The 72,089-nt window shown below is 38.8% G+C and overlaps 1 long non-coding RNA gene across 1 annotated transcript; it reads left to right on the top strand.

Annotated features, from left to right (window-relative positions):
* The first annotated feature begins 22,854 nt into the window (after positions 1 to 22,854).
* Positions 22,855 to 55,867, top strand: LOC147829068 (uncharacterized). Its single transcript, XR_015449626.1, has 4 exons — positions 22,855 to 23,069; positions 51,456 to 51,591; positions 52,606 to 52,687; positions 53,462 to 55,867. It is a non-coding gene; the product is annotated as an uncharacterized LOC147829068 (long non-coding RNA).
* Positions 55,868 to 72,089: the final 16,222 nt, after the last annotated feature.

The following is a 72,089-nucleotide window of genomic DNA, read 5'->3' as shown; positions in this document are numbered from 1 at the left end:
TTCTAGATGGAAAAACACCAATTCCAGCCTTCCACCTGCTTTTCTGCACAGTTGATTTTAGGTTGTTTGCAGCCTCCAAATGGACTTTGGCGAAGAGGAATCGTCCATACTGGAGGAGCCGGTGCAAGGAAGGTGAGGAAAGACCGAAGTAGACTCAGGCAGAACAGCAGCAGCTGCCCCCGTGTCTGCAGGGTTCAGGCCTCGTGTAGGACACCTGGGAGAAGACAGTAGTTTGGGCTCCAGTTGGTTGGGCTCCATTAGTCTGCAATTCCAATGGATTGACATTAAGTCGAAACGACCCCTAGTACTGGATTTTTGTGCTCACGTTATTTTTTTCTGTGTTTCACAGCAGATCTTAAGGGAAGTTTGGAAAGCTATATTTGAAGTTGCTAGGCAAACATCATTTTTAAAGCAGTGGCAAAATTTCTTGCTTTCTGATTTCTTGAAAGAAATTCTACGTGGTTGATTCTGTGTAACTGTATCATCAATGTCTTATTTAGGGCATTTCCCTTTCAATTGAATCTGAAATGTTATTGAATATTTTATATTTTATATTGTATATTGTATATTTTAAACAATTTATACAATTTTTTTTTAACATTGACAAACACTGGAGTTGAGTTTAATAATGCACTATTTTGCATAATTCTTTTACATGGTTGTATTTTTTTTTTGCTTTTTTTTTCCCCATTAAGTTTATTGGTACATTTTAGGTATAAAATACAGTTACATTCATTATTGGGATCTTGTACCATTACATGAGTATCTTGGTTCTTATTTTTTCCCCTTCCCCTGCCCTCCCTTCACCCCCTCCACCCCTCCCTATTTGCAAAGACTTTGTTTCCATTTCTTTCCTTTTCTCATATTTTTTCTTTTCCCTTTTTTCCTTTCTCCTACCCCTCCCATTTCCCCTGCTCCTTTAGACCTTTACTTCCTGTTACACAATATGAATTATACATTTTTTAAATTACAATATCAAGATCTAGGAGACATTACCACAGATTTTACAGAATTTAAAAGGATATACAAAGCATATTACAAAAATCTTTTTGAAATAAATTTGACAACTTCTAAGAAGTAACTTCAAAGACAAATTAATGAAACTAACTCTGGAGGAAATATAAAATTTGAATAGCACCTATTAAAGAAAGTATATTCCTAGCTTGAAAACCTACCTATATGACAACAGCAGGCTCATATACATTTTAACTGATAAATTATATCAAACAATTAAAGCAGAAAAAAGAAGGAACACTTCTCCCCTCATTTTAGGAACTCAACATTGTGCTAATCCTAAAACTGGATAAAGATACTAGAAGAAAAAAGTATGAACATAGATAGAAATTTGTTTAGCAGAACAAACTATTAGAAGTCGGATATGGCAGGATGTAGAAAGTGGTTTTGTTATAGGGATGGCAGTGTTGGTTCAGCATTGGAAGATCCACCCCCAAAAGTCATCATTTTAACAGAGGAAAGGAAAAAGCGATATGATCCTATCACTAGTTGGAGAAAAAGTATTGGACTACATTCTACAGCTGTTCATGGTAAAAGCTATAGGAGACCAGAAGTAGAACAGAACCTTCTCAACAGATTAAAAAGACATGTACTCCATACTTCCAGTGAGAATGCCTTATATGAATGGAGAAGATACAATGCTTTCTCCTTAAGGTGGAGAACAAGGGCAGATTTGCTTACTCTTCATCTGTCCATTAAACTTTGAAACCTAGGCCCAACCAAAATAGTCTGGCAATAAAATGACACAATTAGGATAGGATTGGCAAGGTAGAAGCAAAATCTTTATATGTAGATGAAATGATCATCTACAAAGAAAATACTAAGAAGTCTTTAGGAACCCCTAGAACTTGTATTTGAATTTAGCAGGATTAGAAAACACAAGGTATATATAAAAATTCAGGTCTGTGTATACTTGCTATAAATGAAGAATTGGATATTGAAATTTAAAAGTTATGTAGGAGTACAAAGGACCTAGAAAAGTTAAAAAAACAAAAACAGTGTTGGACGACGTTTAGTACCTAATTTTAAGACTTCTTCTAAAGCTACAGTAATTAAGGCAGTGTTGGTGTAAGGAAAGACATATAGATCATTGGAATAAAACAGAGAATCTAGAAATAGAACCATACATATATGGTCCACTGAGTTTTGAAAGATTATTTAACATTAGCATTTTATAGAATATAAACTCAATTCAAGAGCCGAGGAAGAGATAGTGTTTTCAGCAAATGGCACTAGAACACCTGGTATCCTTATATAAAAAATTAACCTCAACCCTTTTTTTCCATACATGAAAATAACTTGAAGGGATCTATGAACTTAAATATGAAAGCCTAAAAGTATAAAACTTTAAGAAGAAATTATAAGAAAAAAATGTTTAGGAATTCAGGGTAGGCAAGAACTACCTAGGATACAAAAACCATGATGTATAAAAGAAAAAAAATTGATAAATGAGATTCCAACAAAATTTAGAACTTTAAATGACATCATTAAAATGAAAAGTAGTCCTTAAACAGACCATATTTACAATGCATATAACCTATGAGCAGAATATATAAAGAATTCTTAGAGCTCATTAATAGACAACCCAATTAAAATGTAGACATAAGAAGATGATAAATAGCCAGTATAGCACAAGGAATGGTGTGCAATTCTAGAATCAGAAAAATACTAATCAGTACAATAATAAGATTGAATTATACACTCATTAGGGAGATGAAGTCAAAAGTTTTAAAAGTCTTGTCATGACTTTTTGTTTTTGTTGGATTCCCCCCCCTTTGCGTTTAATTTGTCACCCCCAATGGATTCATTCTGCTGGGTTTCCTGGGGTTGTGATCCTCATTGTCTTTTCCTAGGGTATTGACTAAAATTTTTTGGAGTGCCGGTTAGATATTCATGAAGTTCCTGAGGTGCTCTTTATCATGAAAGTATCTTATTTCTCCATCAATTTTGAAAGATAGTTTTGCAGGGTACATCAATCTGGGTTGGAGGCTGTTTTCCTTTAGGGCTTGAAATACATCAGTCCAAGCTCTTCTTGCCTTGAGGGTTTGCATTGAGAAGTCTGCTGTGATTCTGATGGGCTTTCCTTTGTATGTGATTTGTTTCTTTTCTCTCACTGCTTGTAGAATTTTGTTCTTCTGTTGGATTTCTGGAATCCTAACTATTATATGCCTATGTGTAGATTTTTTTTGATCAAGGCTCTTTGGAGTCCTATATGCCTCACTTATGTGTATGTCAAGTTCTTTTCCCCTCCTTGGGAAGTTTTCTGCCATCATGTTTGTGAACAGTTTTTTTTTTTATGTCATCTGCACTCTCTCCTCTTTCTTCATTGACTTCAATCAGTCTTATATTATTCTTCTTTGCATCGTCTAGCAGCTGGTGGATTGATTTCTTCTGTTCCCTTACAATTTTAAAGCAATTGTTCTTCTCCTGGTCACTAATTGCAATCTTTTCTTCTATATCTGAAATTCTATCCTCACATTGGTTCATTCTGCTGTGCAGACTTTTGCTGGAGTTTTTAATCTCCTGGAAATCTGTTTGTATCTGTTTTATGGATTCCATTTGTTTCCTATGTTGGGATTCTATCATGTTCCTCAAATCCTCTATTTTTTTATCTGTGTCCTCTCTAGATTTATTAATCATGTCTTGCACCATGAGCACAATCTTTGCTGTTATCTGAGTAATTATTTCTGATTTCATTTTTCCCAGATCCTCTTTTGTTGCTAGTTCAGAGAGTCCAGGTGGTTGAGTATCAGATTGTTCCATCTCATTTCCCTTTGGGGTTGCTGAAGGTGATCCAGAAGTCTGTTTTTGAGACTTATTTACGTGTCTTCTCATTTCCACGGTGGTGGTGGGGTGCTTCTGGCGCCTGCGCAGCTCACCTTCTCTGCCCTAGGAGCTTGGAATGGCAGCAGGAGAGCTTCCTTCTGGGTGCTGGGACCGGCTCAGCCTCTCCGCTCTAGGAGCTTGGGATGGCAGCGGGGGAGCTTCCTTCCGGGTGCTGGGACCAGCTCACCTTCTCTGCCCCTTTTGTTTGCTAAAGTCACCTGCTTAGGACTGGTAGAGCAGATGGTAGAAACCAGCCAGTGTGACTGTACTCGCACGCGTAGCACCTTTCTGTTTTGGAGCTGTTCTTGAGGAAATTCTCTGGCTGCTTGATAGGACGTCAAAGATTTGTCATTCCCAAGGAGCCCTCTTCCCTACCCTGGAGGAAATGAGTGGCTAACTGCAGATGGATGAGGAAGAGTGCAGAGCGTCCGTCTGCACACTGGAGACTGCCCATGCAAGTTCCTATCAGGAGATGGAAGTATCTGCACCAGAAGCTGCAGTCTTAGACAAGAGAGGGAGCACGGGATTAAGATGGCTGCCAGCATGTGCACGCGCCACACCAATTTCTACAATTTTTGAAGGCAAATAATTGGAAATGACAAGAACTCAAGTCTTCTGGTTTTTTTTAAAAAAAATTGTATTTTAATGGCTCACTATTCGGCATAAATGGATAATTTGTTTTACTCCACTGAATAATTAGTATTCAATTAAAACAAATAAAGTAACATAATGGACTACTGTGTTTTCTTCAAACCAGGGAATTTGGTATTATATTTTTTTAAATGGAGGTTTTGGTATGTACACAGAAGCAACATAACTATATCCTTATCTCAGAATTTAAAAATTATTTAGACACTTGTTTATTGATGCATATCAACAGTAGTCAACATAGTTTCCAGTCTGATTCGTAATTAGTCACAGTTCAGTATGTTGGGAGACTGCAAAAGATAATGTAAGGCGGAATTAAATTGAAGCAGGGTTTCTCTAATGAAAACACAGTAGACCTTTAGACTTTGCTCACTTCCCTGTTTTATGGAATCGTCGCCTGATGAACACTTGAAAACATATATTTGTATTACAGTATGCAACATAAGCATTATTTTGACCAAATGTCAAGTTAGGCTTTTTAGTATAAATAGAAGGCCATCTTTTAGTTTTTAATTGTGCTGTTAAAATCTTTCTGTTTATTTTCCTTTCTCCCCTTTCTCTTTCTCTTCCTCCTTCCCTCTCCTTTGCTCATTCCCTTTGTCCCTTCCTTTGATTTAACAAAGCACTAGGCACAAAATATTTTGCCAAAACTATATTGTCTTAATCCATTCACACTGCTATACTAAAATAACATATATTCAGTAATTTATAAATAGCAGAAATTTACTTTTCCTGGTTCTAGAGGACAGGAAGCCCAATTTCAAGGTGCCAGCAGATTTATTGACTGCGGAGGACACCAGATAGTACATTGTCATTGCATCTTCTAGAGGGGACAAATGTTGTGTCCTCAGGTGGTGGAATGGATACTAGTTCAAAAGGGAGGAAGTGTGTGTTCTCACGTGGCAGAGGAGATGGAAGGGCCGGCATCTCTCTGAAGCCTCCTCAACAAGGGCATTAATCCCATCTACCAGGGCAGAATTAATCACTTCCCAAGAGGAAGTGACCTCATCCTCTCCACAGGCCGCAGCTCTTGATGCACCACGTTGAGGCTCAATTTCCAACACTGAAATTTACTGGGTGGGTGGATGGAAGCATATTCATTCAAGCCGTAACACATGGGAAGTACAGGCATGTCTATAGTGTGACATTCACCCTTTAAAGACCTCCATCTAGTGGGAGAGGAACAGATATGCATACACATAATTTGGAGGGGGAACCAAGAGATTGTATGATCTGCATGTGCGCTAAATATGGAAGCAGCTGACTCCCACATCCTGAATTGAAAAACTCAGTTTATGGTGTGGTCTTGGCAGGGCCAGAGCGGGAAAACTGGCCAGATGGATGAGACTCTTTGAAATCACCTTAGTGACTGTGATCAAGTGATTTGCTGACAAAATTCCCAATTAGGTGCTAAAAATGAGGATTTTTGTTTTTTATGATTGAAAAATTTTGTGAGTAAAATTAGAAGCCATTAAAAGCAGCATTTAGATCCAAATGACTTGCTTAACCAAAGGCCAAGATGGCTTTGTGGATCACAGTTACTAATGTGAATTGCACTCAGAGGTGAACCAGGAGCCAGAACAACCCAGGGCTCAGTTGTTTGCTGTACTAAGCCAGTGCCTCTCAGTGCCCGAGCTGCCATACACCGAACCTCTTGACACTGGAGCTGTTTGGAAGGGTCGCTGCCAGTAGGGAGAATTCGATCTTGGCAGTGATCTACTCAATAGTATTATGGTTTCAAAGTGAAAAATGTTTCATAGCCAAATAAAACACTGAGTACTGATGAAGTTAACATGGACTTTCTCCTGCAAGACCTTGCTGAGATTTTAACACACTCATGTGAATTGTGACTTCAAGAGAGTATTAGCTCATGTTTATTCATCCAGTGGGCCATTTTTCCTAGAGCGTCCTCTAAGAGTTGTGTTTCACAAAATATAATCTAGGGAACATTTTGTGAGTATTAGATGAATTATTGATTATCAGTCAGAACAGGGGTAACCATAGAATTTATGTACAGTTATAGGACATGAGTGTCTTCAAAAGTGAGCTGGACGCTTTCCACAATTATGCTTGACAACAAATATAAACTAGAAATGTCTTGGCCAAACCAAGATGTATGATACGTCTCATAACAGTGAATGTGGGATATTTCCAATGCAATCATTCTTCTTTGAACATCGGTCTGAAAGGAACAGGACACAAATATGTTGGGTCAGTCCAGGCCTCTGAAAAGAAAGTCCCAGGATGAGCTTATATATGCAAAAGATTTATAGGTTTAAATTTCTGTGAAGAATGAGAAGGGAGGGTTGCAAGGGGCAGTTGGTTTGATACCTGTAAAAAGAAAGAAGAAAGGAGGAGAGAGGAAAGAAGGAAGAGACAGAAGAAGATGGAAGGAAGGCAGGCACCTTGCATCTGGCCTGTTTAGTTTCTCCTGTCCTCTCATACAGAAAAATATTTTGGCTTGATTTCTAAAGCTAGATTCTGGAACTTTCAGGGGGAAAACTTCATATTTTTTCTGCTCTTTCTGGGCCCTCTTGAGAAGGTCTAGAGTTAACCTTAAAGATGGAAGATAGGAACTGCTGTGCTAAATAGGCAAGAACAATACTCAAGGAGTGCCTGAGATTGAGGAGAAGAGAAATATGTCTACTAAAAATAGGGATCTGAATCTTTCTGTGCCTATAAATCTCTTTTCAGAATAATGTTTTAAAATGCATTAAAGGGCACGGAATTACAAAAGACACCAAAATATTGAAATTTGACTAAGAGCTATTTAAAAATGTTTCTGACTTAGCAATGTAGATGTTTCTTTATTGACATCTTCATATAACAAGATTTAGCAGGAAGTCTGGTAAGTAATGGAATTTCAAAGTAGCACATAGTGTAAGGGATCTTGAGAGGTCTGCAAACTGTTGTGAGATGAAAATAGATGTGATTTCAATTGGTTATAAAGTCACAGGTATTAATGCCATTGCAGTTTGTCACCAACATTCATGACTAAAGAAAATACTAGATTCCAGTGAGACAGTAAAGATGATGATGCCATTTCTTTCTCCAGAACATTTTTTGAATGCCATGTGAAGAAACATTGCTGTCAAAGTTTTCAGACACTTCCCACTGTGCTGGAGACTGGCAACCACCTTTGAAGGTGACTAGTATTCTTTTCTTTTTTTTATTACTTAAATTCTTTTATTGGTACATTTTAGGTATACAACACATTTACATTTCTCATTGGGAACTTGTACCTTTACATAATGCATCTTGGTTCTTATTTTTTCCCCATTCCTAGCCCTCCCTTCACCCCCTCCACCCTTCCCTATTTACAAAGACTTTATTTCCATTTTTTCCATTTCTCACCATTTTTCCTTTCCCTTCTTTCCTTTCCCCTGCCCCTCCCCTTCCCCTACCCCTTTGGACCTTTTCTTCCTATTTTGCATTATCAATTATTCATTCTAATCATTGGTACATTTTAGGTATACAACATAATGACATTCATCATTGGAAATTTGCACCTTTACATGGTCTCTCTTGGTTCTTATTTTTCACCCTTGCCCAGCCCTCCCTTCAACCCCTCCATTCCTCCCTATTTACAAAGATTTTGTTTCCATTTTTCCATTTTCTCATATTAATTCCATACCTTTCTTTCCTTTCCTCTACCTCTCCCACTTCCCCTTCCCCCCTTTTCTTCCTATTTCACATTATCTATTATACCTTTTAGTCCTTATTTACACTTTTAGTTTCTCACACCAGAGAAACTATTCGATATTTATACATGTGTGTCCTATGTATTTCACTTAAGAGTATCGCCTCAATGTGCATCCAATTAGCTATAAATGTCTCTAATTTCTCACTTTTTATGGTTGAGTAGTACTCCATTTTATAAAAAAAAAAACACTACATTTTCTTTATCCAGTCTCCAGTTAATGGCATTTGGGCTGTTTCCAAGTTTTAGTTATCACAAATTGTGCTGCTATGAACATGGGTGCACATATATCACTGTGGTATGATTCTTTTAATTCTTTGGGGAAGATCCCCAGCAGGGGAATAGTGGGTCAAATGGGACTTCCAGTCCTAGTTCTTTGAGGTATCTCCATACTGATATTCCACAGTGCTTCCACCAGTCTACACTCCCACCAGCAATGGAGCAGGGTTCCTCTTTCCCCACAGCCCTGACAGCATTTGTTATTGGTTGATTTCATGGTAGCAGCCATTCTTTCTGGAATGAGGTGGAATCTCAGTGTTGTTTTCATTTGCATCTCTCGAATGACCAGTGATGTTGAACATTTTTTCATGTATTTATTTGCTGCTTTTACTTCTTTGTCTGAGAAATGTCTGTTCATTTCAGATGCCCATTTTCAGATTGGGTCTTTAAATTTGGGAAGTCTGATCTTTTAAGTTCTTTATAGATTCGAGATAGTAGACCTTTGTCTGAGGAAAAGCAGGTGAAGCTTTTTTCCCACATTGTGGGTTGTCTCTTCACACTGTTGGTGGTTTCTCTTGCTGTGCAGAAGCCTTTTAATAAGAAGAGATCCCACTTGTTGATTGTTTGTGCTAGTTCACGGGCAACTGAGGTTTTGTTCATAAAATATTTTCCTACACCAATGTCTTCAAGGGTTCTACCTAACCTCTGTTCCAACTGGTTCAGAGTTTCTATTTTAATATTTAGATCTTTAATCCATTTTGATTTTAGTTTAGTGCATGGCAAGAGATATAGGTCTAGTTTTAATCTTTGGCAAGTTGAAACCCGCTTTTTCCCAGCACCATTTATTAAAGAGACTATCTTTCCTCCACTGAGGGCGTTTTGGCTCCTTCATCGAAGATAAGATGGCTGAGTGTGTCTGGTGTTGTTTCTGCATCTTCTAATCTGTTCCACTGGTCCTCAAGTCTGTTTCTTTGCCAGTACCATGCTGTTTTTATCACAGTAGCTTTGTAGTAGAGTTGCAGTTTGGGGATTGTGATACCCCCTGCCATGTCTCTGTTACCTAGAATTGCTTTTGCTATTCTGGGTCTCTTCTTGTTCCAAATGAATTTTTGGATTGTTTTCTCAAGGTCTGTGAAGTATGCTCCTGGGATGTCAATTGGAATTGCATTGAATCTATATAGCAGTTTTGGAAGTATGGCCATTTTCACTATATTAATCCTTCTGACCCAGGAGCAGGGGATGTCTGTCCATTTTCTGATATCATCTTCAATCTCTCTTTTCAGAGTGCTGTAGTTTTCAGAGAAGAGGTCTTTGATTTCTTTCATTAGGTTGATTCCTAGGTATTTCAGTTTTTTGGATGCTATTGTGAAAGGAATTGTTTGCCCTATTTCTCTCTCAGCGAGTCCCTTGTTTATGTAGAGGAAAGCTATTGATTTTTGTGTGTTGACCTTGTGACCAGCTGCTTGACTGAATTTGGTTATGAAGTCTAGAAGACTTTTGGTGGAGTTCTCGGGGTCTTCTATATAGAGTATCCTGTCATCTGCAAATAATGACAATTTGACTTCTTCATTTCCTATCTTTATTCCTTTTCTTTCTTTCTCTTGTCTCATTGCTGTGACTAATGTTTCCAAAACTATATTGAACAAGAGTGGTGATAGTGGACATCCTTGTCTTGTTCCTGATTTTCGTGTGAAGGATTTCAGTTTTTGACCATTTGATATGATATTGGCTGTTGGTTTTTCTTAGATGGCTTTTATCAGGTTGAGGTAGAGACCATCTATTCCAATTTTTTGTAGGGTTTTTATCATAAGTGCATGTTGGATTTTGTCAAATGTTTTTTTCTGCATGGTGACTATTATTCTTTATCCTTGGAAGGGTCACTTGGGTGAGCTGTCTACTTGGACATGTAGGTGCCTAATCCTGTGTGCAATGGATAATTCAGTGCCTCTTGTTATTGACAAAGTCCCTACTCTATAATGTTGTAGGTGTTGAGCTGGAGGTGGTAGAGAGGCACAGTTTTACACAAGATTCCAGGAACTTGCAGGCAGCAGAGAATCCAGTCTTCCCTTTGAGTCCAAGGGAGCAGTGGTGAAGAATCCAAGCTCTGGAGCCAGCCTTCTTAGGTTCAGATCCCCCACCTGTCACTATCTGTGCTACCTTACCCCTCTGTGTCACTGTTTCTTCATCACAAAAACATGACACAAATTAAGATTTACTGCATAGGGTTCCTATAGGATTAAATAAGCAAAATATTTAGGACAGATTCTGAAGTATCAGCTATTATTGTTTCTATTATAAAAAGTCAGCACGTTACAGGCCTTTTGAGGACTGAGGTGGGGCTGACCGATGTCTTGCTGATTTACAAGGACACCAAGGATGTCCTAGGTGGAACTCCCTTTAGGAAGGGCATGTTTGACTCATAGCTTTGGACCAGCAGAGGACCTGGCTTGTTGGTCCAGGGCAACCTTTGAATGAGGCTGGAAATCACGTATCCCCTGCTAGCCTGAGTGTGCTTAGGGCTGAAAGACTGAGCAGATAATTGCAAATCGAAGAACCAGAGTCCTGACAACCTGACCAGAAGTGCCAGCAAGAGAGACCTTTAAGAAACTTTATGGCCTGAGAAGTGGGATATCTCTAACAGTAGACCACAGCACATGACCTCCAAAAGCTCTGGAAGCAACACAAACAATGGCAATGAAAGTGGAGACTTACCAGGTGCATTGTTTTTTTCCCCTCTGACCATTATTTGGAAGCCAGATTGACCACTTTAGATTGAATGAATTCCCAGAATTCTTAGACTATTCTGAGCAAATAGATTTTTAAGTAATTAAATTGAAAATTAAAGAGTTATAATTGCATTTGTGTGCAAAAGTGGCAAGATAGTCATGCTAGTAAAAAATTCTTTAGTGAATATTGTAATTATTTTAATGCTATGAGTATATGGAGTCTTGGAAGAGGTTCTGGGGTTAGGAAATACAGGAGGAAGCCAATCTAGGATTTAAAATATACTTAAAATTGTTTTACAAGTAGTTTTATATGAGCTTTTGATTGAAAATACCGCAAACCATTTTCTGGTTCCTTGCATTGGTATTGATAATCCAAAATTCAAAATCTTCCCTACAACTTCCAAAAATAGATACCTAAATTCAAGCCATAGTACATACTTTGGGAAGTGGTAGTGAATCGTATCAGAGGTGTGGTACTTGGGAAGGTCAGCTGCGATCACTAATAGTCTCGCATCTGATGGACCGACCGTTCGATCAAGTTGCAGCGTGTCCTCCAAAGGAGTATTCTTGATTTTCAAATTTATCTCCATGCACATGATACTCTGGGCACTTTTGGGTAGTCTGTGTGTTGCAAACATTCTTTATGGGGCTTCTCTGTCTACTTTGGTTAACTGGTAAGAGCAGTGGCTTTTCATGGGGATTTGCTCCTCTTGCTATAGCAAAAGTAGGAGGATGGCATCAGCAGAGGCCACCAGCAGGAGATTTAGGCTCTCATTGTCCCTCCACTATTTAGTAGCTGTGTAAAGTCTCTTACCCTTACTGGGTAAACAATGTCTTAGCTATTCAAGGTAGAACTGGACTGAATGATCTCCTGTACACCTTCCAGAGGGGTGTTTCTCTATACAGCTGTTAAAATTTTGTACCATGTCTCTGGGCACAAGGATTATTGCCTCTTAAATGTATCTTCTGTTTTGTTGCATGCTACATAATGAGCATTTATTCCTGATTAAAATTATTCAATAAAGAATTTGCACTGTTTGTGCTTTTGTTTCCCCAGTGAGTTAAGAATTGCTGAAATGTTAGCGTTACAAATTCAAGAACTGTTTGGTAACATAACTCAGACTTTCAATATTTTTCTGTGCTAGGGATTGAACTCAGTGCCTCCCACATGCTAGGCAAGAGCTCTACAACTGAGTTATACTCTCATCCCTTTTCGTATTTTATTTTGAGACAGGGTCTCACTAAGTTGCTAAGTTTCCCAGATGACTAAACTTGCGATCCTGCTTCCTTAGTCACCCAAGTAGCTGGGAAACTGTAATATAAGAATGATCTTAATCCTAAATCCTTAGTAGCACCAGTAATCTAATACTCTAAAGTAGAACAGAGGAAATCTCTGTTCTTACAAGGGCCACCAAAATTATTGTTTTTAGTTAGCACTGTAAAGATAACCTTTTAGTTTTTGTTTTGCTTTGTTTTTCCTATCACACTTTAACTAGATTGCCAAACATAAGCCATTATTTTATCTGTAATAATTTTTGAGTTATCAAACTTAAATCCCATTATTACAATGTGATGTTTACCATGTTTTGATTCTCTAAAATAGGATGCTTTTGTTAGACGTTACACCCAGAAAGAATGAAAAACTGAAAGAATCAATAACAAGGAGTTGTTCCTTTCTTTCTATTTATCCCATTATAAGTTGTACTTGAATCAGAACTCAAGTAGCATTTGTACCTCGTAAATTAATTACTAGTGCAAAAAAATATAGGGAAAAGTAAAATTATGGAAACCTTTATAGAATCATTAGAAGTTAAGCTTGTGCTTTTGACAATGTAACAGTGAAATATCTAAAAGCTGTGAACAATTTAATAGGGTTATTTAAAAATTCTTTCCTTCTGTGAATATCAAGTACACAAGCTGATTAATCAGGAAGCTGATCTAATATAAACATTAGGAGGTGCAAATGCCAATCTAAATTTTTTATGCAGAAGGTCTTCTTAAAGTTGCTTACTGTCCAATTTCTCTAGTGTCATCTTGAAGTTCTCTCTCATGAAAACAATAATTCATATCAGACGTTTTGGCTTTCTCAGTTATTATATTTTATCTCACTCCAAAATAAAATTTATGTCCTGCTGAAACACAGTTTTTATTGTTCTAGTGGTTTCTGGGCAACTCTGATGTGTTAATTAGTATGTCACTTGCCTGCCTATGGAGTGTTGTGACATGCAGCAGTAAGATGTGACTTTCTCAATGCAAACCCTCGGAAACATTAGATGTGTATTTATCTCTCCTGTTGGAGAATTATCTTTGGTGTTGAGATAAAGCTGTAGCTTGTTTTGCTGTGCACTTGGCAAAGACCACAGCTTCTGAGTCTATCTTACCAATAATGTCTGTGGATTTCATGCGTAAGGCTCAATCAGTGCACACGTTACTTTGGCTTTCTCGAGAAATTACTTTCCTGAACTATATCAACAAGTATATTTCCTTCTTTCCCAGCACTGCAGGAAAATATTAGTGTCTAGGTGTATGTACATATCTTAGTGTCTGAGCATATCTCTCCATTCTAGTTGTCTCATGGCTTAGATTGTATCATTCTGAGGTATATTTTCAGAAATTTCTCAATCACCAGCTCTGATAACTTGTTTAGTAATGGTGGCTACCTTCACTTCTCTGTATCACCTCCCACCTCCTGGCTTATCACTTCCAATGAGCTTCCATTTTATTCTTTTATACCCCTAAGGCTGACACGAGGGCCTTAGGAAGCAAATATTTGTGTTGTATCATTCACCTTTCTGTGACTCCACCACATGGCCTGAGTTTAGAAATGTCAAGGAAACCGGTCAATTCAAAGCCCCTTTGACTGCCCTTTTTCATCTTAGACCCAGAAGAGCCTTCTGGTTGCCTGACTTGTTACCTCTTTCCTGCTTCTTCCTTGCCTATCTCCTGTCACTGTCTTTCTCATTTGTCCACCCATAAGGTCTGCTCACCACTCACACCACATGGGAAGCACATTCAAGGCACCTTGTGGGTTATCACACTACCTCTGCCTTTCACTGGGGGCAGAGAATGTATTTCTGTGACCTATTGTAAAAAAACCATTGTAAACAGCAATCACCTAGTATTTTAAAAGATTCTCTTGGTTCTCTGAACTGAGTGGAGATGTAGTTCCATTCTACTTTGTGTTGGCTGATGTCACTGAAGTAACTGTGTCCTGCTGGAACTAAAACATTCAAGATGGCTTCTTTCATCCATCCAGCACTTCAGCTGGTGATGAACCTGGCTGGAGACTGGCTGTGCCTCTCTTTTTTCTTGTAGTGTCTCATCATGTTATAATTAAGCCCAGCTTCTTTTACATGGCTGGCTTTCAAGAAAGTAAAAAAGTAAGCTACAAGGCATTTTCAGGTGGTAGACCAGAAGTCCCAGTGATGCCCCATAATTCCCTTTGCTTGGTCAGAGCAAGATCTTAGCCAGCCCAGATTCAAGGGGGAAGAAGATAGTTTCCACCTCTTCTTCTCTTATTAAGAAATGCATTTATTAGCATTCTTCAGTAATACAGAATGGTTGGGTTTGCTTTGGGTAATTAGTACATAAATTTAACATATCTTGATCATTTTCAATCTTATTACCCATTCACCCTCATTCCCCTCCCCTCCACTCATCCTCTTTCCCATGTCCAAAATTCTACCTCCTACTTTCCTGTCATCTCTCATTTATTTATTTGGTTTCTCATATAAGAGAAAATGTGTGATGTTCAACTTTATGAGTCTAGCTTTTTTTTTTTTTTTTTGCTTAACATTATGGTCTCCTGTTCCATTCATTTTCCTAAAAATGACATGATCTCATGCTTCTTTATGGCTGAATAATATTTCACTGTGTATATGTGTCACATTTTCTTTTTCCATTCATTTGTTCCTGGGTGTCTAGGCTGTTTGGACAGCTTAGCTATTGTGAATTGTGTTGCTATAAATATGGGCATGCATGTATTGCTATAGTATGCTGTCTAATTCTTTTAGGAAGATATCCAGGAGTTGTATGGCTGGATTGAATGGTATTTCTATATTTAGGGTTTTTTTGAGGGACCTTCATACCAATTTCCATAATGGCTGTACTAGTTTACATTCCCACCATCAGTACAGAAGGTTTCCTTTTCCACTACATCCTTACCAACATTCACTGTGTTGTGTTTTGTATTTTTGAGGATTGCCTTTCCACCTAGGGTCAGATGGATTCTCAGAGTAGTTTTGATTTGCATTTCTCTAATGACTAAAGATGTTGAAAATTTTTAATATACTTATCAGCCCTTTGTACTCTTCTTTTGAGAAATGGCCACTTTTTGTTTGGGTAATTTGGCTTTTGTGTGTTTAAATTTTTTGAGTACTTTATATATTCTAGATCTTAGCCCTCCATCAGTTTTCATGCAGTTTCCCCAGCACCGTTTGCTAAAGAGCCTATCTTTTTTTTCAAGCATGGGTTTTTGACCCTTTTGTCAAAAAACCAGATGGCTGTAGGTTCATGGGTTTGCTCTGTGTTTTCTGCTCTATTCCATTGGTCTGTGTGTCTGCTTTTGTGCTAGTACCTTATTGTTTTTGTTACTATGGCCTTGTAGTACATCTTGAAATACAATATTTTGATGTTTTCAGTATTGCTCTTTTTGTTGAGGATTGCTTTGGCTATTCTGGGTCTTTTCTGATTCCATATGAAGCATAAAATTGTATTTTCTAGTTATGTGAAGAAGGATGATATTGGAATTACATTTAATCTGTAGATCATTTCTGGTAATTTTCATAACATTAGTTCTTCTGACCCATGAAGAAAAGAAGTCTATTTTCTTTTTCTTCTTTTTTTTCTTTTTGTACCAGAGATGGAACTTGGGACCTTGTGCTTTCGAGGCAGGCAGTGGCACCACTGAGCTATATCCCCAGCTCTCTATTTTCTAATGTCTTCTTCAATTTCTTTCTTCAATGTTCTATATTCTACTTCTTGAAGGAAGGAGTGGTATGCATATACAATGGAAGGGTCATTCTTGATGGCCACATTTGAAATTGTCTGCCATAGCACTTACTCACTTTCACTGATGAGCAACATCTTATTTATCCTCCCACTTAATTATCCAGCCTGCCATGGCCAGAGATTTTTCTTCCCTATTTCAATCCTATCTGTGTAATATGCCTCTCTCCTCTTATTTCACCAGGCATAGAAGGACCACTGGGTACAACAGCAAGCTATTCCACTGATAACTACATTGGTACTGCCCTTGATAGGTATTTCAGTAGTACCTTTTTCACTTAAAAGTCTAATTAATTATTGAAAACCAAAACCTTGATGGTATGTTGAGTAAGTCTTTATGTGTACCTGTAAATACTATTTTAACTATCCCACCATTCTTGTCATGTAATCTCTTTTCATGCCATTATATTTGAGGCACTTTAACAAGAAGTTAGAGTTGGCTACTTGCAAAATTAACATCCTTTTCCTAGAATTTTAATACGTAAGAAATGTAGTAAATTTGCAATTGTCCTTCTGCGGCTGCCACTGAAATGTCCTGTTGGGCTTGTCCTGGGGGAGACCTGTCAGGCATTTCTGTCTCATTATCTCCTGAAGTTTCTTCTGATGGAAAAGGTCTGTGGACTTTAACATTTACCCTCCTTTCCCTGACCCTCTCCTCAAGAGTTCTTGAATTAAAAACAAGTATAGACTCAGTCTTTGGATAAAAGTGTTCCTTCTTTTTTATGACCCTCACTTCTTATTATTTTTTGGTTCTATTAAAAGATTTTCCCCTAAAGCCAAGAGAATTTTTGGGCAGTGTTTTAGAGACCAATTTAAGAGTCCCAATGTCTGTGCTTTAGTATTAAATAAAATGAACTTATTTGGTGTTTGCCCTTTTCTCAGCAGGGAAATCATTATTCAGATGACTGAAAGCTACCTCCTCTCACCTCAATTTACAGATATTTTGGAAGCTCTTTCTGCATCTCTACAGGAGCAATTAAAGGAGTAAAGGACTTTGCATATTTAATTTGTCATAAATATGAAGTAGAACCGTCTAAGGAACTGAGAAGTTTCTTATCATTCTATTACTATCACTTCATTCCACATGAATCACTTAAGCAGAACAAAACTAGTCTCATCCCCCGGATTAAAATTTTGAATAGCAGGATCAAGGTGCCCCTTGGTTCAAGAAGAATTGAGATTCTAGGCAGAGTTTCCAAATGGAAAATGAAGTAAAGACCATTATCTGACGTGGAGCCCTGGCATCAGACTGCATGGGTGTTGAGCTCAGGCTCTTTACATGCCATCTGAACAAATTCAGAAATCTTGCTTCTGAGTTGCAGTGAAAACTGGGACAGATGTGGACCACTGAAATACTTGTACCCCACAGGGGCTAGCCACAATCCCTCATTTCCAATTAGTTATCATTCACTGATCATTCACAATAGCATTTGCAATTGTGTTACTCTAGACTTAGCAGAGAAAGCAAGAATTAAGTAAATTGTGCAATCTGATTTCTCCCCAAGATAAATTTTGGAATTCAATAGACTGTACTAGGAAGAATCCTGTATTTTCTAGTAGCATTAAAAAGCAATTCCTTTCACATCAGAAAAAAATGGTGCTGTGATTTTTCTGGAAACTCACCTTTTCTGTCCTTATATCTATAATCACTTCAAGTCAACAAGTACTGTATGTTAAGAATCTCCTGTATACCCCAGTGCTATAGTAAATATTTTGAGCAAAGCCAAATAAGTAGAATATCTAGCTCTTGATATTTCCTGCTCATTGAGCATTTATTTTGCCAAACATAGGCTCTTTGCTTAATGTATAAATGTTATTTAATTCTCATAACAATCATTTGAGGTGTTGATCCAGTTACTGTTGCTGTACAACATATAACCCCAAATCTGAGTAGCTTAAACTGACCATTTCATCACGCTTAAAGCTTCTGTGTGTCAAGCATTCCGGCAGAACACAAAGGAAATTGTCTGTGTATGATCCAGGGACAAAGGTCTCAGCTGTGACAACTTGAGAGCTGGAGGGCTAGAGTCACCTGGAGGTGGCCTTACATATCCGGCAGGTGACACGAGCTGCAGGTGAGGGCTGATACTAGAACAGCAACACTTGGCTTCTCCATGTGAGCTGAGCATCCTCATAGCATGGTGGCCTTGGGATCCCCAAAATCCAGTGTTCCAACTTATAAAGAAGAAGCTGCACTGACTTTTTTGAATAGCCTTGCATGTCTTACAGCATTATTTGTAATGTGTTTTATTTGCTGCAAGTGAATAGCAAATCCAACCTAACCTCGTAGAGAGGGTACATAGACCCATGGCTTCAAAAGAGTGTGTCATAATTTACAGATATGGTTTACAACAGCCATAGTCTATCCCCATGCAAAACACACTTGCCTCCTCCTAGGGTCTCCTAATAGTGATGTCTATAAAGCCAGTAGGCTGAGACCTGGGGTCTTGTATATCATCATCAAAATCAAATCTGTGCATGGTGATGGCTCCTCAGGTATAATTTCTCAGGTGAGGCTATTCAAGTGTAGTTTTTATTAATCTGAAGACCTATGAGCTAAAGAAACAAGTTATCTATTCCACATACACTTACAACGCCCCCAAAGGTGAAATACACACAGGTTAACTCCAATGCATACTCTGGTCCAGAAACATAACACTAGATTATAGCATTTCTGAAATCCAGCAAATGCGTGTTGCCAGATTCTTGACCAGAGCACAGTTCTAATGTTTAGCAGTTTGCCTCTGTTGTTCCCAGCTCAGTTCTCTAAGCTCTGCTCTGTCTTTTCAGGGAGACTTCCTTTTTCATAAGAATTGGTCCATGTTTACAAATAAAAAATTTCTCATCCATTTCTGCCCATGGTAGTTAGTGGTCCAACCCAAACACCTCCCTTCACTTTTTACTATTTCTATTCCTCTTAGTAAAATCTGACATGTTTCTGTCAATACAATTCTCTTAAAACTTTGTGGATTTTTCTGAATCTTCCTTGGGTTCATACCACTAGATTGAAACCATAACTGTTGAGTCTGGTGGTGTGGTCCCAGCTATTTGGAAAGTGGAGACAGGAGGATTGGAAGTCTGAGTGCAGCCCGTGTGACTTAGATCTTATCTTGAAGCAAAATAGAAAGTGCTGGGGAGGTAGCTCAGTGGTAGGTGCCTGCCTAGCATGTGTGAGGCCTTGAGTTCCATTTCTAGTACCACAAAAACAGACAAAACAAAGCAAAAAACAGAAAATCAAAACTGTAGTTCTCTTTAAGACAAGCTCTGCTTTATCTTGGAGTTCCAGATTACTGGAAGCTCTTTAAGAGGAAGAATCTGTGAGATGCCTGTAAGATTCTCAGAAATTCTTTTGCATATCTGAAAGGTTCTATGAGGTACCACCTTAGATCTTGCTGAGGTCTTAACAATCTTTTTTAAAATCCTTTTTTTCAGTTATTCTATTAATACAGTACATGTTTGAATCACATAATGATTACATTCCTTGTGGGGCGTTGGTACCTATATAACACGTACCTTAGCTCTTCTTTAATCCCTTTCCCTCCTCTTCCTTCATCTTTTAATTCCTTTCCCATTTGAACAAAATATGTTTTCCTACTTCTTATTATCTAGGTTTACTTGCTTTTTTTTATACTTTATACTTATACTTTTATACTCATCTAAGAGAAACCATGTGGTATTGAAGCTTGTGTGTCTCATTTATTTCACTTACCATTATGGTCTCAAGCTGCATCCATTTTCCTACAGATGACTTGAATTTACCCTTCTTTATGGCAGAGTAGTACTCAATTGTGTGGAAATAGTACATTTTCTTTATCCATTCATTTGTTTATGGACATATAGGCTGCTTCCAAGATTCAGCTATCGTGAATTATGGTGCTATAAACATGGATGTGCATGGATCACTGTAAAATGATGTCTTTAGCTCTTTGGGGAAGATACCTAGAAGAGGAATAGCTGGGGTCAAATGGAATTTCTAGTTTTAGGTTTTTCAGGAATCTCCACAGTGCTTTATAAAGTGGTTGTACTAGTTTATATTCCCATCATCAATGTAGTCATTTCCTTTGCTCCCCACAGCCTTGCCAGCATTTGTTATTTGATTTCTTGATGATGGCCATTCTTTCTGGAGTAAAATGAAGTCTCAGAGTTTTAATTTGCATCTCTCTAATGGCCAGTGATGTTGAACATTTTTTTCATATATTTATTGGCCATTCTTAACAAATGATCTTACAGCCCCCCCTTTAGATTTTATCTCTGCTGTAGAACCACTTGTTAGTTTGAAATTTCTTCGCCATTTGGAGATGCCAGATATCTAAAAAGTTTTACTTTTGAACCTGGCAACTTCTGGCTCCTTGTATTTTCTCAAAATTTTGCTTATGAACTAAACAGTTTGTATTTTAGCTCAGCTCTCTTCCCTTACAATTTATAATAGGCAACAAGAAGCCAGATGTCTCTTTTAATATTTCACAGGAAAATCTGCTTAACTAGGTCACCAAATTCTTTAGGTATATTTCTTATTTTTTTATATTCCCACATGGGACAGTATGGCCAGAATCTCCACCAATAGCTTATAAAACTTTGATTTCCTGTAGCTTTGTAGGGTGTTTCCTTTGCTTTTCTTTAAGTCCCCACCAACAATTTCCACTATTGTAAGGCTTTCACTAATAGTCTCTTTAAGTCCTATTTAGCTACTGCTAGACAGGTCTCAATGCCAATACCCCATGCTTTAGATTTTCATTGTAGTACCACTCCACTTCTAGGCAATAATTTTCTGTTCTATTTATTATTTCTACATAGAAGATTACTACCTAAATTAGTGATTAGCTTAAACCAACCATTTATTATGCTCTTATTCTTGGGCTCAGGAATTTGGACAGAGAAGAGTAGATATAGTTAATGTGCTCAACTGAGAAGGCTTAATAAGCAGATGAGACCTTCAAGTTGAGGGCTAGAATCATCTGCAGGTGTCTTTGATACACATGTCTAGCAATTGATGGTGCCTATTGGCTGGGACCTCAGCTGAGGCTCTCTATTGGAGCACCTAACATATGGTCTCTTTATGTGATCTGTCTTCTTAAATGATCACTGAAAGCTCAAACGGTGACTAATTCAGTGAACAAGCCAGAGGTTGCATTACTTTTATAACCTAGTCTCGGGAGTTACAAAGTATCATCTCTTTTCCATTCTATTGGTTACAAATAAGTCACAAATACACCTAGTTTCAAGAGGAAGATGGATAGACTCTGCCTATTCATGGGAGGATTGTCAAAGAATTTGTGCACATATTTTAAAGCCTTGAGTATTGTCTTATTTTGAAGATGAGTTTAAACAAGTAGGATGCCTCCAAACCTCTCAATCATGAATGTACATTGCTTCCAAATAGGCTAGAAAGTAAAGATTAATTACAGAAAGGAGGCCATTTTGTATTAAAAGGTAAAATCCTTAAACTGAAATAAATCATGAAATAAGAAGTTTTGATGTTGGGCTGGGGATTTAGCTCAGTGGTTCCACTGCCTGCCTCGCAAGCACAAGGTCCCAAGTTCGATGCCCAGTACCAAAAAAAAAAAGAATTTTTGATGTTAATAAAAATCTTAGATCAGTTTGTTATAAAATAAAATGTTCATAATCACTGATGACTTAGCTTTCTTAAACCCAGATTGGGAAACATGTTAGGTCCGAAGGAAAGGCAGCAAGAGTTATTTTCTGTATCCTTTGGCATGAGTGGAGAGAGAAAGTCTTGCTGTGGGGAGAAAAGGCCAGGCGTGTCTGGAATTACAAAGGACAGTTTGCTTAAGGAGAGGATGCCTTGGAGGTAGGCAGGGGGTAAAGACCTGATTGGCAAGATGTGGGCAACATGTTGTGAAGACTGTGCACTGTACCTAGAAACTTGGACTTCATTCTGCAATAGAGCCGTCTAAGGTTGCTGAGCAAAAAAGTCAAATGATTTCATCTTTGTTTAAGACATAATTACATAAGTAATATGATTATGTAAATTGCATAGTAATGTGAACTAATCTGTATTTAAGACAGACGATTAATTAATTTCAAGATGCTAGATGGATCGGAATGTGGTAAGATTGCAGGCAAATAACTAGAGGATAATCATTAGGCATGATGTTATTTTATTTCAGATACATTTTTCTAAAGAAGCATTAATCTTTTTCCTTAGCTTTCCTCTCCTTTAAAAAAGCTCTGACTCTGAATTGCATTCTACAACTTCTCAAATTATTTCTATGGTTATACTTTTATTCATTCTATAAAGATTTGTATATGGCTTAAAAGCAATATATAATGTGACAGTAATTTTTCAAAAGGTCAAGACCAGTGAAAGCATAAGTTTGTTAGTAAAAGAAGACAGTTAAAAACTATTATGGAGCACTATGAGGCAGAAGACTCTCTGAGTTTCTTTAATTAGGCTACAAGTTTGATGCTGAGTATCCTGGAAACCAAAGCAAAAAGGAAAACAAATTGCTACAAGCTCATATCATCCAAAAGACAAAAGCTATGGGAAACCAGATGGGAAGAATGAGGTCTAATTGGCCTCCTTGATGAGCGCTGAGAAGAAAGAGGGCGTGCAAGTGAGCTAACACGCCCCAGGGAGAAGTAAAAACACCTGAGGGTAGGTTATTTACTATGAGAAGTACCATGGAGGGTGGGAGACAGATGGATTCTGTGGAACCCTAATTGTTCGTGCCTCTGTTGAGTGAATAAAGCCAAGGGACGCCAGTCATTTGGGGCTCTTTGTCTGAGGGAGACAGGGGCCCTTTGACCCCCAGATTTTAACCTGTTTCTGTGTCTCTTCATTTTTCATCCGTATCACCCCTTGGTCAGGTTGGAGCTCAGCTCGTATGCTGGTTCCTACAAAAAGACGTGTAATTTCCCATGGAGAAACGGAGTGATAGCAGGCATGACTTTGAAGCTGGTCATCAAATGTAAGTCCAATATAATTAGTCATTTGATTCTGATTTAATAATAGAAGTGGCAAATTTGATAAACTGAGAAAAGCAGAGACAGTACTTTGCCTTCAAGCGCATGAAAATGATCAAAGGAGGCACCAAAGCAGGAAGGGGAGCGAGAGAGAGAAAGACAGTAAATCTGTCACAGCAGGTCCCCGTCAGGGCACAGTGAGAAGGCCAGATAAACAACAATGGGCTCTCATTTCACTCTGTCTCTCCCAGAAGACCATCTAAAAATACATGTACCATCGGTTTTTAAACATTTTATTTTTAAATTATTAGTACATGTTTGCAGAACATAACGATTACATTTATCACGGGGAATTGGCACGTGGGCATAATACATCTTAATTCTTTTTTCGTCCTGTTTTTAAACAATTTAAGAGATACGTCATGGGAGTTTATAGGGCTTTTATTACATGCACATTTTTTATAAGCACATAATGAAAGCCTAAATACTGAAGGTCCCGCTGCTTTAATTTATTGACTTATAGCAAAGAACCCTATTGATGATGATATCCTAGCTGCAAAATGGCTTTAGAATAGAAATCATTCCAAGGTCCTTGAAAAGTCAGAAAACCTGAAAATCAAGTGTGCTACTGTGTCTAGTCTATGAATCTTTGCCAGTATGATGTCTCACATCAATGTTCATTTCCTCTCATTTTGGCCTTTTTCTTTTCTCTAAAGATTCTATTTTTGAAATAGAAGTATTTCATGCAAATGGCCAGGCATCATTTTCAGGGAAACATACTTACAGCAAGACCTCTGACAGTCCTGTGCTGGGTGGTAATGACTGCAGCATGCAGCAGTCTAAGTCTCGATACAGACGTTTCTCCCATCATAAAAACACCTAAAGCATCAGCACATAAGCAAAACCTCATTCAATCTTCCCTTTGGTAGCAAGAATAATTTGATGCCTAAATTTATGTCTCATATTAAAAGCTTAGGAGTCTGAGATCCACCATTTGAAGCATACTGTCATCATTATTATCTTTTTTCCCTAAAGCTTCAAAGGAATACATTGCTTTTTTCTTAAGCATCATCTTACTGGTTCTTAAAGTCCTTTTGGTATTAGAGGTAGGAGAATTCAATTTTATGCACATTTCCTCAATGCTACCTCTTATGTGCAGAGAGCCACGGTACCAAAGAGAGGTGAGATAAGAAAAGCATAATCCAGGAAATGTAGTCACTTCCCAAAGCACGTATAAGCAGTCACAGGTGCAGGCAGGAGGTACCAGTCCTAGGCACAACCCCATTACTCCATTTGTTTGAGGTGGAGAGAATCAAGAACATTTTATAAGGGTGATGGGAAGTTTGGCTCATGGAAACAGAAGCAACAATTTTAGCAAAATTAGACACTTGACACATTCAAAATAGATATAATATTTAGGAAACATCTTTAGTTATAGTACATATTAACACCCAACCTATATTTTAGGTGACTAGCAGAAGAAATATTTTGGAGAAGTATGTAATGGAGTTGTGGGTATCCATCAAATTGGATGTACCTTCCAGAAGCAGTCAAAAAGAAAACATCTTGTTCCTCTCCTTGGATTAAATAAGGCCTCTGCCTGGAATAGAATTAAATTGGAATCTCTGTACCCACACACACACACTCCACAGCAGTTAGAGAGAGGAACTTCTATTTGATCATCTTTAACAGGTAAAGAGGTTAGCTTTAAACTGTTTCCACATGGGGAAGACCATTGTCATCTGCCCCTCAGGACCCATGATCCTCTTGTCCTCCACTTTCAAAAATTGTAATAGCCCGTAGGTTCCTCTTAATTATTAGCAACACCAGTAAAAACAAAGCTAGTGATGTCCCTGCTTCTGCACAATGTTTGAGAGAAGCTCTCACAGTTGAAATCGCTGTGACTTTTTATGAAATCCCATTGAGGCAATTTCTAACAGAAGCTTTACTCATTTCTGGAGAAATAGTTTGTGAAGAAAGCTTTAGCTCAGAAACCCAAACAAATGGAAGAACGACAGAGAAGAGACTTGGTGCACATAAAAATGATTAAAAATACTTGTTAGTCTTCATGCTAGCAGGTCATTGACTGGCAGGACATTCATCACCTTAATACTCCACAAAGAAGGCTTAGCATGAGAAGAACGGCTTCTGTATACAATCGATCTGTTGGAATAATAGAAAAAACCCAAAAGGAAATCTGACATCTTGAGCTGTAAAATAAACAAATCTGTACTAGTCCCCAGTCTGTGTTGAAATTCTTCACTTGTTCAAAGGGAAGTGAAAATAGAAGAATTCTCTGTGATGGTGGAAAGAGGGCTGAACAGGAGGCTAGGAGAGCAGGTTCTGCCATGTGTGTTCTATGCCTCCTCTTTGAGTTCAGGTTTTCTCCTTTGCAAAAATAGGAATAATAAATACTGTGATGAATCTCAGAAATCTCTCGTAGGACTTTTGTTGGGATTGGCATAAGAGATGGAGCAAGGACAACTAAACAACAGAAAGCTGTGGGGCAAGAATGGAGAAACTAGAATGACTGTCAAAATATCAGAAAACCAACAGATACAGGTCACTCTGCCTCCCTAAAGATGTGCAGGCAGTGCAAAGGCAAAAGACATGACCTGTGTCTGTGTCCAACCTTATTTGCATTATGCTTTTGAGCCCTCCTCCAGTAGACTTTGGACACCACGGCACTTCCTGCAAAAACCTTGTAGAGGCACCCACCCTCGCCCCGGGAGGGCTGAGTCAAGTGTCCCTTAGGGCCATGACTACTGTCAGTCCCCAGCTGTAGATCCTCCCATAATTGCAAGACCTTAAGAGATCCTGTATCTGCCCTATCAGGACCATGAGCTCTTTTCACCATCCTGCTCCCACTCTATGGAGTGAACGTTCATTTCTTTTGCTTTTAATAAATCTTACTTTTGTTACCCTTTTGAAGTATTGTTCTGCTCGGTTTTTTGCTCAGGATACCAAAAGCCTGGAAACTACTCCCCTGAGACCTTCCATCCAAGATAAAGGATGAAATAGGGCAATGTATAAGGTTGTCGTTAAGTGTATTATCTTACTTAAGCACCATGGCAACCTCATAGGAATTCTCATTTTTCTACAAATAAGGACTCTGAAATTTAGAGAGGCTAAGAATTTGTAAGTAATCATGGTGATAAAAAATAGTAAAGCACAGATTCTCTGATTCAGCCAATGCTATGTAGCATGTATCATAGGAAGGATCTAGTGGTCATTTTGTTCTAGCCTACCATCTGATGGGGATTCCTCTCTGCTTTCTTATATTCCTCCTTTATTCTAAATCTTTTGTTTTCATTGTATACTGGTTCCTTTCCTCAGCACCATTGACTTTATCTTTGCCTAAAACAGTCCTGTGTCCTAGTCTTCATTTTGCTCCTAAACATCTTCTAGAGTCAACTCAGACGGCACTGTGGGTTGTAATATTGCACACATTTCTGTATTTTTAGCTTCAGCAAAATCTGGCCATTGGTAGGTAGACAAATATTTACTCAATGAAGGATTGTATGCCAGAAACTGAGACCCAGAGAAGTGAATGGAGTGGACCAATGCCATGAGACAGTTGATCTATAAGTAGCCAAATCTACCATTCTTCCTACATTTTTGGGTGCTGAGTTTATTTCTTGTCCAAAATAATGGATTTTGAAATTGAATACTTTAATCATAATCTATTAAATAAAACCCCAGTGATTCCCTAAATTAGTCATCCACTGTAAAACTAGAATGATATATTATTTTGGTTAAGAAAAAATTAGCTGGGGGGAAAATTGAGTTGGCTAAAATAAGACTTGGGACCAATTAATGACATGAGAGTGAGAAGCTAGAAGCAATATTCAGATATTAGAGAAAAGGCTCAGAGCTACTTTATATTAACTTTTGCAGCATGTGAATATTTTGTGTCAATCTACTTTGAAGAATACCAAATTCTCTCTACTATTTAGCTATGCAAAGTTCAATTTCAGCCTTTTCTGCCAGGATACAGCCATATTAAATCGAAAGGTTAAAGAAATGCAAGAATAAAAATTATATAAGGAGAAGTTTTAATAAATTATGTTTAGGGGAACCTGTATCACAGAGGGAGCATTATCATTAAAGGATGAAGAAATTTTTCATCTATTAAGAAATGAGATAATTTCAAAAATGATGTCACCATGCCACATCAGTGACGGATGGTGTTATTCATGTCAACGGGATAAACCATTTTCTCTTTTGCCAGTTTAGTATAAAGCAATCACTGTGCCACCTAGTGTTTATTAAAATTCATTGACAAATGATATACAACAACATCAAGGGAAATAAGCCACACTTAGAGTATGATTTATTCTTTCCACTTAGGGCTTGGTAACCTGGAAAGTTAATCTAACATGCTCATTATAGATGAACTGGCTAAGATAAATTTGAAATAGAAAAAAAAAAAAGAAAAAAATGACCATGTGTGTTTTTTAAACTCTTCCAGATGGGCAATTTCAAGCATCTACAAAAGTCTGCAGGATAGTATAACAAATCCCAAGTTTCATCACTTGCTTTTAACGATTATCAACTCAGGACCAGGTCCATGATTATCAACTCATGGACCCCAACTGGGCCCATTTGTGCTAGATTATTTTGAGACAAGCTCATTTTTTATTGAAGCTAGTCTTATGATATTCTTTGATTCAAAAACATATCAGTATCCATTCCTAAACCATAAGAACGTTTTCAAAATATAACCAAAGCATCATTGTTAAACCTAAATATATTAACAATAATTTGATAATTTTATCAGCCATTCAGTTACTATTCACATTTGATTATCTCATAATGTTTAAATACTTGATTTGCTTAAATTAAGATCCAAATAAGGTCTATACATTGCAATTTGTTCATATACCTTCTTAAAATTTCCTTTTATCCATAAATTTCTCATCTCTGTTCTTTTTTCTTTATTATAAATTACTAAGAACCCCAAGATACTTGGCTGGTGAGCTTTCCATATTTGGAAATTTCATGATTTTATCTCTGTAATCTGTGATTTAACTTGTTTCTCTTTCTTGTGCTTCCTGTAAACTAGGTAGTGAGCACTTTCCTTAGCAAAGACTTGATCGATCAAGTTCTTGGTTTTGTGGGTAAAATTCCCTGATAGGTGCATGTCCTTCACCATGAGACACATGGTGTCTGGTGGTGTCTCTGTAGTATCAGCACCATTCATAATGATCTCTGTGCTCCAGATTTATTTTGTGAAGGTTGTGGAATATGGCGGTATTCTAATTTGCTTACTCTTTCTTATTCATTAGCTAAAATGCTTTCAAATTTTTCCTCCATCAATCTTTGTCACAAGGCAAAAAATAAGTGCATGATTTCATTTTGCCTTCAACAATTTTCAAAATAGTTAATTCCCTAGCGTCTTCCACATGTGACCATTGAAATTTTTTTTAACATTATCGACTAGTGGATTGAAACATATTTGATGTCTTTCAATTCATTGTGGTTGTTATTCATTTACTGTTCAAAGGATCTCATCTTTGGCCATCTGGAGACTCTTCAGTTTGGCTTTTTGAATTCTTTTGTCATAATGCTTTACGCTGATTTCAGCCTAACATGATGCTTTAAGCTCATCTGGTACATTTCTTGCCCTAGACCTGAAAGCCATTTATACAATCAGCTCTAGTTGCTTTTAGCACACAATAGTAATTATCTTTTACAGTGTGAACAATAAGGTGTTCATTGCTGCTTGGATTATTGCTATTAAACCCTCTTAAGGGACAGAACCATGACATATGTGCAATGAATATATGTTTTTCACTTATATTCTTAGTTCATATTCATCTTTCCAGGTAAAATGTTGGTATTATATTCTAGAGATTTATTTCTTTGGTTTTTATCTTTTATCCTCATGCCAAAAATACTTAGTTCTGACAACATTTACAGAATTTCTTGTATAATTTTTTTGATATATATTATGTAACAGTTTCAGAAGACCAATACCAATCTTATTAAAATTTGGGTTATGGAAGCAGTTTAAGATCTTCTATTTATTTTTAAGGGGACAAACCAGAGAGATGGATCATTAGATTCCTATATTTTATGGTTACTTGAAATCATTCTTTCTATTTTATGCCACTAACTTGATTAACAGTTCAGTGTATTCATTTCATTTTACTTTGATTTATAGGGATTACTTTCAAAATTATGTTATAATTATTTAGACCATACTGTGTCATATGACAGCTATATACGGTCACCCTCATATCCATGGTGAAGTATTTGTTCCACATTTAAGTATATACGCTCAGTGCTCACAACCATCTCTGTGTCATTTCATTGTTTGAATCATTCGCTAGTCCATTCTCTCCAAGGACTCAGAACAATACTCTCTGAATGCTTGCATAATCAAAACAATTTATGTATAACTTTAAACTTAAATATCTGTTTGCCTGGATGTAAAACTCTTGTCCATATTTTCTTACCATTTGTAATATATTACTCAATTGTCCTCTGGAACAAAATGTTGTCATTGAAAAGTCTAATTGTCAGTCTTATTTTTTTCTCCTTAATGAGTGGCTTAGTCATTTTTCTTTGATGACTAAAGGTTTTGTTTTGTTTTTCTCTTGAAATTCAATAGATTTCTTAAATTATGACTCATTGTGGTTGGCCTGGGTTGGTTTTCCAGATTCATATCTTCTACATATCGGACACATTTGCCTGAACTCTAGTTTTACTTTGTATGTGCTCTCCTTGCTTTGGTGGTTTCCTTTGGGAGCTCCTATCATATAATATGTATTTTAGATGGTTGTGTGTTGCTATAACAGAATGCTTGAGACTGAGTAATTTTTAGAGAAGGGAAGTTTATTTGACTCATGGTTTAGGTGGCTGGGAAGTCTATGGGCATGGCTAGTATCTAGCAAGGGTCTTTTTGCTGAGTCACAACACAAATGAAGGGAAGAAAGAGTATGTGTGAAATAGGAAAATTGATCTGAATTTATCCTTTATCAGGAGTTCACTCCCCCAGTAACTAGCTCACTCCTGCAGTAATGGCCTGAATCCACATTCATAAGGGGAGAGTCCTCATGACCTACTCTCCTGTTAGAGATTTCACTTTTTTTTTTTTTTTTTTTTTTTTGGTGGTATTGGAGATTGAACTCGGGGTCTTCACACTGAGCTCCATCCCCAGCCCTTTTTTATTTTTTATTTTGAGACAGGAACTCACTGAGTCCCTAAGATGCTCAGGCTGCGCTCGAACTTGTGACCCTCCTGCTTCAACCTCCCCGAGAGCTGGGATGACAGCCTTGTGGCATCACCCTTGGATCGCCTCACCTCTTCTTCATATTTTCAGAATGGCAATTAAATGTCAACATGAATTTTGGAGGGGACTTCAAGCCATAGCAATAATTCGTTGTCTGTTACTTTTGCTTTAATAATTTTTTTTTTATTTTTTATTTTCCTCCTAGTCTCTTTTCTATTTTTCTCCTTATGATATTTTTTTGCCCTTATGCTTGTCCCATCTTAGCCTTCATTTCTGAAATTATGGGATTTTTACTTGCTTTTATTTCTTTCTTAAATTCTGTCAGCCCACTTTTCAAACTTTTCTTTTGTCCAGGGATCTCACTTCCTCATTCTGACTTACGGCTTGCTTCCATAGCTTCTATTACTTTCTCAAAATCTCTGCCCACTTAGAAATAAAAGGTCATGGTTTTTGTTGTTGTATGGTTGTGTCTTTGTGGCATGATTTTATTGTCTATAGGAATATTGTTCTTTATCCTTCATTGTTTTCTTAAGATGACAATGTGGTATTCAATCCGTAATTGCTGTTTCTCTTGGTTCTCCTATGCTTGCAGAGAGGAGGAGCTGCCCCTTTCTGGTTCTGTTGGGTCTGCTGGGATCTAGGGACTTACGTTTCTGAAACACATTCCCCTTGCCTCCCATCCCACTGAGCTCTGGCCCTTTTCTTCCTTGTGCCTTTTGGCGTCCTTGTCCAATGCCTGGAAGTTTCTCCTAGATATGGAGGACTTGTCTGGCTTTAAGAAAGTGGCTTTGAGTATTTAGGTGCATAAATATTATTGTATCATTGTTGTCAATTTCAGTTTTTAGTGTTACAAAGGCTATTTTTTAAAGAGTCTCTGTTTTATTTAGTTTTGAATACATTCTGATCTGAGCAATCTGAGAGTTTGCAGGGGATTTGGAGCCTCCAAAGACCCTTTTGAGTTTTGTCTGCCCTTGCTAGACTGGCTGGGTGGGCTGAGAACAGATTTTCGTTGGAAGTGGGCACTGGCCATGCTGAGAGCAGACCCCATCTGGCAATATGACTCTGGGCTGCTGATTGGAAGCCTCTTGCCTTTTTTTCTGTTCCCTTTCATCGCTGTTAACACCTGCATGTTCTTGCTCTCAGTGTTTTGAAGCCTCCTGCTCCTGGGAATACCTTATCATTTTGGCTGCATGCATTGTCTAAGGTTTTTCTGTTTTGTCATATCAATTGTTCTATCTCTTTTTGTTGAAGGGATTTGGGGAAGATTAAAAAGTTCCTCCTGCTATCTTTTTGCTTGTGGGTGATTGTGGAGCAACTGAGGTAAGGCAGACATTTTTTTAGGCATGTAAATAAAACCTGGGGTGAAATTTCATTTGTTTTTCTTTTTAATGTTACTGTCCTTCTTCTCCATAAATATATCAGATAATAAACATGGTGCTGTTTGAACATACAATGAAAATCGTCGAACAGAATTTTGAAAATGTCAAGGATCTCAGGAGAGAAGGCTATTCTGTCTGTGTTCGTAACATTATGGAATAAATTGTTCCAATCTCCTTCAAAATAAATACTGAGAATTACAATCTTTTTTCTTATGATAAGCCTCCCAGAAATTCAAGCTCACAGAATGTATAAATAATAAGGCAAGAAACACAACGGGATGAATGAAAAGGAAATGAACTTCTACACTTTCAAGACCTGCCTATTATGAGTCTGTTACTATACAGTGTGCAACTGCCAACATCTTACATAATATTTTTTCTATTCAAAATGATGCATGACAGCTTATAATTTCTGATCACATGGTATAACAATCAACTTATGTAATTGATTTTTGGGTTTTTAAAAAAAAACTTCCTTTGTCTCAAAAGACATGATTTGTTGTAGGGAGTAATTAAGTACAGCATGCAGCATACAAAATCATTTCATTTTTCAACTTCTATTGTATATACAGCCAGGGCTACCTTAATTAATATGCCCAATCCCCAGGAAATGATTTCAATCAACCACTCTGTTGTCCCAGCTGGTATCATATTTGACTCTTTGTACTACTCTTCTCCATACTCCTGGAAATGAGGGGTCACATTCGGATTATTCCATGTGCAATGCCTCTAAGATGTCCTCTAATTCTCTCATACCCCTGCTCACTGCCATCTCTTTTGCCTGGACCATTTTAACACACACATTTCTGTTTCTTCTTGTCCATTCTCTAAATTTTGATTTTGTCAAAGCACAAATCTTACTATGTCATTTCTTTACTTAAAACTCTTTAAAGTCTTCTCAACTCTGTGGGTAAAATCTAGATTCACTGATATGACTTTGAACGTCCCAACCCTCTCCTTTCTGTTTGTCTCTCTTTAGCTTTATTGTGTTGAACTTCCCTGGCTTTTTGTAGAGACGAGCTTTCTTGCTTCTAGGGCTTCCTGTATGCTCCTTTGTCTTTCTAGAATACCCATGTCCTTCCCATCTCTTCATCAGCCTAGGCAATACCTGCACACCTTTTAGGACTGGGTTGAAGTATCCCTTCTGCAGAAAGACCGTCTCCAAAATTTTGCTCAAGTCAAGTTCTCTTGCTGCAGGTTCTCAGGGGTTTCTCTGTTTTTCTCCATAACAGTCATCACCTTGATTGCTTTGTGCACATTTCTGTCTCTGGACAGTAGGCTTCTTGAAGACAGGGGATGACTGTCTTGCTGACTATCCGATCTTTAGAACCAAATCCATTTCCTAACACTCAGTAGGCATTTGATATGTATGTATTAACATTTTTGGACTGCCATCAGATCCACATATATAATGGAATATCTGTAGTGGGCTAGGGTGATTCAGGGTCTCACCTCTGGGGCAAAATTTTGGGGGCACCAAACAAACTCAGTATGGAGATAAATAATGTCTGTGATGAGGAATTATGTGTGTCAATCTGACCGGGTCACAGGTTGCCCATGTATTTGCTTAGACATTTCTGGGTGTCTGTGAGGGTGCCCTGGAAGAGATTGGTATGTGAGTAGAGGGACTGAATAAAGCAGATGACCCTCTACAATGTGTGTGGGCATCACCAAGAGAGTTGAGGCCTGAATGGCACAGAAAGGTGGAGCAAGGAGGGACGTTCCTTCTTTCTTGCTGACCTCTGAGAGCTGCAGCGTCAATATTCTGCTGCCCTGGGCACTCCTGGTTCTCAGGACTTCAGACTCAGCCTAGAATCTAAACCACTGCCTCTCTGATTCTTAAGCTTGAGAACCACATCACTGGATTTCTTGGGTCTCCAGTTTGCAGATCATGGGACTTCTCTACCCCTGTAACCATCTGAGCCAATACTTTATTATCAGTCTGTCTGTCTGTCTGTCTATCTACAAACACACACGTATTTCCTATTTATTCTCTCTTTCTGGAGAACTATAACTAATACTGTATTTTAAGGTATAAAATTCATGCAAAATACCTATGATAAAATATCAACATTTTAAATAAACTCAGAAGCAATCACAATGCTCATATACTGAGCCATTTTGAAGCCTAAGGCCAAAGGAAAACAATATCAGCCATGATCATCTTGTCTTTATTTAAAAATGTGTTATTTGTCCATCATGGAGCTCTTTGCATTAATTTTGACTAATTGAAATTTCATATGAAAATATTATTTCTCTGGAACAACAAATATGTTAGAGTATGCTGAGATTTTGTGATTGAGGTGAGTATCTTATTTGTCTCACTTTGCCCTATCCACCATGGCCCCTTAGACCTCTCCTCTCTCCCCATACCTGCCTTCCTGGTAGCATGATCAACAGGGGGGTAGGTTCTCTCTCTGCCTGCTGCCAAGAGTCCAGTGAGGGAAACGGGAGCCTTTCCCAGTTTCCTGAGTCAGTATTGGCTGAATCTAGTTCATTTGCTGCTGTCTGCAACTCCCAAGGACTGCTGTCTCCCTTTGATATCTGACTATGATGCAGCCAGCCCGGCATCCACACTGGAGGACTTAGACAGCTACACCTTCTTTCATGCTCATCCCTAAATTCCCCAGGTTCCACCAACACAGCACAAATGTCCTCAGACAACTTTTACAGTGGGCTTCAAGTAATGGAAGAGGATAGCACACAGCATCTAGGCACTGAAAAGTGAAGAACAGATGTCACTGTAGTCTCCATGGGAATTTTTTCACTGTTGCACTTTTGTGCAGGGCGCTGCCCACACCACCTTGCTAAGTATTTCCCCTTTCTTTCTTCTCCTCATTCAGGGTACTGCTGAGGGGGTTTAGAGTACACCACCCCAAAGTGTACCAATCTGGCAACTGGCTTGTTTTGAACTGAAGGCAGTTGAGAGAAAGAAAGAAAATCTCTGCCTTCCCCTACTATGTCAGTTCAATGTCTCTGAAAATATCTGAGATAATCAACTTATAAAAAGGACAGATTTATTTTGGCTCACGGTTTCAGAGTTTTCAGTCTTTGGTTGCTTGGCCCCATCCGTTTGGGGCTTTAGTGAGGTAGAATATTATTGTCAGGAGCACTCAGTGGAGAAAAGTTGCTCACCTCATGGCATCCAGGAAGGAGAGATGGAAGTGGGGATGCCAGGGTCCCTGTATCCCCTTTGAGGTCACACCCCCGAAACCTCACATCCTTCTACTAGGACCTACCTCCTGAAGGTTCCCAATGAGCTAAGCTTTTAGCACATGACCTTTGGGGGACATTGTGGGAGACATCTGAGACCCAATCCATAACATCTATCTACCAGGAAGGGCATTTTCGTCCTCTAGACTCTTTGTCAGTGCAGGAGATAACACTACAGGGGCTGGAGCAAACACTGCCCAGCACCTCATCTTCCATTAGTTTTCTCCATATACTTACCTTCTATAGTTTGTTGTCTCAAAATTTCAAAGCTCCTTTTCTTTGTCTTCACTGCTCTGTAAAATTATTTTTTGTTAAGATGCCATAGAAGTCCAAGATATAGCCACCCCTTGAGTCACTTATCACCGAGTTCTCTGTGTGTATGCACAATGCATGGATTCATAAACTTCTGATTGTTTTTCTCTCATTGACCTAACTTTTATCTGTCTGGTCTGCAGAAATCCAGTTCTAGAAGAAAAGTAGAAGAAAAAATTTTCTCTCCTACACTCTATTCCTATCTCCTAAGCTCCCATCAGAAACCACAGAGATTCTATTTTTGCCCTTTAATTACGCAAAACAATTTGTTTTCTTCCCCTAATTGATCTTCTTTATCACTTATCTAATTTCTAACCAAAACTGTTCATCAAGGTAGTTTTTTCCTACTTAAATGCCCATTAAAATGAATGAATAGATCCATTTCCTCCTTAGAAAGCAAAGCTTATACATCATTTTCTCCCCAACACTGATTTTTCTTTTTTTTGGTACTGGGAATCGAACTCAGGCCCTTGTGCTTGCATAGCAGGTGGCAAAACCACTGCGCTAAATCCCCAGCCCCTAATTTTTATACTGTCTGCAAACAACTACATTAGACACTCTTCAGATTTTTTATGTGTTTTCTGTTTTTACAATGCATTATAGATATTATCTCCATTTTATAGTTGGGACACTCAAGGCTTAATAAAGTGTGTAGTGTTTTGTTCAAAGTCAATATAGCTAGTAAGTTGGTGAAACAATTGGAACTTAGATTTAATTTCTATGTCTGGGCATTTGCCATGAAACTATGCTGTTTCATTTAATGTAGCTTACCTGCCTTTCTTCCTCTTCCTCCTTCCCTTCCCTTCCCTCCTCAATATTTGCTCTAAATATAATACTATTCTAGGTGCTGGGAACATAGCACAGGGTAAACCAAGTCCCTGCCTCTGAAGTTTACATTTGAATTAGGACCTGAGGTCTACGGCCATACCACCCTGAACGTGCCCGATCTCTTCGGAATTAGGACATGAGTAGAGATAGGCAATAAACGAGCAAGTTGTGTTCAGGATGTGTTTAGTGTATGAGGCGGTGGCAAGTGCTGAATCCAGCCTGTGCTCTCCGCCCTCAGCGGGCAGCAAGTGATAAGGAACAGTGCATGTGGGACAAAGAAAAGGCACACCTGGTACAAGTAGCCCAAGATTACAACCGAAATTCTCTCCATCTTCCCCCTCACACACACCTTTACAATGTGAAAGACGTGTCATGTGTATCTTTGTCTCTGTAAGTTCTAAATGTGTCTGCTGAATACACAGGAGAGTGCATCACCTGCTGTCAAATACACCCCGAATCCCAGCCCCACGGCGTGTTTTGGGGACACACCCTAGCTCGCTTACTACTCAGAGCAGGGAGGAAGCGGACCAGGTCCCAGGACTTTCTGCAGTGTCTGTGGGAGAAAGGCGAGGTGAGGCTTTATTGAGGATTGGAAGTTTGCTCTAAGGAGGGGCTTTTAAAGCAGTTTGATGAGGTGAAAGATCAAGGTTAACAAGTTAGGATCCCTGGAAACAGCAAAACAAGATATTTGAGGCAGGAGGTTCAAGTGTCTTAATCATAAAACCAGCCTCGTGGTGCTTCTTCGTGAAGTATGGCCAGATCTCCCAGGAATTCCTTGAATGAGCAGTGAGATCATTGGCCTAGACAAGAGTAACCTGGGAAGTAGAGCTATGCTAATGAAATTATGCTAATAAAGCTATAAAGACAATGGAGTAAGTCATATTAGTGCAGCCATTTTGATTATATAAGGAAACGGAGTACAGAGTAAAACCAGTGTTTTCAAATGTTCATGTAATTTTCATAAATCATAATGTGCAGGAGAAAGTGTAAAGTTTTGAAAAGTTGGGCTCAGAAACTGCAATGTCATGACTAAAAGTGATCGTCAGTTTCAAATTTGTTTTCTCTGATTTCTGTTCTGAAATTTCAGAGATATTTTGACACTCATTCTTTTTGGCATCTGGCTCCTATTATTGAAAATAGGACAGAATTTTGTTTCTGACCCATCTTAAATCTGTACAGATGAATTATATGAATATGTATTTTTTTCTGACTGCCAACATTGGCTGTGATTCAAGTAGGGGTCATGCTAGGTCAAAATATTTTTTCCTTATAACTTTGTATTTCACCATTCAATCACTTGGTCTTTTCTAGGTTTTCCCCATTTTAAACTTGGGCCCTGATTTCGTCCTCTGCTTTTTTTTCCCATTAAGTTTCTTGGTACATTTAAGGTGTACATTATGATCACATTTCTGATTGGGAATTTGTACCTGTACATGATATATCCCCATTCTTATTTTTTTCCCCTTCCCCTGCCCTCCCTTCAACCCCTCCACCCTCCCTATTTACAAAGACTTTGTTTCCATTTTTTCCTTTTCCTCATATTTATTCCTTTCCCTTCTTTCCTTTCCCCTATCCCTCCTACTTCCCCTTTGGAACTTTTCTTCCTATTTCACATTATCTGTTATACATTTTGATCCTTATTTACACTTTCAGTTTCTCACACTAGAGATACTATTTGGTATTTACACATGTGTGTCCTATTATTTCACTTAAGAGTATGGCCTCAATATGCATCCATTTAGCTATAAATGTCTTTAGTTTCTCATTCTTTATGGCTGAGTAGTACTCTATTTTATTAAAAAAAAAACACATCTTTATCCAGTTTCCACTGGGCACTTGGGCTGTTTCCAAGTTTTAGCTGTTACAAATTGTGCTGCTATGAACATGGGTGCACATATATCACTGTGGTATGATTCTTTTAGTTCTTTTGGGAAAATACCCAGCAGGGGAATAGCTGGGTCAAATGGGACCTCTAGTCCTAGTTCTTTGAGGTATCTCCATACTGATTTCCACAGTGGTTGCACCAGTCTGCACTCCCACCAGCAGTGGAGAAGGTTTCCTTTTCTCCCATAGCCCTCCCAGCATCTGCTGTTGCTCAATTTCTTGATAGCAGCCATTCTTTCTACTTTACATAGATGTGATCCATTTGTCACAGTGGTAGCAGTTAGAAGGGGATGAAGAGGTATGATGGTAAAGGCTTATTTGGCAGGTTCCCCAAAATACTTTTAGAAATGCTACAGCCAATTTGGAGATGTGAACCATAATTCACATATGGCGCACTGGGCCATCCGTCCTCTGATGCGTTCAGCTATCACACAGCTCTCAGGCTGAAGGAGTTATAAATCTTCCTCCAAGTTAACATTCACATTTAATTAATCCTAATAGGTGAAGCTGTCTCTAGAGGGAGATGAAGTGATAGAGAATGAAATCTGAGAAGCAGAAAAGAAAAGTAGTGTGTGAAAGTTTTGTTTCTGTGTCAATTCAGTTGGATTGCTAATAGTATCATCCTCCACTGATATTTTCCCATAGTTTGTTCTTCAGGAAGGTTTGGAGATTTTCTTTTTTTGTGGTACCAGGGATCGAACTCGGGACCTTGTGCTTGCAAGGCAGGTGACGGAACCACTGAGCTAAATCCCTGGCCCTAGGATTTGAGATTTTCTAATGCTTGACAGATTAGCCATCTCTCCCTGTTCTTGGAAAAGGCCGGAGAACACACTCAGACCCGTCATGTTTCTCATGCAGGATCTTGTAGCAGGTATTCCCATTCCTGACATCCATCAGTTTAATCATAGTCCCAGTTTGCTTTGGGCACTGGGCTATGACAATAGCCAGAGGCTGTGATTTCTAAATGGACCTTGGCTCAATCAAAGTCAAGTTGACTGAGCAGCACTGTGCAAGGCAGGCGTTAATAGCCCTTGGACTGCTTCACTCTGCACTTTTACCTGTAGAAAGGCAGCTTGAGTGGTGTCCTTCCCTAAAGTCCTTAAGGCAATCTCTGTGTAGATAATAAACGACCCACACAGATTTCTGAAAATACCCACAGTGTGCTCAAGACAGTCTGATTTCAGTTGTGTTTCATGTGCAATGAGCTTCTGCATGTCACTGAGGGGTGATGGGAAAGAAGCTCGACTGAACTCTCTTCCTGCATGCACCCTGTTCACCTCAGAGTCAGTCAAGGGGACGCCCGAGGGGGTGGCCCTCTGGGGAATTCACCAGAGATGGTCTCATAGCTGCTTTGCCTAATGCATAGCCACCTATGAAGTGTGGATAAAGTGGCCTGGCAATGTCCCATCTGGACAGATTTATCTCCTTCTCCAGGCTTCAGGGAAGGTAGTTTCCCTTCCATCCTTCCATCCAGGCTTAGAAGTTTCACTAATAATACAGTAGTCACCCCCTTAGCCTTACAGGATATGTTCCAAGACCTCCCAGTGATTAAGCTTCATTTATAAATTAGGCACCGTGAGAGTTTAACAAGAAGAAGTAATAATAAGATGGAACAATTGTACCAAATACAAGAGTGTCAGCAAGTTATAGGAGTGTTGTCTCTTTCTCAAATTACCTTACTCTATTGACCCTTCTTCACTGCAGGTAACTGAAATCACAGACAGCAACACATGGATCGAGGAAGAGTACTGAATGCTAACACCTGTATAAGCTTCTTGACCAGGTCTTTCCTCTAAGTTTGACTCCCTTTTAGGGTGAACTGGGATGGGTTTCTGGCTTTCTGGCTTTCTCTCCCCAAAGAGCCCTTGGAGAAACTAGAAGCAAGAAATGTAGATCCAAGGAACTGACATAAAAATGCCATGAACCTCCCGGGAGTGTGAAGGGCTGTGGTGAACTCCTGTGTGTGGGTGCAGGGCTGGACGGTGAGATGCGGACCAGTTGGTGAAGAGGGACAGGCTCAGGCTGAGGAGCAGGACACTACAGGGACAGTGAGAGAGCAGACCTCACCTTCTGCTGCAGGTTCCTCCTCACATGGCCTTGGCTCAGTAGTTGCTAGATTCTTTATGGCCCAGCTCTGTGCTACCAGGGTGTTTGTAGTAATATCAGAGCAAAGGAAAAATCCTAACAGCAATGAGGAGGTTATAAAAAGAGACAAGGCATAACTAGCCACACTCTGGTATTCTCTTCACTTCTGTCCCTACAAACCCTGTGGGCACACAGATTGAGGGGGACTATCAACTTCCTTTTAAGAGTTTGAAGATGAATTCCTGACCAGAACAGTGCTCAGAAAGTGCCAAGCATAATGCATATATATATATATATATATATATATATATATAGCCTTCAAGTTACAACCAGCTTGACATATGAACAACTTGGGTAAATTAGGTTAATGAAGACTCATCTGCCTCTTGTTATCTATAGTGTGTACCCAGGGAAACATCCAGATCTCAGCTGTAGTGGCTTACAAAATCTTGATTTACAACCAGGCCTTGGGAACCGATCAAGTTTGTAAGTCAAGGGCCCACTGATATATATCTCTATAGATATATATCCATATATATATCTATAGAGAGATCTATCTGTCTATCTAGATATATATCCATCCAGAACCCCTCACACCTAGACGTTGTAGTAAAATATAAAAACAAAGATGGAGATTTATAAACATATCTAGAGATAAACAGCAGATCGCCTACAAAGAAACAAAGATCAGAATTTTCTACAGCAACACTGCATATAAGAAATCAATGGCTAGAGGAAGAGGGGCCCGGACTGGGGCTGGAGGAGGCATCACTGTGCTCTCGGCTGCTATGACCTGCAGGCCAGGTGCTCTTCACAGCTCCGCCAGAAGCCATAAAGGTCACAGCACCGGTCCTGCAGCCCTGGGCTCTCCCGGAGCCGCCTGCGAGGAGAAGCGAGGCCAGACAGGAGGATGAAGATGACAGTAGATTTCGAGGACTGTATGAAGGCCTCGCCCCGCTTCAGGGCTGCTTTGGAAGAAATACAAGGAGATATAGCAGAATTGGAACTAAAACTTGACAAGCTTGTGAAGCTGTGTATTGTGCTGATTGATACTGAAAAGCCGCCTGTGTTGCAAATAAACAGCTCAGGAATGGAATTCAAGACCTAGCACAGTATTCTAGTAATGATGCCATAGTTGAGACAAGTTTGACCAAGTTTTCCAACAGCCTCCAAGAAAAGATAAATTTTCACACATACCCATGGAATATTCCTGTTTCATCCCCTGCTCCTGGGTAGGAAGGCTCAACATAGTGAAAATGGCCATAATTCCAAAACTACTATATAGATTCAATGCAAGCCCAATTGAAATCCCAGCAGCATACTTCACGGACCTGGAGAAAACTATCCAAAAATTCATTTGGAACTAGAAGAGACCCAGAATAGCAAAAGCAATTCTAGGAAACAGAGACATGGCAGGGGGTATCACAACCCCCAACTTGAAACTATACTACAAAGCTACTGTGATAAAAACAGCATGGTACTGGCAAAGAAACAGACCTGAGCACCAGTGAAACAGATTAGAAGTTGCAGAAACAATGCCAGACACACTCAGCCATCTTATCTTTGATAAAGGAGCCAAACACCCTCACTGGAGGAAAGATAGCCTCTTTAATAAATGGTGCTGGAAAAATTGGGCTTCAACTTGCCAAAGATTAAAACTAGACCTATATCTCTCACCATGCACTAAACTAAAATCAAAATGGATTAAAGATCTAAATATTAAAACACAAACACTGAATTAACTGGAACAGAGGTCAGGTAGAACTCTTGAAGACATCGGTGTAGGAAAAGAGTTTATGGACAAAACCTCAGTTGCCTGTAAGTTAGCACAAACAATTAACAAGTGGGATCTCTTCTTATTAAAAAGCTTCTGCACAGTAAGAGAAACCACCAGCAGTGTGAAGAGACAACCCACAATATGGGAAAAAATCTTCACCTGCTTTTCCTCAGACAAAGGTCTACTATCTAGAATCTATAAAGAACTTACAAAGATCAGACCTCCCAAATTTAAAGACCCAATCCGAAAATGGGCATCTGAAATGAACAGACATTTCTCAGACGAAGTAGAAACAGCAAATAAATATGGAAAAATGTTCAACATTACTGATCATTCGAGAGAAGCAAATGAAAACAACACTGAGATTCCACCTCACCCCATAAAGAATGGCTGCTATCGATCCCAGGCTCCTGGGGCAGTGAAGCTCAGCTGGTCCCAGCACCTGGAAGGAAGCTCCCCCACTGCCATCTCAAGCTCCTGGGACAGAGAAGGTGAGCTGCGTGGGCACCAGAAGCCCCCCCCCAATGGAAATGAGAAGACACATAAACAAGCCTCAAAAACAGACTTCCAGATCACCTACAGCAACCCCAAAGGGAAACGAGATGGAATAATCTGATACTCAACCATCTGGACTCTCTGAACTGGCAACAAAAGAGGATCTGGGAAAAATGAAATCAGAAATAATTACTCAGATAACAGCAAAGATTGTGCTCATGGTGCAAGACATGATTAATAAATCTAGAGAGGACACAGATTAAAAAAATAGAGGATCTGAGGAACATGATGGAATCCCAACATAGGAAACAAATGGAATCCATAAAACAGATACAAACAGATTTCCAGGAGATTAAAAACTCCAATGAAAGTCTGCGCAGCAGAATGAACCAATGTGAGGATAGAATTTCACATATAGAAGAAAAGATTGCAATTAGTGACCAGGAAAAGAACAATTGCTTTAAAATTGTAAGGGAACACAAGAAATCAATCCAGCAGCTGCCAGATGATGCAAAGAAGAATAACATAAGACTGACTGGAGTCAATGAAGAAAGAGGAGAGGGTGCAGATGACATGAAAAAACTGTTCACAGACGTGATGGCAGAAAACCTCCCAAGGAGGGGAGAAGAACTTGACATACAGATAAGTGAGGCACATAGGACTCCAGCTAGCCTTGATCAAAAAAAATCTACACATAGGCATATAATAGCTAGGATTCCAGAAATCCAACAGAAGAATAAAATTCTACAAGCAGTGAGAGAAAAGAAACAAATCACATACAAAGGAAAGCCCATCAGAATCACAGCAGACTTCTCAATGCAAACCCTCAAGGCAAGAAGAGCTTAGAGTGATGTATTTCAAGCCCTAAAGGAAAACAGCCTCCAACCCAGATTGATGTACCCTGCAAAACTATCTTTCAAAATTGATGGAGAAATAAGATACTTTCACGATAAAGAGCACCTCAGGAACTTCATGAATACCAACCCGGCACTCCAAAAAATTTTAGACAATACCCTAGGAAAAGACAATGAGGATCACAACCCTAGGAAACCCAGCAGAATGAATTGATTGGGCGTGACAAATTAAACGCAAAGGGGGAGAATCCAACAAAAAGAAAAAGTCATGACAAGGCTTTTAAAACTTTTGACTTCATCTCCCTAATGAGTGTATAATTCAATCTTATTATTGTACTGGTTAGTATTTTTCTGATTCTAGAATTGCACACCATTCCTTGTGCTATACTGGCTATTTATCATCTTCTTATGTCTACATTTTAATTGGGTTGTCTATTAATGAGCTCTAAGAATTCTTTATATATTCTGGTCATAGGTTATATGCATTGTAAATATGGTCTGTTTAAGGACTACTTTTCATTTTAATGATGTCATTTAAAGTTCTAAATTTTGTTGGAATCTCATTTATCAATTTTTTTTCTTTTATACATCATGGTTTTTGTATCCTAGGTAGTTCTTGCCTACCCTGAATTCATAAATATTTTCCCTTATAATTTCTTCTTAAAGTTTTATACTTTTAGGCTTTCTTATTTAGGTTCATAGATCCCTTCAAGTTATTTTCATGTATGGAAAAAAAGGGTTGAGGTTAATTTTTTATATATGGATACCAAGTGTTCTAGTGCCGTTTGCTGAAGACACTATCTCTTCCTTGGCTCTTGAATCAAGTTTATATTCTATAAAATTCTAATGTTAAATAATCTTTCAAAACTCAGTGGACCATATATGTATGGTTCTATTTCTAGATTCTCTGTTCTATTCCAATGATCTGTATGTCTTTCCTTACACCAACACTGCCTTGATTACTGTAGCTTTAGAAGAAGTCTTAAGATTGGGTGCTAAACGTCTTCCAACACTGTTTTTGTTTTTGTTTTTGTTTTTGGCTTTTCTGGGTCCTTTGTACTCCTACATAACTTTTAAATTTCCATATCCAGTTCTTCATTTATAGCAAGTATACACAGACCTGAATTTTTATACATACCTTGTGTTTTCTAATCCTGCTAAATTCAAGTACAAGTTCTAGGGGCTCCTAGAGATTTCTTAGTATTTTCTCTGTAGATGATCATTTCATCTACATATAAAGATTTTGCTTCTGCCATGCCAATCCTATCCTAGTTGTGTCATTTCATTGACAGACTATTTTGGTTTAGACCTATGTTTCAAAGTCTAATGGACAGATGAAGAGTAGGCATATATGCCCTTGTTCCCCACTTTAGGGAGAAAGCATTGTATCGTCTCCATTCATAGAAGGAGTTTTTGTTGGAAGTATGGAGTACATGTCTTTGATCTGTTGAGAAGGTTCTGTTCTACTTCTAGTCTCCTGATAGCTTTTGTCATGAACAGCTGTAGAATTTAGTCCAATACTCTTTCTCCAACTAGTGACAGGATCATATGGCTTTCTCCTTTTCTCTATTAAAATGATTACTTTTGGGGGTGGATCTTCCAATGCTGAACCAAGACTGCCATCCCTATTACAAAACCACTTTCTACATCCTGCCAGATCTGACTTCTAAGAGTTTGCTTTGTTAAACAAATTTCTATCTATGTTCATACTTTTTTCTTCTATTATCTTTATTCAGTTTTAAGATTAGCACAATGTTGAGTTTCTAAAATGAGAGAAGTGTTCCTTCTTTTTTCTGCTTTAAATGTTTGATATAATTTATCAGTTAAAATGTTTATGAGCCTGCTGTTGTCATATAGGTAGGTTTTCAAGCTAGGAATATAATTTCTTTAATAGGTGCTATTCAAATTTTATATTTCCTCCAGAGTTAGTTTCATTAATTTGTCTTTGAAGTTACTTCTTAGAAGTTGTCAAATTTATTTCAAAAAAGATTTTTGTAATATGCTTTGTATATCCTTTTAAATTCTGTAAAATCTGTGGTAATGTCTCCTAGGTCTTAATATTGTAATTTAAAAAATGTATAACTGATATTGTGTAACAGGAAGAAAAGGTCTAAAAGAGCAGGGTAGTTGGGAGGGGTAAGGGAAGGGAAAAAAGGGAAAGGAAAAAAATATGAAAAGAGGAAAAAAATGGAAACAAGGTCTTTGCAAATAGGGAAGGGTGGAGGGGTGAAGGGAGGGCAAGGGAAGGGGAAAAAAAATAAGAACCAAGAGACTCATGTAATGGTACAAGATCCCAATGATGAATGTAACTGTATTTTATACCTAAAATGTACCAATAAAGTTAATGGGGGGGGGAGAAGAATGGCTGCTATCAAGAAATCAACCAATAACAAATGCTGGTGGGGCTGTGGGGAAAGGGGAACCCTGCTCCACTGCTGGTGGGAGTGCAGACTGGTGCAACCTCTGTGGAAATCAGTATGGAGATACCTCAAAAACTAGGACTGGAAGTCTCATTTGACCCAGCTATTCCCTTGCTGGGGATCTTCCCCAAAGAATTAAAAGAATCATACCACAGTGATATATGTGCACCCATGTTCATAGCAGCACAGTTTGTGATAGCTAAAACTTGGAAACAGCCCAAATGCCCATCAACTGGAGACTGGATAAAGAAAATGTGTTTTTTTATATATAAAATGGAGTACTGTTCAGCCATAATAAGTGAGAAATTAGGGATATTTATAGATAAATGGATGCACATTGAGGCAATACCCTTAAGTGAAATAAATAGGACACACATGTAAATACTGAATAGTTTCTGTAGTGTGAGAAACTGAAAGTGTAAATAAGGACTAAAAGATATAATAGATAATGGGAAATAGGAAGAAAAGGGGCAAAGGGGAAGGGGAAGTGGGAGGGGTAGGGGGAAGGAAAGAAGGGAATGGAATTAATATGAGAAAAACAAAAAATGGAAACAAAGTCTTTGGAAATGGGGAGGGATGGAGGGTTTGAAAGGAGGGCAGGGGAAGGGGGAAAATATAAGAACCAAGATGGATTATGTAAAGGTGCAAATTTCCAATGCTGAATGTCATTATATTGTATACCTAAAATGTACCAATAAAATATGAAAATTTAAAAAAAACCCAAGAGAATGTAGTAGGATTGTTGAGTACATGAGCAACTGAAGAAACCAATGAATATACTATCTAGAAAATATAATAATAATAAAAAAAATAAGTTGTGATTCACAATTGCAATAAAAAGTTAAAAGTATTTGGGAATTAAGAATACATACAAAATGTTTTTAAGAAAAATTTAAGCTGACCAAAGGAATCTAAATATACTTTCAATGTTTTGGGTGTATATTAATATTATAAAGATGTCAAATCTTAGCAAATTAATCTATATATGTAAAGATATCGCAATCAAATTCCTGATGGAGTTTCTGTAAGATTTTTATGAAAGAATAAATGTCCTTGAATGACCGACTCAGTCTTTAGAAAATAGAGAAATGAGGTGGTTCTTGTCCTAGCAGATATTAAAACATACTACAAAGCCTCACAATGATATAAACAAGTGATATTGGCATGAGAACAGAACAGATAATTCAGTAATCTAACATAGGACAAAGATAGCACTACAAATCAATTTGAAATCACAATGTTAGTAGAAGATGTTGAGAAGACCATTCTCCAAATAAAGAAAAATTAAACTGATTCCTGTCTATCATTGTCTACAAAGGTGGACACCAGAGAGATTAAAGACCTGAATGTGAATAGTATGGTTAAAATTAAATGGAAGATACAATAAGAGAATATCTCTTTACACAGGGGAAGGAAACAGTTTTATATAATCTTTCGGTTTAGATCTAAAACGTCCTCCCAAAGTCTCATGCATTCAGAAGTGGTGGATTATGGGGCACTGTAGTCATCAGTGGATTCATCATGGCTGAATGTGCTATTAGGAGGTTGGGCCTGGTGGATGGTGGCTCCCCGGGGACATGATCTGAAAGCATGTCTCTGTCTCTCTGTCTCTCTCTCTCTCTCTCTCTCTCTCTCTCTCTCTCTCTCTCTCTCTCTCTCCCTCCCTCCCCCCCCTCCCTCCCTCCCTCCCTCCCTCCCTCCCCCCTTTCCTGGCTGCTGGCTGCCATGGAGTGAGCGTGAGCACTTTTCCTCTGCCATGCCCTTCCATCTTGTGGTTTCTGCCTTGGAGCCAACCAACCATGCACTGAATATTCTAACAAAAAAAAAACAAAACATGTGCCAAAATGAGCCTCTTCTCCCTTAAGTTGTGGGCATTAGGGATTTTGTGCCAGTGATGGAAAATCTAGCTAATCCATATACCTTCACCACCATATACCATAAAGCAAAATCTAAGGATTTCACTGAACGAAAGATGCCAGGGACAAGTTTAGAAGTGGCAGGAATTGAGAAAGTTTTTGACAATGCCCAAAACTGACAAGGGATCAGCCCCAAACCTACAATACATAAAGAACTGGAAATTTCTGCAAATCAACCACAAGAAGGTAGGACCTTTAAAGTGAAAAGCAGGCTGAGAATATTTTCTGCAATTTACAGAAGGAACAACCCAAAATTTAACAAACACCAAAGAGTTGCCCAAACTCACCATTCATGGGAATTGTAAGTTAGCATTACAATGAAATACTTCACACACAGTAGCGTGGCAAAATGATACAGATATGGAGCTCTGCCCTTGTGGGAAATTGTAGACTTCAGCTATCTAGTTGTAAGAATAGATCACAAAATGTTTGTTAACTAAGAAAATTAAGTCATTTGTGGGAAATTCCACAAGTCTGTTTGTTAAAAGAATGCCAGAAAACTTTAAGAGACCTTGTAAAAGTCTCAGGGGAGAAAAACAGGTTTTCCTAGTTTTCTTATTTACCATTTTCTGGGATCAGAGGACCGCAACCCAATGACTCTATGGGTGGTAAGAGAGATACAACTTACTATGCACATCTGTGATGTTTGTGGTGGGTCGGTGGGCTTGATTTTGGCTAAAGTCATCCTGCTGTCTTGGTACTATCTGATAAGAAGAGGGCTTCAGTGTGCTCTTTGATGTACGGGATTGGTGAACAGAAACAGATGACTGGTGAATTCATCTGTAGCTTTTATGAGTCACTTAAAGTCACTGGTTATCATCAGAGGTTAAAATCAGAAAGACGATAGCCAGAATAACTAAGCTGCTTTCCTACATGTATAACAGCCTTGCTTCTTCCCTTTGTGATGGTCGAATAGTGCCAGAGGAATTAAACTGCTGTTCATCCCCCAGGCTGTCTCCTTTTCTTTCTTTAAAAGTCGGTGCTTTCCAGGGTTCCAGGTCTCCCTCTAGAGAGACCACTAACAGCCCTCATGCCTGGCTGGTGTGAGTATGCATTTATATGGTCATCTTGAAGAGTATCCTGGCAGGAAATGATCAAATTATGGGTGTGTACATTCTAGATCCAGGGATTCTCTCCCTTGTAATTTCCCAAAAGGATTCATGCACAGGTCCATAGTGGGACATGTTTGTGGTGGTTCATCGTGGCGTTGTTTGGGGAGTTGGGAGAAATCTGGGTTACAGGAGGGGTGTAGTGTTCTTTAAATTCCACTATGGAATTTAGGGCAGTGGCCAGAATCAATGCACCATACGTACATACAGCAATGCTAAGAAATTTTCAAGACAGAGCTCTGAGTGATGAGCGTTAGAAAGTATGACATCCAATACCTTCTATGTAGCACCTTAAGGAATGCACACAAAATCCAAATAAACATTTTGTAGGAATAAACACAAGTAGGGCCAGGGATTTAGCTCAGTGGTTCAGCCGCCTGCCTCGGACAAGGTCCCGAGTTCAATCCCCACTACTAATAAAATAAAAATAAGAGAATATTCATCAAGGCTATTAGAAAGGTTGCTGTGATTGTGGTGGAGGAATGAGCATGGGAAAAGGAAATAAAGAGAATACAGTGGGCCCTCAAGTTATGACCGACCTGACATATGAACACCTTGGGTTAATTGGGTTAATGGAAGATTCGTCTGTATGCCTCTTGTTATCTGTAGCGTGTATCCAGGTAAACATCCAGATCTCACCTGTATTGACTTAGTTACAACCAGCCCTCGGGAACTGACTGAGTTCGTAAGTCAAGGGTCCACTGTAAATGGGTAAACAGAGAGCACTTAGCACCAACCCTTACTGAAAACATTTCTTTTGGTTTCAGTCGTGAAACTATTTGGGTGGATTGGTCCATCAAGGGATCCTGGCTCTGAAGAAACAGGGGTGAGAATGGGTGGTGGATGGGATGAGGGCAGGGATTGGAGATGAGGGGTCGGTGGTGCAGGGCTAGCGGTGATCTTCTACCCAGAAGACACGGTGAGGTGGGAGCTGGAGAGCAGGAGTACTGCCTGCTACCGCCTTTCTGCTCGTCCTAAGCAAAGTGCATAATCTTTAGACTGGAAAAACCCAAGGCCAACTACAGACCCCACGGGGCCACTTTTTCTTCATTAAAAGTAAAGACCTATCATCTAAGAAGCCTGGAGTACAAGAGACAGTGGGAGAGCTCAGCCCCACTTCACCAGGGACTTTGGGGCTCCACAATTAATTGGCTGCACCTGGGCTAATTTCTCCAAGTGCAATTTGTCTCCACAAGAGACCAACCTTTAAAACCTTAGGAAGCATCAAATATAGCAGGAAAAACAGTGAAGTTGAAATTTTAAAAAAATCATTGAAACTTTAAAACCATTTGTGGGAGGATAGTAAATCATACAATGCTGGCATAATGCTCTATTTGTTTCTTCTGATTCTCTATCAGGGCTTCATGTGTCTATACTTTTTAAAATATTTTAAATCTTTTGCTTTAAAAATCTTCCTAAATCCTAGCTTTAGGTTTTTGGAAAGCTCTAATGTATTTCATCCTTGGAAAGCTCTAATATATTTTTTCCTAAAGCTATAATTTTGTTTCTGATTTTGCTATTGAAAACAGCCTCAAGTTTAGGGTTACAAGCAAATGAAACAAACTAGCATAATAAAAATTATTGGAGCATGGCTGCAATTAGAAGGTCAATTTAGGAACCTAACAGACCTATAGGATATCATCTTATATAGAGATCTAAAAAGGCTAATATGTATATCACTCTATTTCAATAAATATAAAGGTAATTGGAATAGACAAATCTTGAATTCAGCCAATGATAAATCGTTTAAGTGCTAGGTTCAAGGGAAGAGTTAGTGTTTACACTAGATTTTGGAAAAATGGATAGACTTTAAATGGTAAAGAGCTCACTTAAGGCAGAGTGACCAATTTGAGTGGCCATTCAGAAATGATCAAAGTGCAGGTATGTTTGGGAAATGGTCAATGAGCCTATCTGTTCAGATACAAGATTGGCCATAACAAGAAATGGTAATATAATATATATAAAATATTCTCTCTCTCTCTCTGTATATATATATATATATATATATATATATATATATATATATATATATATATATATATATTTTCTTCACAACCCTAAAGGTAAACTTTTCAAGTAGAGGTGCATAGGACAGATCAGAATAGGAAATGAAGTCCAGGGATGCATGTCAATGATATGACAGGGGTAGGTGGTGACCGGGGAAGTGTACTGAAGAGGAAGAAAGAGATGGGGAGAAATTAAAGATGAATCTGGGAACCCCAGCCCAAGAGGCTTGTCTGCAGCTCTGTGGTGTCACCCTATGAAGTAGGGAGGCCATGAGAAGATTTTCTTTGGGGAGGAGGAGCAGCTAATCTTAGGAATTTAAGTGAGATACTGGTAGAAAAATCAAGGTGAAGCTGTCCAGGAGGCTTCCAGAGGTAGGAGTTTCTATTCACTCTAGAGGACAAAGCCACAGTTCAAAGTTAAAAGTCATCCAGTGTAAGAGAAAGGGATCCAATCTAGGTGCAGGGAATAGTCCCTGAGAATCTCAGTAGGGGGAAGGACTGAGGCTAGACCTTAGGGAAATGCCTGCGTTGTTTAGTGGTCATGAACTTTCTCAAATCCTGAGATTCGAGATATGCAGGATCATTAACAGATCCTGTAACCGATTACCATGTTACTCGTGTCGGTTTGGGATGAGACAGGATAACCCAACAAAACCCTCTTGTTTGTGCAGAAGAACGATTCTCTTTCTGCCTTCTACCACTTGTTCTTGTGGTATGGATGGGTGAGAATTCACCTAGTCAAGGGATCCACTTCTTACAGCTGTGGATCTTCATCAAGCTATTTTTTATGTTTTCTGGTTTTCCTGTTTCTGAAAGAAAGCTACAGGTATTGCTTTCACCGCTTCTAAAATAGAATCTGTCTTTTTTTTTCTCCAGTAAAAATGACACTCTAATCTGGTTTCCCAGTGGTCACAGAAGAAAACACTCTACTCGGTGTTTTCCAGTAATGTGAATCTTACAGACCTGCCATTTTCAAATTCAAGAAATCACTCACATTTTAAAAGATCTCAAGGTAATATGAAAGTGATTTATATTTATGGTACATCATCAAAATTCTTATTTTGCAAATGAATTCCTAGTCTGTGTTTAACATGTTTCATTCCATGTCGTTTATCCATTCATTCTACAAATGTTTTAATAGCACCTAAATGACAATATCGTTCTTAGTGTTGGGGATAACTCCTGCCCTCAGAGATTCGTGACTTCCAAATGGAAGTGATGTAGAAGCTAGGGCATGGCAAACTGGCTAGAGAAGTGGGTGGGGCCTGTCAATTACAAGATCCCAGGACAATGCCAGGAGCCCGTCTGTGGAACTTCTTGGACTCCCCCACTAGATGTGGATGGCATAAAGATGACGAGGCCCCAGGAGTGATCTGACCTCCCACAATAGACCACATTGTGTTTCCCAGATGGAGCACGTACTTGTATTTTTTCTTTTACCCTCTTTTTCTCTTGTTCTGCCCAAGTTTGCTCTGCACAACTAGTTTCTCCCATACCCATTTTACCCTGCACCTTCTAAATAAACTTTTGGCACCATTTTTGGCTTCTCTCGTCCCATTCTCTGTTGAAGGCAAGAAGGACCTGGGATACTTTTGATTGGCGAGTCATTTCTAAAGGAACGACCTGATAGCGGAAGAACTGGGAGCTTTAATGTTTCCCCTTAAGTAAAGTAGACTATGAAGAACTAAGAGGGGTTCAGAATGCAGCTTAGTGGTAGAATGCTTGCTTAGCATGTGCAGATCCCTGGGTTTTATTTCTAGCAACACACACACACACACTCACGGAAATAAAATGAAAAACAAAAAACCTTAAATTTTCCAAATGTCTAGACAAGTAAAAATCAATTAAATAAGGTTGATTAGTCATTCCTGAGTCAAATATTGTGGGAGAACTGTTACATGTCATGTTGATCTGTATTGAAACATTATAAATTCTGAAAATGTATTTTATTAAAAAATGAGCTGATTAAAAAAAGCAGGAGTAATTTTCCTTCACTCAGATATTTATTAAGTGCTGTTTGTTCCAGAGTGGAGGAATTTTCCTTACCTATGTTGGATGACATCATCTATTCAACTCTACTTGAACCTTGTGACCAACAGTATAAAAAGGTAAGTTCTAGGGGCCAGGGATTTAGCTCAGTGGTTCTGCTGCCTGCCTCACAAGCACAAGGACCCAAGTTCAATCCCCGGTACCAAATAAAAAGGTGAGTTCTTAGAATGGTAAGTCATTCTCAGCCTATAATTTTAGATTTTGCAATGTTTAGTATTAAATTTTAATTCTCCTGCTGCCCTTGCTTTTAATTAAATCTCTAAACAGTTTTTGAGGTACTAGCCTGTTTCTATATCTCTACCCTCTCATTACTGAGTAATTCTTCTAATTTGTACCTATGTAAAAAAAGTTTTAATTTTAAGCCAGTTTTATTGAAAGGATGATTCCCCAATAATACGAGCAATATTATTGTGCATATTTAAAGCTTTTTTTCCAGAACAAATTTAAAGTACTTAGGATATTAGTAATTCTTAGGTGGAATGAAATTCGTTAACAGCAGTTACATGCAGTTGTTCTCAGGAAAAATGGAAAAAGCATCTTCTTCCAAGTCAGTGAACACACGGGGTAACTTATGACGGGTACCTATGGAGACTGGAGAGGTTCCTGGGTCTACAGCTGCTAATAACTTGCTTTGGGACTAGGGAAAAATCATTTTACTTCCTCCTGGTTGGGCTTTCACAGCTGGAAGGGAAAGGATAATTAGGCTGCTGTTTGGATCAGGCAGGAAAGAAAATTCTAGCTTTGCTGAAACACACTCCAATAATCCAAATACAAAATACGATATAGGCTCAAATGATCTGAATAATTCCCTCCAACTTTTCATTTGTGTGCAGGTTGGAAATTTGACCCAAGCAGAAAAAGTGGCACTTAAGGAAAAATGGTGAAAGAAAAACAAATGAAAGTGGCTGTTGAGAAAAAGAAAAAAAAGAGCCAGTGAAATGAATTGGCTGAGGAAAGGTCAAAGTGCAGGTCTCTCAAAGAAACCGCAAAGAGAATGCCAGGTTGTCTTCATTCTATAATTTCAGCTATAATGTAAATTTGATTTGGATTTATATTTTAATTACATAGTTGTATGATGTTGGATGTCACTGAGACATCTTAATCGAGTTAATGAGGTGGTAAAATAGGGTACAGAATGCTGTCTAGGTCAAATGTGTAAGGTCCATTGTCCAAGCAGACACTATACAATGCTATCCTTTCTCTCGCCTAGAAAGTCAATCCATTAAAATCAGGTGCCTTTGAATACAGGTGCAAAATGAGAATCATTCAAATATGCAAAACATAATTAAAGGAACATTTTCCAAGGGAAAATTTATTAAACTGAGTAAATATGTGGCTATATCAGAACTGAAATGTGAAATCACCACTTTACACATCATGTAAACACCAAGAGAGTAAGAATTCTTGTTTATAACATACGTACATCAGAACATTGCAGAGGTCTATGTATTTGGTGGAGAGCCATTTTAAGTATTCAATGAGGGCAAGAGTGTAAGAAAATGTTCTCTAAAAAGTAAGGAAAATCAGACGTGAAGTGCTAAATAGAAGTCACTGTAATCATAGCATTTCCACGGTAATTCCGCATACATGTCAATATATAATTGGATGAAAAAGACTATGACTAAAAGATAAAGGGTCCAAAATGAAGTATTTTATTCACAAAGGATTTTCTCAATTATCAGAATGGTTTGGGCCAATTCTGCTCATGTGACTCTAGACCAAAAATGTATCCAAACCTTCATTTTTCATCTCCTAACCCAGTGAGGTACAGAAGGGATATTTAACTTTTATGCTATTTTCTAATCATAATAGCGCTATTTGTTAATTCCAAATGACAACCTTTGATTTTTCCATTTGGACTTGAACTTTCCACATTAACAAGTAAGTTTCCTTGTGGGTGTTTGATTTTCCTAAATTATGCTTTTCGGAGCCCTCAGGATTGCTTTTTTAAAACTTTGCTACTGATCTAAGAAGCCTACTTTACAGGTGGAAAGAACTGGTGAAATGTACTGCACTTTGAATAATTTACAGTATCTTTTTTAGGGAAAAAGTAAATATTTTATATATTTTATGGTAAATGAAATGTGTATAGCATTTAGAAAAAGAGCATAAATACTTGATGGATACCTGGCCCATTACTTCAGACTACCTTTGCACAGTACGTGTTAGATACTTCGATCCACATTATATTTTATGTGTTTGCATCTACCAAACCAGAGCAGTTTTTAAGTCATAGTGCTTTCACATTGTACTCATTATTCTGAGTCAACGTATTTTTCTTTTCAAAGGAAACCTTCCTTCTACCCCATGTTCGGTTTATCCCCCCCTTTGTTTTGGAAATGAAAAAATGAACATAAATATTTTTGTGGATGCGTCAACATGCTATTGATTTAGGAAGTGGTTGGTGAAATGTCTTGTGGGGGCCAAGTGTAGAGAATAATTGGCAGTTCTTCAGCAGTTGATGGTTAGTGAATTGGAAAACCTGCTACAGGGAGCTGTTTCCTAATGTGTAAAAATGAGGGCTTATTCCAGAAGTGCTCAAAAATGTGTTCCAGTTTTCAGAACTATTAGATCAGGGTGGACCACTCTCATATCACCTTTCAGAAATGATCAAAGCCATTCATTCAATGTGTAATTTTTATTTTTGTGGCCACTAAAGATGAAACAAACTGCTATAGAGTGAAGTATACACCCAAGCACTTTTGTATTTTCTCAAAGTATGGCAGTATCAACTCCACAGAATATAGCTTCGAGTTGTCTTATTCCCATTTATGAAACATACACCGATACATGCTAAAGCACATGCATGGACCTTCACAGAAGGACTGGCAAGGTTTAGCACATGAGGAAATTCCTAGGTTTTACATGTAACTCCAGGTGGGGGATTTGTATACACTTACAATGGGGAGGAAAGGGAGCCAGCATGTATTGGAAATCTATGGTGGGTTTTTTTTGGTAACAACTTTGTGAGATAAATATTCTTAGGCCATTAATGAATTCATTAGAATAGTTAAACTGTGTGTCTGAAGTTAACTTAGAAAGGAAAAAGGAATATACAGGGGAAGGTAAGGTTCATTCTCCCAAAGCGACCACTGCTACTACTTTCTGTACACTCCGGGATACTTGGTCAATACATGACTTTTTTCTGAAAGAGACAGATGGGACCTTACTATATACATTGTTCTTCACCTGGCTTTTGGCACTTAATATTGTGAATGGCATTTTGTCTCTATTTTATAAATGAGGGAACTGAAGTTCAGAGAATTTAAGTTGATTTAGCAATTGGTGGGACTGAGAATTCAAATCTTTTGGACTTCAACTCCCAGGTTCATTTTGCTTCTCTTTGTTGACACTTAAAAGCATTGAGTATTTTTTCATTTACATATAGCAGTAACTGCTACTAAGCCTGGTGGATTTACACAGCACTGGGAGTCTATCTTCTCTGCCCTCCCCCTTTTTCTGGTGCTGGGAATTGAACCCAGTGCTGCTGCACTGCTGAGCTATATCTCAAGCCCTTTGATTGATTTATTTTTTATATTGAGGCTGAGTTTCACTAAGTTGTCCAGGCTGGGCTCGAACTTGCAATCCTCTGGCCCTAGCCTCCTAAGGAATTGGAATTACTACTGGTTCTTTCTTCTTGCAGTCTCCTACTGCCTCCTACAATCCTCTCTCCCAGTCCTAAACTTCCAGTGCCTTAACACAACTCAAAACCCTCAACTTCAGCTCTGTCTTTATTATAGTACTCTATCCTTCTTGATTTATCCAGAAATGCCTACTGTACCCACGTTAGAATTCTCCTTTCTTTATATTCTTCCTTTCACAATCAGGAATTCTTTTCTTCTAAATAAAATAGCTAGGGCTGGGGATGTAGCTCAGTGGCACCGTGCCTGCCTGGCAAGTATAAGGTCTTGAGTTTGATCCCTGGTATCAAAAGAAAAAAAAGCTTCTAATTCTAAATAAAATAGCTAGATTTTGATTTTGGTAATCCACCTTAGGAAAGTACCCCATTAGTAGACAGAGGGAGGATGTTCAAAGACTCTGTCCCGGGCACGCAGTGGACATAGTTGGAGAACCCTACCTCCTTTCTAATCCCTCTAACTAGAAAGATAAGGTCCTGTCCGAGGGAGATTTTCCTGCTGGAGATGGTGTGAAAGTGGGTTCTTGGTGATGCTCTGAAGATAAAGGTGTGGAGCTGCCTTCACTCTTGCTTGGGGAAGACACATCACAATGGAAAGAAGGAGGGTTGGGATTTAGCTCAGTGGTTCTGCTGCCTGCCTCGCAAGCGCAAGGTCCCGAGTTCGATCCCTGGGACCAAACAAACAAAGAAACAAAAACAAAAAAACAAGGAAAGAAGAAGTCCACAGGTGACTTGTCCAAGAAAGGCTTCTGAGGAATCTGAAGCTGAGATGGAGAGGACAAGTGGAAATGAGCCCAGTAAAGGGTGGTGTGGGCGTGAGGAGGGCCTATCGGGGAGGGTTTGAGGCGGAGGTGTGCGCAAAATTCTAACCGCTGAAGAGAAGGTGTCCTTCTAGCTCAGCTGCAGGAGGGCAAGGGTGGCTGGAGTGAGAAGGGGAGGCTGGAGAGATAGATGCATGGTACTCAAATCCCAAAGCAGCACCAAGGGCCTCAGGTATTCACAGGTCCGCGCAATGGAAGGCAAGATGCCAGGAGTTGGCGGGCCAGCAGCTCCGTGATGTGCCAGTTCAGTGCTCTTGATTAGAAGCATGAATCATTGGCCTGAGCGGAAGGGACTTCAGGGAAGAGTATTTATTGGCCAGTTCTGGAAACGTCACAAGGGGTCCAGGCCAGGACTTGGAATATGAGTGTGTTCCTGAAGAGGCCAGGTAAAGGAAATGGTCCTCCCGAGGCTGCAGTAGACACTGCCCACAGACACACACCCCAGAACCACAGTATTCTCACTGATGCCACTGTCACCAGGCTGAGTGATCTTGCAGCTGTCCCTGCAGATTGGTGTTGCTGGACGTGAGTGTCTGATTAGCCACATCAGGATCACAGGCCTATAGTTAGCTGCCAGAGTCTGGAGCAAACAATATCTGGCTTTCCCAAACTTCGATATTAAGAGCCTGCCACCTTTTCAACATTCATAAAATGGAGGATTCTCCCACAAAAATCAGCAAAGGAGAAGACAGGTGTTAGAGTAGTGGCAGCCAGGAAATGAACCAAATGTCTGCTGCTTATTCTGATGTTTGTGTTTTATTGTGTAATTTTGTAAGTTTTAATTTAACTGACAAATATATTTGGGGGACACAGTGTGATATTTTGGTAAGTGTGTACATTTTGGAATGACCAAGTCAGGCTAACTATCTGTCCATGAGGCTAACCAACTACCTATTCATCAGGCTAACTACCCATCTCCCCACACACATATCATTTCTTTGTGGTAAGGACATTTAAAAGGCCTTCCTTTTAACTCTTTTACAATATGCAGTATACTGTATTATTACTTGCTGTAGCCACCATGTTGTGCAGAGGATTGCTGCATGTTTGTATTATTCTTTTGGCTGTCCTGGGAGTAGAGGGAACAAGGTGGTGATAGTGGTGGGGAACTGGCTGCAATAAAACCACCTAAGAAGCTATTGCAATAATCCTGACAAGAGAGATGGTGGTGACCTGGACCACAGAAAAGACATGGCAGTGTGGATGGATAGAAACAAATGGACTTAAACAGAGACTTGAGATGGTTTATTGATGAGTTGGGTACGGGGATGGAGGATTATGGAGGGTTTGCTGAAAAAAAGGAAGGTGTGAATGGTGATGGTTTCTGGCTTGGGTAACTTGTCGGCAGACGGTACTCTTCATTTGGAGAACCTGGGAGGAGGAATGGAGTCTCCCGTTGGAGCCTCTGCAAATGAAGACGCTGAGAGAGGTTAAACATCCTGCTCAGAATTGTACACTTAGCCAGAACACACACCAGACCTGTTTGAATAAAAACCTCATGCTTTTTCTTACAATGTTCTCCAAGTGTTGGAATACGAAGATTGTGGAGGCATCTATTAAAATCTGAGCACTACATTTTCACATATCATCTTTTCCGAAGAAATGTGTCTAACTGAAACTTTTTTTTTTTTTTTTTAGTACCGGGGATCGAACTCGGGACCTTGTGCTTGCAAGGCAGGCGGTGGAACCACTGAGTTAAATCCCTGGGCCTAACTGAAACTTTTAATGGAAAGAAATATTTTCATAGAAAGATAACTTGCTAGAATGTTTCAGTCTGTGGCCAAATCATTTTTCTAGTCCTCCATTACAGTTTATTCTGCGTTGTTTGGAGACTAAAGCTTCTCTTTGTATTTACTCTTGTATCATTGCTGTGACTGCATCCGGCATTTCTACAGGCCCTTGAAATGTGGAGAAGAAGAGCAGCGGAAAATTTCAATTGTGTATTATAAACACTTAAGACTCCATATTCATTTCTTTATTTAAAGCATACTTTGTATCTTCTACACGTTGTAGGCTCTGAGTATGTGGTAACAGGGAAAAAGAGACAAAGTGTGTGTGATTGCAAAGCTTCTTTGTAATTAGGAGAGACTGATGATATACAAATAAACGCATTATGTACTTGTAAGTTCTATGGAAAACCTAAAGCAAGGAAAAGAGGAACACAATGCCAGGTGTCTAGGATTTACGGATGTTCTTCTTCTTCTTGCATTTAAGAAATATTTGATCAGACTAAAAGAAGAGGAAATAAGTCTGTGACCATTCATTGTGACACTGTAGGTCAACTTGACTTGAGGAAGAACCGCCTAGCAGAATGGTAAAGCTGGGTTCTGGGTGTGTCTGTGGATGATTGACATGTAGGCCGGCAAATTGAGGGTAAGACCGCCCTGGATGTGGGTAGCATCAACCAATAGGCTTGTCGTCCATTGTTTTGAACGTGGAGCTCCAGTGTCTTCCATTGCATTGAATGTTGAGCTCAAGTTTCTTCAGCCTCCCAGGGCCGACTGGCACTGGTGACTCTACAGTGAGCTGCCAGACCTTTGACATTTGACCTTTGACCGCTCCCGGACCCTCTAGCTCTCCAGCGTGCGGAAGGCCATTTTGGATTTTACCACTTCTGATTCTGTACACGGATATTGTGACCCTTCTGCCTCTGATTCTGTAAACCTACCTAATAAATCCCTTTGGATAATGATATGCATATTTAATATTGATTATGTTCTTCTAGCGAACCCTAACAAATACAAATGCCAAACACCTTGCTTGACAGAGGGAACAGAATAGCAAAAACAAAAGAACTGAGGCAAAGTCATGTTGATGGCATGTCTCACAGGTGTACGTACATTCCTTCATCTCGGTGTAGATGTTAGAATGTTAGAAGCATTAAAAGGCAAGAAGAAAATTGTCTGAGATTTAGGCCGGATTTTCAAGTATTTCTCAATAGTGGCACTTCGGTTCACGAATTCAACTCTTTCCACAGAATATATCCACTAACCAAGATGGATGAGAACTGAATCAAATTTCCCCATAAAGTCAGCAGTGAACCTAACTATTGAATTTGATTTGGTGCTTTTCAACTCGGTTTGTGACCAGAATCATGCAAAGAATCAAGTCTGTGAAGCGAAATGCCACTGTATTTTCCCTAAGCCTTGAAATAGAGGATCATACACACTGAAAGTTAAATCACTTTTGTCAACAGAGCCAGAAACTTTCCCCTGAGTCTAAAGTCTCCTTGAATACAGATGGGGAACAAGTTGGTCTTATAAATGATGAGTGAGGAATATCATTCTGGTAAATTGCCACTGATTGTAAAATCAGACATTTTCTAATCTTTCTCACTTTCTATACTTAGAGATAGCTGTAACATCAATTCTCATTTCAAAGGCTAAATATAGGAATGGAACAATTGATAATTTTCAATTATACTCATTCTTAGAATATGAATAAAGCTTTTGAATATTTTAGATGGCTTCATTTAGGCCTCACTTAGATATTAGGAAACTTATTTTTAGCATGTTAAATAGTCAAATGCCATGTCCAGAACTGCAAGGATCAGGAATACATTTTACTCAACATATGTTCATTGAGACCCTAAGTTCTTATTAGAAAGAAATTGTTTCTATCAAGCAATTAAGCATGAGACTATTTTTTGATTCAAAATTTATTTATTTTATAATTTTATTAGAATTTGCTGTCAAATTCGTCCCAAGTTAGCAAAGATTTTTTTTAACTTAGGAAAGGTTACTAAGATGATCATGATTTAACGTTGATCACCAAATAATAAGGCAAATAAAATTAGATTTTCTAACATTAAACTATCCTTGAATCATGAGAATGAATGCTCATAACTGGTTTAAAAATGTGTAGGATTTATGGTATGTGGACTTTATTCATTCATTGTAATTACTGAATGAATCAGTAACAAAATATATATCATTCTCCTGCAGAGGAGCAATTAGGTCACTTTCGCTTTTTCTTGGTATAAAATTTTAGGTTGGAACTAATTTTGTATCAAAATTTTGAAGGTGTCATTCCATTGTCTTCTGGTCACCAGTGTTGTTACTGAGAATGTAATAGTTACTTATCTTATGTATATTATGCACTTGTCCTAGCCTCCTTATATAAAACAACTCCTTTCATCTTTATAACAGCAGCATTATGAGGTAGACACTATTATTATGTTGCCCACTGTATATGTAAGGGCACTGAGGCACAGAAAGGTCAAGTGAACCCAAGTAGTCTTCCTTGAGAGTTCTTTTTCACCCACTGGATTTTACCACCTCTCAAGGCAGCTTAATTCCTGATCCTTTGTCTGCGACCTGTGTTTAGTCTGGTGTCCCCTGCTCTGCTTCACCTACGAGTGCAGATATAAACTTCTGTTGCCCAGTGAGTGACTTCTCTGACACCATAATGTGATGGGCAGATTTCTGCAGGAATCCATCTGACCCAGAAAGTGAAGGAGTTCCAGCTCAGGAGAGCCCCTGGCAGATGAGAGAGTTGATCAGTAATCGTCCCCCTTGTCAGATCTGCAGGTGACGGATTCTGAGATGTCTTCCACATGGTTCCTTGGAGGGTACCAAATGAGACTGAGCTTTATTTCCCAAGGAATGCATCAGTTGAAACATGCTTTCTCTTTCCCCACTCCTCTTTTCTACTTCTGAGGATCTCTTCTCAGACAAGCTTCTTTCTTGCAAGTCTTTGCCTCTGGCTCTGCTTGGAGCCAGGGGAGGTGCGTTTGGTATCAAAGTGGCCGTAGCCAGCAGACCCTCTGTGGCTGAATCAGTTAGCTGTTAGATAGCAGCAAGGGCCTCATTGTGCATGTGGGTCAAGTGGTGAGAGCTCTTGACATCACCAGTGCTGAGAGTCCCCTTGGAGTGGATAGGGGTGAGATGCAAGTACAGATAGGAAAGGCCTTTGAATAATATGGGGCCATGGTAATGAAAAGGGTCATGGATTGTCTGGTTCTGATGGATGCTTCAGAAGCTTTAAGAAAGTGGCAGGTGTATAGTCAGCTAAATATCAACTCAGAGCAAGTTTTGAATGCTAGAAGACCTCCTCGGTCTCATCTCAAGAGGGTAGCATTATGTGCAACTGAGAATATTTTGGCCTAGGATTTAAAGTCGTGGGACAAAGCTACAATGACGATTGAATCTATAGACTTGATGAGTCTCCAATGCAAAGACCAAGGTTATGATAGCAGAGGAGTGGGACTTTGAGGGTTGTTATGGGGATATTTCAAAGGATTAGCTGAGAATCTTGTTTCCTTAGGTTCCCCTAAATTCTCTGGGATGGAAGGAACAGCCCCTCCCTGTTGATAAGAGAACATCTTCTTGCTTTCAAATAATTCTGCACAGACCTCTGAAGGAGACACCTCAGCTGTGACTTCCTCATCAGAATCTGTCTCCACCTCTCCCTCCTTGCCTCCAGATCAATATTGAGGGTCATGCCACAGCATGACTTGAGCTATAAATTAGTCTGCATTGTAGGAGGGAAGAGCTTGCAACCACAAGCATTGCAATACCTACTCTCAGAAACCGAGGGAGCATATCTGGGTTGGGATCGTGAAGGTGCTAGAGCAGACAAGGCAAAATGTGATGTTGAGGGAGAATTTATTCACGGGAGAACACTCTTCTGTAGACCCAGTCTGATATAAGGACATGGCACATGGCAGGACTCATCCTGTGCAAACAGAAAATGCAGTATGCAACAGGAGCTGATGGAGAAATGCCAACTCTTCCCTTAGGCAGACAACCCAGAGGCTCTTTCTATGAGGTTTCTTAAGGAATTCCTGGCATGTGGTACTCACATGAGAGTCCAATTTGATGATGTACAGTTACACTGGTTTGCTTTTCTGTTTTCCTTTCTCCAGTTTTTCACTCTTTCCTCCAGGGACTTCTAAATAAACTACCTGCAGACAAATTCTTGCCTCAGCTTTGCTTTTGGAGAAGGGGAAGGGCCTATGCTAAAATATCCTGTTGTTTGGATGATAAATTCCTTGGAATGATCTTCTAATTTTGTTATTTTGTTATGCCAGTTTGGGGGGCTTTATTTCACCATCTTTGGGTTTATTCTGCAGTATTTTCCAAGCATAAGATGACACTCAACTCATTGGTTTTTTAATGCTTAATTTTTAATAGATGCATTCAAGCTATATATATTTTTGCTTTTCCTACAGCTTATAATTTGATACACTCTTTTCATTATTTGTTCTAAATATTTTCTAAATTTAATGGAAATGACTTCTTTGACCTATGAATTATTTGAAAGTGTGCAAAAGTATGGGGGTGGTTTTATTAATCTTCTAAAAATTACTCTATAATTTTCCGGATTTGTGGTCAGAGTATGATCGCTATAATTATGGGGGACTTGTTACAGTGTGTTTTATGGACTGAACTAGAGCTAGCTTTCAGAGATAGTCCAGGTTAGCAAAAGAATAATGTTTGAATTATGTTGTTTCATCCATTTTTTTTCCTAATTCTTTTTGTTTCCATGAGGGAAAAAAAGAAAGAGGAGTGTTGAATATATCAAATTTATTTTCTATGATTTGAGGTTTTGTAGTTTGTTGTTTCATAAAGACTTGGCATTTTTAATTTCTACTTAGTGAGCTATACCTTACATTATTATGGAATGACTCTATATTTCTAATGATGCTTTTGACATCCATGTCTGTTTTGGCTATGATTCAACTTTCTATGAGGTAACATTTCTTTTGTATATTATTTTCACAGGAAAAAATTTTTATTATTTTCCTGTGCCATTTTATTTAGTTTTATTTAACCTGTTAATTTCTCTATTTTAATGAGTAAGATTTATATCCACTATGATAACTAGTATATTTGACTTACTTTATACTATCTTTTTTGTGTTTTATTTTTTCTTTCTTTCTACCCTTCCTTTCCCCTCTTCCTTTGCTATTTTCCATTAAATGGACTTATTTTCCTTTTTCTCCTACACTCATTTAGTACTTATACTTTTTTGGGAGAATTTCTTAACATTTGAAAAGTGTAGGGCCAGGGATTTAGCTCAGTGGTTCGCCACCTGCCTCACAAGAGCAAGGACCTGAGTTCAATGCCTGGTACCAAAAGAAAAAAAGTGTGTAGACTTCTGGGAAGATGGCAGAGTAGTGAATAGCAGAGAAACAGCCTCTCCAAGATTTGATGTCTAGATGCTGGAATATAGCAATGTGAGGAAGAGAAGGAGGGAAGTGAGTCCCTGGGACCCAGCAAGGATCTGAAGTGAGAATTGAAGCCCATGGAGAAAGCAAAGAGAGAGAGACCTCAATGCAGAAGAAGGAGGTGGCAAGTGGTGCTTTGTTCCTGAGCCCTGGCTTGCGGCATGGTAGGAGCAGCTCAAACTTCCAGAAACATGGTAACTACAGGCGACCCCAAAGGCCTCCATGGAGAAATGCACCAGTGGATTCAGCAGATTGAAGTTCCTGGTGAATTTTTCAGGTTCAGACATACCCCAGGAAAGGGTATTTGGCTGGTTGCCATTTTGGAGAGAGGCCATCTGAGTTTGGAACTCAGAGTAGCTGTGGGCTGGCTCCATCTAGTGGCTCCCAGTGTCAGGGTCAGGCAGAACTGAGTTCAAGATAGGATATCAAAGAGCCAAGTTCAAGTGTTGCAGGGAGCTGAATTCAAGCCGGCAGGAGGTACACAGAGTGCTGCAGGATGAACAAATTGGATTCTAGCCTCACAGCCAGAAACTAGCCTGAATTTCAATGGAACTAAAGGTGCAGACTTGTGGGGATTATACATTACCCTGCCATAAATCTATGGCTCGCTTGCTGGGATTAATCAGTGTGGATCTGGGAACTGTCTACCAGTGACAGTAGCGATATACCCTAAAGTGGACACCTTTTTGTTCTTGTTGTTTTTTCTCTTTTCTTGTTTTTTTTTTGTTTTGTTTTTGGTACCGGGGATCGAACTCAGATCCTTGCACTTGTGAGGCAGGTGGTGGAACCACTGAGCTAAATCCCTGGCCCAAATTTTTATTTATTTATTTATTTATTGGCACTGGGGATCAAACTCAGGACTTTGCACTTGTGATACAGGCAGTAGCACCACTGAGCTAAATCCCAGGCCCTTTTTCTCTTTTCTTGATTGTTCCTGTTTTTATGTGATTGTGAACATTGTTTTCAGTTTTTTGTTGTTATTATTCTGTTCTGTTCTTGTTTTTATTTCTTCCTTCTCTCCCTCCTGTCTTCTTCACCAGTTTCCCAAAGTTCACAAAATCTTCAGTTGTCCTCCAGCTTTGGTTCTAATCTCTAAGTGTTCTATTTCTCTACTTTTCCCCCAAACACCTTTTAAATTTTCTCCCCTGAGGGTAAAATTGCCATATCCAGGGCATATTTACTGTATACAGTTTTTTGGTTTATTTTAGATTTTGTTACATAACTACAAGTCTAGTTTATATGGTTAAAGGTAGCAATTCAATAGTTACCACAGTTTGTCATTTTCCAGGCTGTGCTTGGCATTATTGTTATTACTGATTGGACTACTTTAGTCAAGGTGATATAATTGTTCTAATCAGTTGTTCTTCCTGGTATTCCAAGATTCAGATTGCCTGAGGTTCATAAACAATACTATAGGCCAAAGTGAAAGAACCAGGAGTTAGGCCAAATAGGAAGCAACTTCTCATCTCCAATAAATTGAAAAGGTAGGATCTTGCAACAGACTCAAAACCCAAAAGCCAGTTATCTGTGAAAGACATCTCTGAACAGTAGTCTTTCCTAAGGGTTCTCAATACTTGCAATGAAGCTACCTGCCATAAGCAATTTACAAGCATCAACCCAGGAATTAAACTTTAAAAAAAGAGAAAAATGAGAGGACACAGAAGCAAGATGAAACCCCAGACTTCCAGCTCATCAAAGGCTAACCCAGGTGCAATGACATAGAATAATTTAAAAGCTACCCACCTGGACTCTCTGAAGTGAAAATAGCAGAAGTAACAAAGCAGATGAATGAGGCTCTAGAAAAAGTCAAATCAGAAATAATTTCTCCGGAGTCTGCCCAGAGAGGAGCTGCATGGGTACGCGGGCTCCCACTGGAGGTCCACCATTCCATCCCTAAGTGTGGGCAGATCCTGAGGAGCAGCTGTGTGGCCCAGACCAGCACAGCTGTGGGTGAATCCCAGCCAGGGCTCTACCCCAACACCAGAGGCTTGGGCACATCTGCCCAAGCCAAAGGCCCACCAAGAAAGGGGCTGCACAGGCACACAGGCTTCAGCCAGAGGCTCACCATACCATCGGCCACAGCCAGAGACTGACCTGGAGAAGAGCTGTACAGGCACACAAGCAATACCCAGAGGCTCACCCCGATACCATTGATAAGTATGAGGAGACCCTAGCCAAAGCCTGTGCAGACAACAGAAACTGGGGTGCACAACCCTGAGCCAAAGGCCTTCCCAGGCAACAGCTACATAGGGGCCCCAGTGAGAGGAACACCTAGATACCATCCCAAGTGTGGACTGGCCCCAGCCAGAAGCCCACCCAGAAAACAGGTCAGCTCAGGAATCCAGAAGGCCAACACTCTGAACCCAGGAATTAGTGTACTAGTGAGCAGCAGTGTAAAGGATGCTCAGTGGCTTGCTGAGAATTCAAGACCACTGGGTGAGCAAAAAGTTGCCTCAATAAAGACACAGCAGGCTGCATCTGTTGAAATGAGAAGACACATAAATAAGTCCTCAAACCAGAAATCAACAACACCTAAGCAAACCTGAAGGGGCAACAAGATGGAACAATCTGATACTCAACCATCTAGACTCCCTGAACTGGCAACCAAAGGGGACCTGAAAAAAAGGAAATGAGAAATAATTTCTCAGATAACAGCAGAGATTGTGCCCATAGTACAAGACATTATTAACAAATCTAGAGGGGACACAGATAACAAAAAAATAGAGGAGCTGAGGAATATGATGGAATCCAACATAGGAAACAAATGGAATCCATAAAACAGATGCAAACATTTCCAGGAGATTAAAAACTCCACTGAAAGTTTTCGCAGCAGAATGAGCCAAAGTGAGGATAGAATTTCAGATATAGAGGATAGGATTGCAATTAGTGATCATGAAAAGAAAAATGTCTTAAAAATAGTAAGGGACTATGAGAAATCAATCCAGCAGCTGCTAGATGATGCAAAGAAGAATAATATCAGAGTGATAGGAGTCAAGGAAGAAACAGGAGAGGGTGCAGATGACATAAAAAACTGTTCGCAGAAGTAATGGCAGAAAACTTCCCAAGCAGGGGAAAAGAACTTGACATAGAGATAAGTGAGGCATATAGGACTCCAACTAGCTGTGATTAAAAAAAAAAATCTACACATAGGCATATAATAGTTAAGATTCCAGAAACCCAACAGAAGAACAAAGGTCTACAAGCAGTTAGGGAAAAGAAACAAATTACGTACAACAGAAAGGCCATCAGACTCACAGCAGGCTTCTCAACACAACTGTACAAGGCAAGAAGAGTGTGGAGTGATGTATTTCAAGCCCTAAATGAAAACAGCTTCCAACCCAGATTGATGTACCCTGCAAAAATATCTTTCAAAATTGATGGAGAAATAACATACTTTCATGACAAAGAGCACCTTAGGAGCTTCACGAATATCAAACCAGCACTCAAAAAAATTCTAAACAATTTCCTAGGAAAAGACAATGAAGATCACAACCCCAGGAAGTCCTGCAGAATGAATCCATCAGGCATGACAAGAAATTAAACGCAAAGGGGGAGAATCCAACAAAAAGAAAAAGTCATGATAAAGATAAGTCAATACATATCCCTTATAGCCATCAATGTTAATGGTCTCAATTCACCAATCAAAAGAAATAACTGGCAGAATGGGTCAAGAAGCAAGATCCAACAATATGCTGCATATAAAAAACACTTAATTCAAAAACTCATAGCATGAAAGTTAAAGGGTTGAAAACAATACTCCATGTGAAAGGAACCCCCCAAAAAGGAGTAGCTATCCTATTTGCAGATGAAGTGGATTTCAAACCAACACTGATTAAGAGAGATAAAGAAGGTCACTACATCCTTGTAAAGGGAACAATACAAGAGGAAGAGATGACAATCATAAACATATGTGCACAAAACACTAGTGTGCCCAACAATATAACAAATACTAACAGACATGAAAAATCAAATAAGCACTAATACAATAGTAGTGGGGGACCTTAATACCCCACTGTCACAGATAGATCAACTAGACAAAAAATAAGCAAAGAAATAGTAGAACTCAACCAAACTCTTGAACAAATGAACTTAACAGAGGTTTACAGAGTGTTCCACCCCACAAAATCAGAATACACATTCTTTTCAGCTACACACGGGTCATTCTCCAAAATAGACCACATACTTACTCATAGAACATGTTTAAGTAAGTGCAAAGGAATTGAAGTTATCCACTGTATATTATCAGACCATAGTGTGATGAAATTGGAGATCAATAGCAAAAGAAACTGCAAGAATTTCATAAACACGTGGAAATTGAACAACACACTTCTGAACAATCAATGAGTCACAGAGGAAATTAAAGAAGAAATCAGACAGTTCCTAAAACTAAATGAAAAGGCCAGTACAACTTAATGGAATCTATGGGACACAATAAAAGCAGTCTTACGAGGGAAATTCATAGCAGTGAATACTAACATTAGGAAAACAGAGCAAGCTCAATTACACAACCTGATGCTGAATCTCAAACTTCTAGAAAAAGAAGAGCAGGACAAACCCAAAGCCCATAGAAGGCAGGAAATTATAAAGATGAGGGCATAAATCAGTGCAATGGAGACTAAGAGAATGATAGAAAAAAATCAATGAAGCCAAGAGTTGGTTGTTCGAAAGAATAAACAAAATTTACAAACTCTTATCCAACCTTATCAAAAAAAGGAAAGAAAAGGCCCAAATCCATGCAATTAGGAATGAAAAGGGTGAAATTACAACAGACCCAGCAGAAATCCAGAGGATCATCACTACTTACTTTGAGAACCTATATGCCAATAAGATGGAGAATACAGAAGAAATGACAGATTCCTAGATATGTGTCAATTACCAAAGTTGAACGAAGATGACCTAAAAATTCTAAACAACCCAATATCACTAAATGAAATTGAAAATGTAATTTAAAAATTCTACAAGACATTTAGAGAGGAACTGCAGCCACTACTGTTTAAACTCTTCAATGAAATTGAAAGGGAAGCAATACTCCCAAATTCATTCCTGGAAGCAAGCATCACCTTGAGCCCCAAAGCAGATAAAGACCCAACTGAAAAGGAGATGTATAGGCCAGTCTCACTAATGAACATAGATGCAAAAATCCTTAATAAGATACTGGCAAACAGAATGCAGAAGACCGGCAAGAAGATCATACACCTTGACCAAGTGGGATTCATCTTGGGGATGTAGGGATAGTTCAACATATGCAAATCAATAAATGTAATACACTATATTAATAGAACCAAGAACAAAAACCATACGATTACCTCAATAAATGCAGAAAAAGCATTTCACAAAATCCAACATGCATTTATGATAAATCCCTAGAAAAAATTAGTATAGATGGTCTCTACCTCAACCTGATAAAAGCCATCTATGAAAAACCAACAGTCAATATCATACTAAATGGTCAAAAACTGAAATCCTTCACACTAAAATCAGGCACAAGACAAGGATGTCCACTATCACGACTCCTGTTCAGTATAGTTTTGGAAACATTAGCCATAGCAGTTAGACAAGAGAAAGAAATGAAAGGAATAAAGATAGGAAATGAAGAAGTCAAATTGTCATTATTTGAAGATGACATGAGACTCTATATAGAAGACCCACAGAACTCCACCAAAAGTCTTCTAGACTTAATAACCAAATTCAGCAAAGTAGCTGTATACAAGGTGAACACACAAAAATCAATAGCTTTCCTCTACATGAACAACAGACTCACTGAGAGAGAAATTGGGCAAGCAGTTCTTTTCACACTAGCATCCAAAAAACTGAAATACCTAGGAATCAACCTAACAAAAGAAATCAAGGACCTCTACTCTGAATACTATAGCACTCTGAAAAAGGAGATTGAAGATGATATCAGGAAATGGAAAGACATTCCCTGCTCCTGGGTAGGAAGCATCAACATAGTGAAAATGGGCATACTTCCAAAACTTCTATATAGATTCAATGCAATCTCAATCGAAATTCCAGCCACATACTTCATAGACCTTGAGAAAACAATCCAAAAATTCATTTGGAACAAGAAGAGACCTAGATTAGCAAAAGCAATTCTAGGCAACAGAGACATGGGAGGGAGTATCACAACCCTCAACTTGAAACTATACTACAAAGCTAATGTGATAAAAACAGCATGGTACTGGCAAAGAAACAGACCTGAGGACCAGTGGAACAGATTAGAAGATGCAAAAACAACTTCAGACACACTTAGCCATGTCATCTTTGACAAAGGAGCCAAACACCCTCACTGGAGGAAAGATAGCCTCTTTAATAAATGGTGCTGGAAATATTGGGTTTCAACTTGCCAAAGATTAAAACTAGACCTATATCTCTCATCATGCACTAAACTACAATCAAAATGGATTAAATATCTAAATATTAAAACAGAAACACTAAATCAGCTGGAACAGAGGTTAGGTAGAACTCTTGAAGACATTGGTGTAGGAAAAGATTTTATGAACAAAACCTCAGTTGCCCATGAACTGGCACACACAATCAATAAGTGGGATCTCTTCTTACTAAAAAGCTTCTGCACAGCAAGAGAAACCACCAGCAGTGTGAAGAGACAACCCACAATGTGGGAAAAAATTTTCACTTGCTGTTCCTCAGACAAAGTCTACTATCTGGAATCTATAAAGAACTTAAAAAAAAATCAGACCTCCCAAACTTAAAGACACACTCCAAAAATGGACATCTCAAATGAACAGACATTTCTCAGACAAAGAAGTAAAATAGCAAATAAACATATGAAAAAATATTCCACATGACTGGTCATTCGAGAGATGCAAATGAAAACAATGCTGAGATTCCACCTCACCCCAGAAAGAATGGCTGCTATCATGAAATCAACCAATAACAAATGCTGGTGGGGCTGTGGGGAAAGAGGAACACTACTCCACTGCTGGTGGGAGTGTAGACTGCTGCAAGCATTGTGGTAAGCAGTATGGAGATACCTCAAAGAACTGGGACTGGAAGTCCTATTTGACCCAGCTGGTCCCCTGCTGGGTATCTCCCCCAATGAATTAAAAGAATCATTCCACTGTGATATATGTGCACCCATGTTCATAGCAGCACAGTTTGTAATAGCTAAAGGTTGGAAACAGCCCAATTGCCCATCAACTGCAGACTGGATAAAGAAAATGTGGGGTTTTTTTTTTATAAAATGGAGTACTACTCAGCCATAAAGAATGAGAAACTAGAGATATTTATAACTAAATAGATGCACATTGAGGCCATCCTCTTAAGTGAAATAAATAGGACACACATGTGTAAATACCAAATAGTTTCTGTAGTATGAGAAACTGAAAGTGTAAATAAGGATTAAAAGGTATAATACATAATGTGAAATAGGAAGAAAAGAGGCAAAGGGGAAGGGCAAATGGGAAGGGTAGAAGAAAGGAAAGAAGGGAATGGAATTAATATGAGAAAAAGAAAAAATGGAAATGAAGTCTTTGTAGATAGGGAGGGGTGGAGGGATTGAAGGGAGGGCAGGGGAATGAGAAAAAAATAAGAACCAAGATGGATTATGTAAAGGTGAGAATTTCCAATGATGAATGTCATTATATTGTATACCTAAAATGTACCAATATAATTAATAAAAAGCAATAATTTCTCATATAACTACTGAGATGATAACTGTAGTGAAGAACATGATTTATGACTCTAGAGCAAATACAAGTTTAAAAAATTAGAGAAACTTAGGGAAATGATGGAAACCATGAATGCCCAACATAGGAAAGAAATGGAATCCATGAAATAAATTCAAACAGATAGCCAAGAAATTAAAATCT

This window comes from Heterocephalus glaber, unplaced genomic scaffold (assembly GCF_053883595.1).
Source record: "Heterocephalus glaber isolate CG9 unplaced genomic scaffold, H.glaber_assembly_v1.0 deba00000768, whole genome shotgun sequence".
Taxonomy (NCBI): Eukaryota; Metazoa; Chordata; class Mammalia; order Rodentia; family Bathyergidae; genus Heterocephalus; species Heterocephalus glaber.
Note: the sequence above shows the minus strand (reverse complement) of the source record. Positions and strands in the feature narration are given on the sequence as shown.